The sequence below is a fragment of the Bombus huntii genome, unplaced genomic scaffold, assembly GCF_024542735.1.
Source record: "Bombus huntii isolate Logan2020A unplaced genomic scaffold, iyBomHunt1.1 ctg00000098.1, whole genome shotgun sequence".
NCBI classification, from domain to species: Eukaryota; Metazoa; Arthropoda; class Insecta; order Hymenoptera; family Apidae; genus Bombus; species Bombus huntii.
This window is the reverse complement of record NW_026099353.1, coordinates 171,654-243,742: the sequence shown is the minus strand read 5'-3', so window position 1 is coordinate 243,742 and position 72,089 is coordinate 171,654. Positions and strand designations below refer to the sequence as shown.

Here is a 72,089-nt window from a genome sequence, read left to right as displayed (position 1 = left end):
ACAATTTAATAGTTTTGCCCACTTCTCACACCTCGTTATGGTATTTAATCTAATTTCCTCTAATCTTAGTTTTGCTCAAAATACATATAACATGTACGTTATAAATTGGAGTATTTCAATACACAAATCAATAGAAGATTATTACTGTATATAAGTATAATTTCAATACAATTCGATCGATATATTTCAGTATCTTTGATTAAAAATTTAACGATCCTTTCAGGCTGACCGCGGCGGATCACTGCTGATACAACATGAATTAACCTCGTATTTAATAGGTATTGTGTCTTATGCTTATAAGTGCGGCACAGCTGGGTATCCCAGCGTTTACACTAGGGTCACATCGTACCTTGACTTCATTCTCCAAGCGATGCAATAATATGATATTACTGTTCCATAAATATCATTGTGTAAAAAACGTAAAGTTGGATTTTCTTATTGTGGAGATAAGAAACAGCTCAAATTTACATTGTTTTGTACGTTACAAATTATAGGCTTAAAATGTACGAAATGTAACTTTGAAACGACACTAATTTTTTACGCACGATAAACCTCCACGACTTAGGTATGTAAAGATGATAAACGTATATTAATTCTATTAATTTGGTAATAATAAACCAACTTTCTGAGAAGTTCTGTAAATTTCGTTTCTTTTGTATCAAGAGAATAATGGAATATTCCACTTAGATCGTATACTTCTTGTATGTACGTACAAAATTTTCCGGCTAATCTAAAACACTTCATAAGATAGAGAGCTTCTGGAAATTCGGACACAGAGAGTGCATAAAATACAAGATAAGTCTCGTGTCTTTCAAAATTATTTTTTATTCGCTAAAAACGTCCTGTGTACTCATGCAATCACATGCAACCTCGAAACTTCACTTATTTTTTATCACTTTCCAATTCAATACACAGTTTCTGCATTTTTGACTATATGTAAGAGAAATTTCCATTCAGCCAAAGGTGTACTTACAGATTATAGATTCCTATACGACTCTCAGTAAAAATTTATCCGCACTCCAGATAGTTAAAACTTCTGTCGACCGTATTGATCCATCTGCACTCTTCGTATGACGTCAATATCTGTTCAGTGCTGCTGCGCAGGTTTCTTTGTGTTACGTCAATTCGTTTGTGACCGTTGCGCGAGTAATGGCGCTTTGCAATGGTGATTTGCAGGAAAACAGTGCAGGATGCTGTGATTCGTTTCTTGTGGTCGGAGGTTATGTTTGATGCCTATATTTATCAAAGATTTAATGCACATTATGGAGAAAGTGTTTTGTCACGAAGTGTGTTTGAATGGGCACAAAAGTTCAAAGAAGATCGCACAAGTGTTATGAAAAAACAGCTGGACGCCCGTCCACATCCACGATGACAACATTGAACGTGCTCATGAACTTATGCTCTATGGAATAGACGAGTGACAGTGGATAATGTGGCAAATCATTTGCAAATCAGCCACGGCTCTGCTTATGCAATAGTACACGACAGATTTGGATTTTAAAAAGTTTGTGCGAGATGGATGCCGAAAAAGCTGATGAAAAGGTGAAGACGACGATGCATTCGTGGTTCGCAGCTCAGCCCAAAACATTTTTTAATGAGAAAATATAAAGGTCCTTCGGCAAATGGACAAAGTGTATACAGAAATCGAGTGATTATGTCAAAAAATGATGTATGTCTTTTTTGACAATTGCTTAAAATAAATTCTACACCGACAGAGCGGGTAACTTTTTACTCACCCTCGTAAGACACTTAAATTTCCAATCTATTATGATGAATAAAAGAGCTTATACTATTAAATCTAATTGTATTTTGTTGCATGAGAGTACACGTGTATGTGATGTACATTACCTTTATATCCCCTTGAACGCTTCAATATTGCGCATATATACTATATTTTGTACAGCTTCTATAAAATTTCGTATGTTTGTTTAGGCTGTTAATCTAGAGGCTGGAGTACAAAGAAGTGGCACAATGATGTGGGCTGATGACATTTATAATTATCAAGGAATCACCCCTACATTCGCTCAGGTATATATCGTTGACTATAATGTATTTAACATATATGATTGTTAGAATATTAATAATTAATTTTTAATTCTATCAGAATTTTAATGAAACTGTCCCTTGGGAAGGAAGAACTGATACCTTGATATCACGGTTTGTACATCCTATATATACGACAAATTTTAGAACATTATATAACGAAGAACCAGATCGTCGTGGCCATGTGATGTGAATAAAAGGACTTGAATTTGATGATATTTTTATAATGTTAGATAACATAACTAAGTATCTTCACAGTAAGATAGGATGACATGGTTTACATGATCTTAATGTTGTTCACTCGAGTGATGATATTATAAGGAAAAGTGTAATATCACAGGTAGGATGATTCATAATTTAGAACTACTAACTCATGTATGTATTAAAAATTAAAGAAATATATTAAATTTTATAGGATATTTATGTTTAGTAACCAGTAATTCAGAGATTGGTATTCATGGTTACTATAACGAGGCTGTAGAAACGCACCCTTTCTTCTTTGCAAATGGTCCTGTATTTATGTCTAAGCCGAAACTGGAACCTCTGAATAATTTAGATTTATTCTTGTTATTTTCTAAAATACTTATCTACAGTATACCATAAGGAATGATACCGTATCGCACCTAATCAAGTGCCTTAAGAAACATCAACAGGATATCACAGTAATCCCTTATCGACTGATATGTAAGTAAAAGTTATCTGTCATTGTTATACACAATTATGTGTTAGTGTTATACACAGTTATTTATCATTTTCTATTAATTCAGTTGTAGCCACTACAATATCTATGACACTGGTAGTAATTATAAGAACAATAATGATGTTCTATAAGAGGAAATGATGATTAGGAACAAAAACTTACAGGTAAGTCAAAGTATATGTTATTTGCCATTTGAAAAGAAAGTTACTAACTTGGAATTTTTTGATAAATAATAATTGTGCAAAATATATTGGATTTCAAATTTGTCAAAAATTGAAATTTAAGAAGCATTGTAATAATATAACATTAATATTTTGATTTTTCAGGAGATATCATGCGGTGGATGGATAATATGTAAAAAATATTAAGCAGTATATGAATTTTCATATTGCGTAGAGATAACAAAATGAATTTTAAAAAATGTCGACATGGTAATAAGAAATAGCATCATGACAAAGAATATATAAACACAGTTTCATTTTTTATAAATAAAAATTTGTTGTTCCAGATTTTGAAATATAGTGAAACGTTTAATTAGTATCTTAATATCTTTAAATAATTATTATTTTAGAATCAATTGTAATTGTATCATACGTACTTTTGAATTCGTGCAAGAACATATGTTATTTTGAAGTAGTTATTATTAGGAAATTGTTAGACGCGAACAGTATGCGAAAAGTTAGTATGTAGTGTAATAATTATCAATCAAAGCACAAGAATTAAATTCTTTAGGAAAAAATTTCCGGAATTTCTTATTTACATGATTATAAAGAAATCCATAACAAAAAGGAGCTGCTTTCTAATACTTCTCTTCCTTGTAATGCCTACGTTAACAATAACGAGGTTCGACTTTTTGTTTTTAGAGGGATACTGGAAAATTTGAAAGTACAGTACCATTGGGAAGAAAATCACGATATTGAAAACGATATTTGCAAGTAAATTTCCAAAAAATCTGTTTTCAAATCTTCGCTTTCTATTTCACATTAAAAGAAAGGGAGGGCTGCCTTCTTTTTCTGCAAGACAAAACAAACATTCTGAATCTCGTATCAATGAATGATGTCAATAAGTTATTTTTCTTTTCAGATTGAACAATATTCCAGATTTATTCATAATTTCATACTACGCGAAGAATAGACTTTCATAGGTATATAAAGGAAATATTAAGTATAGGAAAACTCTTTTTCGTTGTAGGTGACATATGCTTCACGGTTGAACACATGTATTTTTGAACACATATAAATGAAAAAGTACTCTTATGGAGAAAAAGAATTGATACCTTCGATTGACATTAGATAATGTATATAAACTTATGAACAATCACTATCACTATCAGTTTGTATTTTAGGTGCACACGCAGATTTGTTGGAGTTCTTATAAAATGTACTTCCTGTACGAACGTTTTATTCTTCCAAATTTTACGATACTATGTCTCATATGATAACTATATGGATTAAACGTAATATAAATGATCCGAAAATAGACTCGAACGACATTAATTGTCTTTCTATTTATACCAATATCGAAAATACAAGTAAAGCTGGAGCAATAGTATGCAAGAATGGACTATTTATTATTTTAAACCAAATCATAGCATATTCAGAATGCACAGTATTATCATGAAACGACGAGTTTTATGTTAATTCCGACCGATTACAATACCTTTCTTTCGTTTACAAGGAACGACGAGACTGGCAGTTGCGTGATTTCCAATGCAAAAGCCGCGATATCTGCACGATAACCTAACCTCAACCGATTTTGTTGTACTATTCTTACGTGGACTTCGTTTGTACCACTTTCGTAACAAAAATAGAATACGTAAAACACAGCATTCCGTTATGCGATATTGTCGATTCCTAACATCCGAAAAATCAGAGATAATTTTTTCCCTACAGTTGTACATTTGTGTGAAAAATTACGAACGTAAAGTTGTTTGGTGCATGCACAGTCCTCCCCTCCGCTGCATTTGCGTGGACATGCTAGAAAGATTCACTTTTCCACGGTGAAACTGTATGTATTATAATTTCATTTTTACAAAGGTCGAACATCCTACTATGCATAAATTTAATATTAATATAAGCAGGTTTCGTGTTAAGTATTACATCTGACGTATAAGCACACGTGTGTACGAGCCTTGGTTTTAAATGTCTTATAGTAGACACCGAAAAGATTATTCAGTTGGATATCTGACTCAACATCAATATTTTACTAGGAGATAACATGTTAAGAACACGTTGGTGGATGGCATGGGAGATGATGAATGAAGACATACTTCTGTGAGATACATAAAATAGTAGTCAGAACGTATTTTGGCGCTTGGGGACAGCAACAGCTTTTTTTTTGTTTTTATTTATTTGTTGAAATTACAATCAATTCTCGCGTTGAGAATTTTCAGTAATTTTTCCGGCGTGGCGCAGTGACATGGCTGTTTATTTACAATAAGTTAATACTTATTATAGATAGGTATAATTTATAAGTATTATAAGTAAGTGCATATGCTTAATTTGGATAATTAAATGAATCTAACGTTTAGGTCTAGCGAGTAGTGCCTCTTCAGCCTGCGAATCTGGTCCGTCGTATCGAGTAGTCCAGTGATTAGGGGGTTTCGGTGTTTCTTGACTCTTTTGCTATATCTGTCGCTATATTTTGCTATTTCCTCTTTGACTGTAGGTATCTTGAGGTCGCGATGGATGGTTTCGTTGGTAACATACCAAGGTGCGTCTATTAAGGCTCTTAGCGCTTTCGATTGGAATCGTTGTAGTATTTCGATGTTGGAGTTACTTGGACAGCAACAGCTGGTGATACTGTCATACACCTCCATTTATAAACTTTCGAAAATCGATGTGACCTTCAAACTTTAGTGTATTCTGTTTCACAGCACAAAATGTTTCCGAAACGTAAGTTTATTGTTACAATAAACTTGACTAGTGGCTCTGAAATACTATCCTTGAAAAAACAATGGGGAAATTGGAGCAAAAAAAAAGAAGGAAATAAACAAAGACCTTGTTGGTTCGTAAAAATAAAATATGCTACAGGAAAAATTTTTTCCAACGGATTGAGATGCGACAAGCTTTAAAAGCTATGACGCGAATCGAGCGTTTGTCTACAAGAGCGCATTTTCGGTGGATATATATGTCGGAATGACATTGGGGATAGGGTTGTCGGTGTTTGAGGAGTCTTCATTGAAGGTAGCCATCGTTGCGGTGTAACGAAGATACGATTTATTGACACAGGTATGAATAACACAGGTTTTGACAATCTACCACGGCGGTGAGACGTCCGCGACACTAGTGACAGTGGTCTCCGGTTCAATAACGAATCCGCGGCCAACGGGATGACAGATGGGCGTTCTCGCTGAATCTAAGTCTGACTCGTAAAAATAATTGCTGAGCGTAAAGACGTTACTCTTTGGTCGACGGGAGCGCGTAAAAGAATGCCCGTCCCGTCCCGACGATGTCACAGAGGAAAACTATAATGGGGTGTGTCTAAGGACACGAGATCATCGGATTCGTCGAGGAAAGCCTTCGTTTAGGAAGTAAGGGAAATTGACGTTGCTGCTAATTGGTCAATCTCCATATCGGTGGTTAGAAAAAGATGTTAGCCGCCCTCGAGGGAAAGTTGCTAGTGGGAGACGCCGCTCGTTGAAAAATATGTCTCCCCTATCTTCCCGTAGTTGGGACAAAGACTGTTTGTCTGTTTGAAGGACTTTAGTTAACTAAACCTTAAGATTTATAACGGGCCCTCCAGCTAGCCGAACATGTACTGCGGAGACGCATCGACATCTGGCAATCATCTTACTCGAAGAATAGGGTCTGCGTGTGGCGAGCCACGGGACAGAAACCGTTGGAATGTTTACTGTCGCGTGTCGCCACGAATATTTCTTTTAAGGAGAGCTATAGAATTACTCCATACCTTTGTTAGGCAAAGCGTTTATCCCTTGACCGCGGCTACGTTGGGCGACAGACTGTCACCTCGAGCCAAAGCTCACCGTCACTAATCTAGAACAATTACAATCGGATTGAATAACTACAATTGTTCAATTACAGCTATAGTAGACTCTAGGTTAGAATGTTGCGGGATTATCTAAAATTCCAAAGGCTCCGGTGTTCTTTCATCTCCGACATATAATTATATAATGACTCATTGAAAACCAGCTTTCATTTTTTGTTGATAGTATGGTAAGAAAATGTGAAGTTCGAACGCTTGTAACGATTGCCTGAGTTGCGTCATCCTTGGTTTTAGGAAAAGATAGGGAAGTCACTGAAGGGTGTCGCGGCTTCGATGTCTTTCGTAGCTGCGACGCGGAGGCCTCTCGGTTGTTCTTTGAACAATCGTCAACGTGGACGAACGTCAAAGCGAAACCACGCGAATTCGGCATTTCCGATAATACGGAACTCTGTAAACGCGACTGCGTTGAATTCGTTCGATTAATTCCTAGCAGTATCTATAAACAGTGAACTTAAGGCCCCATACACAACTGCATACGCTAGGTTGTAAGAAATAATAGCTATATAAGTATGTAGCGGCGCATGAGTTAGAGAACGATGCAAATCGAGAGCGACTCATATTATTGTTTTGCCTCGTGACACTTACACAGTCTTGACGTACATGTAACGTCAACAAATATCTCCAACAGACTCAGGAAACCTGAACAGCCTTGCACACGACACCGACTCCCAAAACAAAGGAATATGAATTCGGCACATAGGCATAAGATAAACGAACATCTAGAAGGGCTGTGTCTTGATCGAGTCTTTCAGTCTTTCGGTAACGGTCAAATCGCACACTTGTAATCCTATTATAAAATAAAGGTACCTCGAACTCTGGTTCAAGAACCCAACATTTTTTTATTATTATTTTCCCATTATTTTTACGTGACATTTTGGCGATCCTGCCAGGATCCATTCGCTTCAGTGTAAACGAAGTTACGATTTCGGTCTACGGACATTATTGAAGATCGAAGGATTCGAACTACTTGTGTTATGAACTTTGCTGTCAATAATTTACCACGGTGGACCAAATTAACGGGGCCACTGTCAGCATAGAACAAATCAACAGAACGAGTTTGACACTCAAACGCATTTGAACGCGCCACAGAGGAAAACACCGCAAGGGAACCTCATTCTACGAACTTACGTATCAAGGTGAGAAAAGTCGGAATTCTTTTAAACAATATAGAACGCGAAAAGTTAGTTTCTCTAGTAACTCTAGCGAAGAGACAATATGAACAAGAAAGACACAAAAGCCGAGACAAGTTTACCCTCTACAAGTGGAGTTCAAAATAAAACGGGAACACTCGATTCCTCTACCAGAGCAATTTTAGACTTAATACAGAGACAGAACGAAGAATTTCGACAACAATTTAACGAAATAAAGAATGCTTTAAAATTAGCGAACGAAGAAAATAGAAAACGCGCTAACGAAATGGAAATATTAAGTAGAAACCTCTCTCGTGTTAAACTACCACAAATAAACGTAAAATCAACTGAATTCGGTTCTATGATGACTGACGATGACGATAATATATCAGTATTAAAACACGATACTAATCCACCTCCACCTATGCCACAAAAGCCACCAACATATGTCCAACCATCCAATTCAACAGCTGGAAACTCTGGAAATCTAAAAGCTGTTTAGTATCTCCGATACTAAACGGAGAAAACGATATAAGTGTAGAAGATTTTATTCGTGAAATAAAAGAAATGAGAATGATGTGTAGCGAACAAACGTTATTATTAAAAATGATCAAAATAGAGAAAATTGTAGGAAAAGCCGCAATGACAATCCGCAATATCCATATTAACGAATTCGAAACTCTGTACGAAGGATTAAGACGTAACGTAGCTACTCAAGCATCAGTAAGAGAACACCAAGATCAGTTAAGAGTGATAAAGCAAGGAATAACCGAAAGCGTGCAAAATTATAACATTAGATTTCGACGTGTTTTCAACAAACTTCAATACAGCATTACCAATGAATATAAAGACGAACTAACTCGATGAGCGATGAACGATCGACTATACATGGTTTCTGTGATTGACTATGTAAGAGGCCTTCGTTCAGAAATAGGACACGTGCTATTGGCTAATCCCCCCCCCCCCAAACATCATCGATGCAGAAAAAAAGGCAATGGACGTGGAAAAATACTTTCGCGAAGACAACGCTCGCAGACGGATGACACGACAAACAACCACTCCACCATCTTATCGTAACCAGACGTCTCGTCCAGTAGGTAACCGCTTCACGATTACAAGTAACATGAATAACAAAACTCCACCCACACAAAACATTCTACCAAGAATGAATAATTTTACAAAGCTTGAAAATCGACCATTAAACGAAAGGCCACAAACGAAATGTTTCAAATGCGATCGATTGGGACACCTTGCCAATCAATGCCAAAATTTTCGAATACCGCCTCAAACAAAAGCCCCTCCAGGAATAAACCACATTCAAGAACAATCAGAATTAACAATGCTACCTCAGGAAGATTATCCACAATACGACTACAATTACCAGGACGACGAGGATTGCGATTTTTCGTTGACTCGGGAGCAGGAATCAATTTGCTTAAACGAGGATGCTACCCAGGAAGGACAATAATACCAGACACATAGAAATTCTCCATGGAACATTCCAAATACGAATCCAATTCCAAAATTAAACTAAATTTATTCAACAAAGAGATAGAATTTTCCTTAGTAGATGATAATTTCCCTATCATAGAAGACGGCATATTAGGCTTACCCGGTTTAAATCAATATCGATTCGAACTCTCCAATAAAACATTAAAATTAGATAATAATACTCTTCTGCTGCAGCAAGAACCACCCCTCGCATCGGGAGAAATCGTTCAAAAAATTGTATACTTCGACGGAAAGCCAACGCCAGTATGCTTTATCAATGGTGGTAAGTTTTCAGTCCAAATTTCTAACATTATTGAAAATATAAACACTGTAGATCAAATCTAAAAATTCAAATCTTTGATTCGACTATCGCACATAGAAAAACCTCTTAGAGAACCTATGTAGTATTTTCGTCTGTACCTACTTAAATTATATTTATCTTATTTTCCTTTAAGCATTCGTGAACGTAGTGGTAATGAACTTCAATGTGTTTAGAATTTTTTGTGAAATTTCCGTACTTTGCTATACTTATCACTCCAGAGTTATCGTCATAAATTTTTACAGGGTTATTGTCTAGATTTACATTGAAGACCTTCATAATTTCTCTAATAGACATTAATTCACTCACCGCTTCCGATAGAGCTACATACTCTGCATACGTCCAGGCTTTTGTCACACACCTTTGTTTTTTAGATTTCCAACCGATTACATTTCCATACAATTTAATTACATATCCAGAAGTAGATTTTCTATCTAAATGATCTCCTGCCCAATCAGCGTCCACATAACAATCTATCGTTTCACACTTTTCATTCCTTTTCTAATGTAACCTTAAATCTTTAATATTAAATATTTCAATATTTCGGTACAAATATTTCAATATTCGCAAAGCATATTTAAAATGTGTCTCGCTACAACAATCTTGAAATCTACTTAAGATAATTCACACTATAACTTATATTGGGTCTGGTATTTGTACTAATATACAGCAATGCGCCAATTAAATTCTTGTATCCAATGTCATTTCTATTTATCTCAGCGTTTTCAATTTTTAAATTTGTTTCCGTTGGTGTACAGTACAATTTGCTGTTTTGTAATTTATATTTGTTCGCTAATGATTCAATGTATTTCGTTTGGCTTAGTTTCATTTCATTTTTTATATAATCATACTCTATATTTATTCCAAAATATTCTTTTACTTCACTTAAATCTTTCATTTTAAATTTATCAGGTAATAGCTTCTTTACATTTTGTATCCTTTTTTTGTTTTTACTACAGATTAACAAATCGTCTACATATATTAGCAAATAAACAACATTTTCCCCCTCTCCATGAGTATATAGGCACAACTCTATGTTATTCTTCTTAAAATCCAATGTCGTCACATACCTATCAAAACACTCATACCAATCCCTCGGACTTTCTTTTAACCCATAAAGCGCTTTCGATAATTTACAAACTCTATTCGTTCCGTCCGCATATCCCTTTGGTTGATTTACATATACCTCCGAGGTTACTTCACCATTTAAAAAGGCAGTTTCTACATCCATTTGCTCAATTATTACTCCATTTTGACAACAATATGATAGCAATATCTTAAAGGTCTGATTACTCGCCACTGGAGAATATATGTCATCGGCTACGTTTCTTTGTTGAAATCCCCTTACCACTAATCTAGCCTTATACCTGTCCTCTGATTTTTTCGTGTAAACCCATTTTACATCTAATACTTCTTTGCCTTTTACCCTTTCTACCAATTTCCAAGTTTTATTCTTATAGAGACATTCTATTTCCTTATCCATAGCCTGTTTCCAAACTTCACTATTTTCACAACAAATCGCCTCCTCAAATGTGCAAAAGATATCTACTCTACAATAATTTGCGTGAATCTCACTACTGTTTTCCTTTTCTGGATACCTTACTGGAGTTTTCTTATTACGTGTAGATCTCCTAGGAATCTTTACGCTTTCAGAACTATTATCATTTTCATCTTCTCTACTTTCTAACTCTTCCTTATTCATGCTGTCCAATAAATAATTATCTTTACTATCATCGCTAACTGCATCGAATGAATTCTCCTCAAAACCGATACATTTTTTGTCTGTTTCTACGACCTCTACATGTCGCTACTGTTATTTTTACACCTAATAGGACTCTCTAACCTACTTCACTATATCCTAACAGAATTCCCATATCTGCCTTCTTATCCCATTTGGAAACTCTTTTTTGTTCTGGCCTTCTTACAAAAACTTTACTTCCATATAGATGTAGATTTTTAACACTTGGTTTTCTCCCGAAGAATATTTCAAAAGGTGTCTTTCTTTCTATAGTATTCGCTAATATTCGATTTTTCAAGTATGCCGCTGTACAAACTATTTCCGGCCAGTACCTTTTATGTACTTTCGCTTCCGCTAACAAGCAACGCGCCATGTCCATCACTGTTCTATTATACCTTTCCGCTGTCCCGTTTAATTCATGTACGTATGTTGGGCAATTATTTATTCTTATACCTTTATCCCTAGCAAATTTATAAATTCGATTATTTAAATATTCTTTACCATTATCGCATCTTAATATTTTTAACCTCTTGCCCGTTAAATTTTCGGCTTCATTTACGAACTGTACGAAAGAATCAAAGACCTCATCTTTTGATTTTATACAATAGATCCTAGCTATTTTACTATAATCATCGATAAATGAAATGAAATATTTTTCTCCATTGAATCCGGTAGTCTTAAAGGGACCACATACGTCCGTATGAATAATTTCCATTATTTCCCTAGCCTTAGTTCGATTATTTTTGAAAGGTAAGTTATGCATTTTGCTTTCTATACACACCCTACATTTCAAAAGTTCCTTTTCAAATTCATTCGGTATGCCAGTCACTAGCTGCTCTTTACCCAAAATCTCTAAATATTTAAAATTTACGTGTCCTAGCATCCTATGCCATCTTTCCTTTTTACTCATACCACTACGTTCGGCGCTGTTTACTAAGTGCTTCTTCCCTTTCAATATACTTTTTATTCTATATGTCCCATTCTCTTTGAACTGAGCTGTAAGTATATTATCCTCATCTATTACTTTCGCAATATTTCCTTTGGAAATAACCGTATTCTTATCGTCTGCTGGTTTACCTAAACTAATCAAATTTGCGGACATTTCTTTCGCGTAAAATACTTTCCTCATATTTATTTTATTTTGTTTTCCGAATGCTTCAAAATAACTTATAACATTCCCAACTTTTGTCGCTTTTATCGGTCTATTATCGCCTAAATATATATTTACCGGTTCTTTTAGGTCGATAGATTTATCGAAATAATTTATATTATTAATTATGTGATCGGTACAACCGCTATCTAATAGCCACACTATTTCGTTCTTACTTATTTCATTCGTCTCACTGCTGTTTGCTGCGTGCGCCGTTGCTGTCCATATGCCTGCTCTTGAGTTTCCATGCTCGCCCGTGCCGGTTCTTGATTGATGATGAAAGTTTCCACGTCCTCTGCTCGTATTGCCTTTGTTCTCTCTTCCTCTGTTTCGACCAGGTGTTGGCCCATGCCAATAGCCGTTACTGCTTCCCGCTTGGACGCCATTTTGACACTCTCTCGCAAAGTGTCCTAATCTTCCACATCTGAAGCATCCTTCCTTTTTTGCAGAAAAGGCGTTGGTTTGCCTTTCTCCTCGATTGGATTTATTTTTCTTCTCTGCTATCTCTATTTTATTTTTTACATACGCTACCGTTTGATCCTCTTCTTTCAATGCGTCTATTATGTCCGCTATGTAGCTGTATTCTTCGGGTAACGTATTCAGCATGTAATTCAGCTTTTCCCTCTCACTTACTTGTGCGTCCGCACTTTTTAATTCATTTATTAATTTTTCGAAATCGTTAAAGAATGATGCTGAATCACTGTAGTTCTCCAGTCTTATGTTTTCCAATCTCCTTCTGCATACGATCTGCAGTGCCGTCGACTCTTTCAAGTACATTTCATCGAACCTTTTTATTATATCATACGCCGTTTTTCCTTCCCTAACATACTCCAATTGTCTGTTCGATATTGCACTATAAATTATATTTATCGCCTTCAAATCCTTTTTGTCCCAGTCTTCATCGTCTCTTTCGTTCTTCATTCTAGTTGTAACAACCTCGCATTCCTTATATTTGAGAAACATCGTGATTCTTTGCTTCCACATTCCATAATCCTCACCATCGAATATAGGTATCATGATTTCCGATCTCTCCATTTTAATTGATTCTTCTTTTTTTTTCTTTTCTTACTCAAGCGTTCCTACGTGCTCGAAGTATATTTTTTTTCTCTGAAAGTTTTTTTTTCTTTACTGAAAACTCACTCGCAAGATCGTAACCACGCACTAAATATCTTGCAAAACTAGTAACCACGCTCTGCTACCATGTTAAGGAAATTCGAGGATTTGGGAATACAAATAATTGACTATATTTCCCACACAACAGTTATACATCTATATTACTCTCTGAAGAACGTCTTGCACGCACGCTGGTCGCCAACCGACTATCCTAGATTCTTCTAACATCTGGCAACAGTCTTTTGTCTCCACTAAGACCTTGACGCCCTCTAACCCTTACACACACACTCTCATGTACAGTGTAAATGTATCACTTCCCTAACAAATAAGTATGTTATTTCGTTACCACTTATCTCGTTCATCTCGCTGCTGTGTGCTGCGTGCGCTGTTGCCATCCATATGCCTGCTCCTGAGTTGCCATATTCGCTCGTGCCGGCTGCTGATTGACGATGGAAGTTTCCACGCCCCCTGTTCGTATTGCCTTTGTTTCCTCTTCCTCTGCTGCGACCACGTGTTGACCCACGCCGATAACTGTTACTGCTTCCCGCTTGGACGCCATTTTGACACTCTCATGCAAAATATCCCACTCTTCCACATTTGAAGCATCCTTCCTTTTTTGCAGCAAAGGCATTAGTTTTCATTTCTCCTCGATTAGACTTATCTTTCTTTTCCGCTATTTCTATTTTATTCTTCACGCACGCTACCGTTTGTTTCTCTTCTTTCACTGCATCTATTATATCCGCTATGTAGCTATACTCTTCGGGTAACGTATTGTTTTCGCACGTTCGCTGGGAGACGCGATCTCGAAGAAGCGCGCCAACGGGAGTCGTAAATTCCCGTTACGATTTGCTAATCGACGCCGCGAATCGCTCGATCCCTTATTTCGTTTAGGATAATAAGGGTAGTTAAATGAAGGATAACGCTGTTGCTAACAGGTTATTATATATTTTCACAAACCAACAACTTCGGTGTAACACAAAATGAATATTTGTTATGAGATGACTACGAATGAGTGCGACCTGAGTCTCTAGACGGATTATCGCGTATACTGATGGATTTGTCGACTCATTGTATTCGAATTGCTGACCGCTTGACGAGATGCTTGATTGAGACTGACTGATCTTCGGGTGTAAACCCGGTCGAAGGATGTTGACTGTTCGAAGGATGTAAAGTCAGTGATGTTCGGAGACGATGCTGTGGCGGAGGAAAGCTAAGGATGGGTGTGTCTAGCGCACGGGACCATCGGATTTGTTGGTGACGATTTTGACTAAGGGAGTGAGGGAAATAGTCTTCGTTGTTAATTGGTTAAACGAAGGGTCTTAACCGCCCTCGAGAGAAAGTGGTTCGTGGGAGGAAAGTTGCATCATACGTGAGAAAAACCAACTTTCCCTTGTCAAGCCGTAGTAGACAAAGGTCTTTAGAAATGCTTTGGAAACAGACGTTTGTTCAGTTTGAAGGACCTCGACTAGGAAATTCCTAAGATTTATGGAAGATACTTGAGACTATTGAGGGTACGCAGTGAGTATCCGAAGACATCTGGTTGCCATCTTGCCCGCGGTGTGTGGCCTGGGCTAGGTAGAGTTACGCGACGTAACACGTATTTATCATGTAATTCAGCTTTTCCCTTTCACTCACTTTTGCGCCTGCACCTTTTAATTCATTTATTAATTTTTCAAGATCGCTAAAAAACGATGCTGAATCACTGTATTTATCAAGACTTATCTTCTCCAATCTCCTTCTGCACACGATCTAGTGCCGTCGATTCTTTCAAGTACACTTCGTCGAACTTTTTCATTATTTCATACGCTGTTTTTTCTTCCCTAATATATTCTAATTGTCTATTTGAGAAGGCACTGTAAATTATATTTATCGCCTTCAGATCCTTTTTATCCCAGTCTGGATTGTCTGTTTCAGTCTTCACTCTAGTTATAACAATATCACATTCTTTATATCTCAGAAACATTGTTATTCTTTTCTTCCACATACCGTAACCCTCACCATCGAATATCGATAGCATAATTTCCGATCTCTCCATTTTAATTGATTTCCTATTCTTTACTCAAGCGTTCCTACGTGCTTGAAGTATTTTTTCTTTTATTTTATATTCTTTGAACGTTTCTTCCCTTACTAAACTCGCAAGACTAAAAACCACGCACTAAATAGCTTGCAAAACTAGTAACCACGCTCTGCTACCATGTTAAGGTATAGAGAGGATTCGAAAATACAAATAGTTTACTTTATTTCGCACACAACAGCTATACATATATATATTACACTCTGAAGACTTCGATAACCTTCTTGCACGCACGCTTGTTGTCAACCACCTCCTCTAGATTCTCCTAACAGCCTCCAATCGTCTTTTGTCTCTACTGAGACCTGGACGCCCTCTGACGCTTACACACACATTCACGTGTACAGTGTAAATGTATCATCTACGTAACAAGATCATCAACGTAAAATCCTACCGTCCTCCCGAACATCATAAAACCGAAATAAATAAACAGATGACTGAAATGTTAAACAAAGAGATTATAGAACCCTCCGACTCTCCCTATAACTCTCCTGTCTGGGTCGTTCCAAAGAAAATCGACGCATCAGGGAAACAAAAGTGGCGAGTAGTGATTGACTTTAGGAAGTTAAACGAACTAACAGACCAAGACGCGTATCCACTACCTGACATTAACGATATACTATCACAGCTAGGAAATAAGAAATATTTCTCCTCTTTAGACTTATCCTCAGGGTTCCATCAAATACCCATGGACGAGAATTCAAAGAAATACACTACATTTAGCACACCATAAGAACACTTCCACTATAATAGAATGCCATTCGGGCTCAAGAACGCACCTGCTACCTTTCAAAGAATGATGGATACCACGTTAAGAGGTTTGATTAACAATCATTGTTTCGTTTATCTCGATGATATCATTATATTCGGGCAATCGATGGAAGAACATACTAAAAACTTAGTCATTATATTCCAAAGACTCGGGAAAGTAGGTCTAAGAATACAACCAGATAAATGTGAATTCTTAAAGCCCGAATTAGAATATCTAGGACATGTAGTGACAGCAGATGGAGTAAAACCTAACCCTAAAAAGATAGAAGCAGTAAAGAATTTCAAACTACCAAAAAATCCTACAGATGTAAAATCATTCCTTGGGCTAGCTGGATACTATAGAAAATTTATTAGAAACTTCTCTAAAATTGCCAAACCTCAATCTATTTTTAAAGAAGGACATTTAGTATTAATTCATAACGATCATAAAGAACACAAGATAGATACTGAATGGCCAGGGCCATACACCATTGAAAAAGTGAAAAACCCCTTATTATGAAATAATAGTAAATCACTCGATTAGGAAAATACATGGTAACCGTATTAAACCTTACTTTCCAGGACGATCTTCACCTTCTTCATAGTTAGCTAAGCTAAACGTTATACCCCTTAATGGTAGTTCTATATATCAAGAAAAATTAGCTCATGCATACTTATATAGCGAATCCGTAAACGTAATTATAGGTTTAGACATTAAGGATATATATGCAAAACTCAGCGAAATTAAAAGATTTAGACTAATGTTAACAGAACATTTTAAAAGTGAATGCCCGTATTCCAATGAAATGATTACACGCGCTCGCAAAAGAAATTTAGACAATGTAATCATGCATATTAAATTTATGACACACACTTGTTACCGAAGAGGCTCATTGAATTTTGTTGGATCCATTTCTAGAAGTCTATTTGTAACTCTGGATAACGATAATTTAGAATTAATGAATAAAAATATAGATAAATTTTTTGATGAAAACAATAACTTAAAAACCAATATAACTTACAAAACAAATTTCAAAACTATAGCTTTACCCTTAACTGACAGTCTAGAAGAAATCCTAACAAAAATTGAAAACGCTCCAAAAATCATTAATAATGTATAATCGTATAGAATGCACCTCAATCAAATTTCCAACGAAGTAAACTCTCTTAATTATGAACATAGAATTAGAAGTCTTAAGAAATAGGAACTAAGTGTCTTATAAATTATTAGTTATATTGATCTAGCATTACTAGGAACATATGTATATTTAACAAAATAGGATTATTCGATATTATAAGCAAATGCCTACCTTCCAAATTATGTATTCGCGTATTATGTTGTAAAACCAAAGAAAAAAAAAGACACAGGTATAAGCAATATCTCGAGACCAATAGAGCGCACCTTTAAACACATATTCCACACCTGAAATACAACCATTACGAGAATTACCTGAAGACACCAATTCAGTCATCCTCGAAGCAAGGCATGTAAGATTCCAAAAGGGCATACAAAAGGAGGCACTACACCGAAAATAAGAGTCTGGAGGACCAGCCGCACTCTAACACTGGGGGAATGTAACGTCAACAAATATGTCCAACCGACTCAGGAAACCTGAACCGCCTTGCACACGACACCGACTCCCAAAATAAAGGATTATGAATTCGGCACGTAGGCATAAGATAAACGAACATCTAGAAGGGCTGGTTCTTGATCGAGGCTTCAGTCTTTCGGTAACAGTTTAATCGCACACTTGTAATCCTATTATAGAATAGAGGTATCTCGAACTCTGGTTCAAGAACCCAACATTTTTTTATTATTATTTTCCCATTACTTTTACGTGACAAGCAAAGCGTAACGATAAACAAACTCCGGGCAAAACAATGTTGCCGCTACGTGCAATCGTCAACCGAGGTTGAATTTAAAGTTTTCGATACTCCCCCGAGTATAAATAAAAGAACACGATCGTTAAGACAGTTAGTATCGAACATTCTTATAGCGAATTAATATCGAACGAACGTAAGCATTACCTTGTATACACATATCGAGCAACACTAAGCGAACGACGACTAATTCTGTACTGCAAATAATTTTAAATACATTTGACTACACTAAGTATCAACTCGTCTGGTCATTAATCAACAACGCGTTTAATCGTCCTCCACATACATGTTGTATAAGCTACTATGTGTATATTTATTTATGTTTCCCATAGTACAGACGTATTCCTTATTTTATTGTAGCTGTGTAATTTCAGTAGTCTTGCATAAAGGACATCTGTTTTGTTGCAATTGTATCAGCTATTAATTGTAATACTTGAAGCGTTTGTATCTAATCGTCATGCATCTGTGGTGGCACTCGACCATGGAACTTTCCAACGGCTTCGCGACACAAAGCGCTATACCTTCAAAGCGTAAGGCCGACACGCCTAATGTACCATTGATATCCCTACAGTTCTTTCGCCGAATATTCGGAAGAATGCATACGCGGCAACCGTTGCGGACATCTAATAAACGCGTGCGTAGTGGAGATATCGAGGGGCAACAAAGAAAAGAATCCATTTGGTTTCGAATCAAAGATTCATTCTGCCCCGAGCTGCGGAGTGCGAAAGGTTAAGCGTCATAGCGAAGCAAACACAATTAGAGATACGTGATTATTGACTCTTGATAGTTAATCGTTAATCGTTAATCGTTGTTCATCGTTAATCGTTAATTGTTTTTGATCGTTCATCGTTAATCGTTAATTGTTGTTGACAGTTAATCGTTAGTCGTTAATTGTTGATCATAAATTGTTGACTGTTGATTGTTAATAATTTAATTAACTTTTTTGTTGAACATCAAGAGTATTTCTTGTGGGCACCTTCACCCACTATCCACCTCACATCGTTATTCTACATACGGAAGGCAAGATTGATATCAAGTTCGAAGGACAGACCGCAGAAGTCTGGTCTCTGCTATTACCACGAGACCTTTCGAGACCGCGCAAGGAAGTGCCGGGCCCCTTGCAACTGGACCCAGTGAAACGAGACCAGCCGTCCGTAAACGCGGCATGTGGCGATGGCTTTAGTATCCCATCGCATTTTCGTGACGGACAGGGCACCAAGGATCTCTTTTCTTGTGAACACCGGTGTCAATATAAACGTATACTCGTGCAACAAACTACGCGGATCCGCGAACAAAGATACGTACGAGCTGTTCGCGGCGAATCGAGTGGTCGAAGCAAACCGAAAACGCCTTTCGCGAGTCAAAACGCATCGTCTCTGACGCCACAATGTTAGTGTCACGACCGGCATACTTCAAATCCGATGGACTGACGATGGAGATAAAGATGTGGCGGCACTCGGCGACAATCGGCGGCAATATCGCTGAAGTGTCTAATGAACCATCAACATCCCAACGGTCCTTCCGCCGAAGGTTCTAGAAGAAAGAGCACGTGGCAACGGTCGCGGACGCCTAGCAAATGCAAATGCATGGTGGGGATGTTGAGGGATGACAAAAGAAAGTAATCGGATTCGATCGAAAGTCAAATCATAAGAGCTTCAGTCTTGGAAAGTCACGCCTAGAGTTTGGAAGTGGATTGTAAAGTGAATTGTTGTTAGAAAAAAAATAAAGTTTCTTTTTTTTATTTACACCTCAAATTTCTTTTTTTATTTTGTTATTTTACGTGACATTAGCGCATTCGGTATCGGCAACAGCGCGTGAACGACAAATGGCAGCCGCTAGGATTCGTTACAAAATCTTTGTCTCCCGTGCGATTAATTCTGTATTTAGAATAATTTTAAATATATTTGACAATATCAAGTATCAACTCGTCACGTCATTATTTAAATCATCCACCACAAATCCAAAAACAGAATAAGGAAAACAGAGAAACGAACAAATAGAAAATTAAGTTGCTAACATGTTTTTCTATAATAATATTTTAACATCAATATTGTAATACGCAATGTGTTACGCCGCCTAAAACATCTGCACGCCAGCCCGCGCGACCGGACAACAACCGACCTGCGTAACGTCACTTCGACCCTCAATAAACCTAAGGACCCACCATAACTTTCACTTCCCTGTATTGTTTCGCCATGTGTCTTCAATCCGTTTGTCTTGAAGAATTTCTAAAGCTTAAAAATATTCTCGAAACACAGTCGGTTTTTAGAGAGGTCCTTGGGTTTATTAGTCGCACTTAAAACACGGAGAAAGCGGGTATGCACCCATTAGGAAAATCCGAATAGCCCTGTAATAAAACAAGCTAGGTTTTTCTCACGCACACAGTCATCTATCCACCACGATGGTAGGAGACTCGATACTCATCCCTTCGAGCAGTAGTGCAGGTCATGACCAATCGACACCGCGCTTCGTGGCCCTCACTTTTTCTAACGAAAGTGGGAACAACGAATCCGCGTTCTTTAGGCACAGGGGCACACCCACACCGAACTTTTCTTCCGTATTAGAAAAAGAGCGACAGACAGTCTAAAAACTAACGCCTAACGCGGCAGTCTACACATAGCGCGAGAGTCGCATACTTCACGCAAATCTTTTGTCGGTTCTCGGTGTTGTCGAACACACATCTTCTCTCCTAAATATATTATAGTGCTAAGTCCATTAATACATTAATTTCCATTATAAGAGCCCTGCTCTAGCGTACATATCTATCGCATCTTCATGCGACAAGTTGTTAACTATTTATTTCTCTACGTCAGTGTAATCTAAGTGTTGGAAATATATAATTTATAATTCTGTGAATCACAGTGTTATACAAACTCAATCACCCCTATTATCTCAACGGAAATCAGGGGATCGATCAATTCGTGGTGTCGATTGTTATAATCGTAACGGGGATTTACGACCCCCGTTGACGTCTCTCCTCGCGATTACGTCTCCCCGCAATTGGTCGAAATTTACACAATGTGAAAATGAAAAAATTGGAAGCAACCGAACTACGGATGAAACTAAATCACTTCGCTGCTTGTAAAGATAACTTTTAGTGTTATAAACATAAGTCAAGTAGCAAAGAGCATAAATTGAATTTACCCAAACTCTTCTTGAAATCTGACAAAATGATTCTTTATTTTGTCAAAAAAATCTTTACGTATTTTCCATTCCCATTCGTCGCTTTTTTCAGTGGCGTGTTTATCGCTACGTCGAAACTCCGTCGGGTAGCAGTTAATTTCATTTAAAGTAGAAAACTATTCAGAAACGTGTATACGTTACACAGCAACAAACCAGTCGCCCTGTTATTACCTCGTTCTCAACAGTTCAAATTTCAGGGACAACCGACTACTTAGTATCGACCCAGTACGTCATATTTACTCGCCAAAAGAATTGTAAACGAAAATTGTAACCAGACGTGCCGTTAGTAACTACCATTTTTCGCGAAACTTCTTTTTCATTTGGCGGAAATTTAAACAAACCCCGAAACACCGTGGCGTTTTGCAACTGTCTTTAATCCTTTAAGATAAAAAAGATTGACGCAAAATTTTGACGGGATGAAATTTCACGATATATTCAGGTGAAACGATGCGAAATTAGAGCGAAGCTTATAATGGGAATATAGTTTGCTTGTCTGTTGTCATAAAATGAGATATGCAGAATATATTAAAAAATAGAGTATATGTAATACGAAACTTTATATTATTCATGTTATTATGGACAAAATATCACAATATGTTCATATATTTAAATCTCCTCCGAAAAAGATTATTGTATGTAGAACACAGTTTAACTGTATTTTGAATTCTTGTTTATCAGATCACAATTGATAAGTTGATATTAGGATGATTATCCTCATTTGAAACAATTTTGTGACTGTTACTTGTCAATATACTTTATATCTTATGTACATTTTAAATATAGTACGCAAACTCGAAGTTGCAAGGAACATTAATAAAAACTCAATATTTCAATAACGCCTTTCATGATTATAATTAAATATTTTTTCAAAATGTCGTATCAGTGTTACATCTAGCACCCCCTCCCCCACACACAAAAGTTTACCAATTTATAATATATGTACTAGTAGATTGACAAGTTACGATTTACAGGTTATATAGAATTCTATTTTATGATTTTATAATTTTTCGTTAAATACAATAATCAAATAACTTGCAAATAGTAAAATTTCATTTGTTTTATCGTCAAACTTGTGCAAGGGAACATATTAATGCTGGTAACTTTAGTGACTTGCAAAATTTCAATAGTGCAAGACAGGCCAGATATTCAATTGCAATTGGTTGCTATCCATATTTTCATCGGTCTTACAATAACCTTATGTTATCAATTATGAATTAAAAAGTTAATGAAATCACAACTCACCCAAGGCCAATGGGTATGACTTCTTTTCGAAGATCGATTGAAATCTCGAGTTTGTTGTTTGAGACATTCAGTTACCACAAGACAAAAACACCACTCCATTACAGCCGACGTAAACAAAACATGACAGATTCTTCCAATTCTCGGACAACAAACATAGGCATACATACTGTTTTAAAGTCACAGTCTGTCGTTGAACTTTCGCCAAGTAACTTGATACGCACATATACACGTCCCTCGAAATCAGTTTTCGACGAAAATACATACGTGACATGTTATGTTGCAACCGAACGTGAATTTCTCGCGGGAAATAGCCTGATATCGTTTATTTATGCGTCTCTCAAATACGAATTTTACTATACACTTCGTTTAAGACACGCCATTTTGCAAAACGATTATCGAAAGATTACTGCTTACATCGAGATCGAGAATAGATTCGCAGGAAGCTGGATGCCGCGATTTCTTCCCGCGCTTTACTTTCTTCCGAAGTTGTGATTGGTTGATTTCCTGCTGCCATATTCGGTTTCGCCGAGAATCGTGAACACGTACGCTGGAAGCAATGCGGGGTAATTATTTAATTTATTTCATAATATTATTTAACATATATCGTGAAAAGTTCTGAATATTCGGATTCTTCTGTTATCGTTTCATCGTATGTTAGCATTATCAGCTCTCGATATCGAATTGGCAAACAGAATTTTTCTCATACAAAGTAAGTCACATTAAGTATATGTATATGTATAGTCGAAGCAATGCAATTAAAAATTTTTCCATTTTAATTGCTATTATTTATCACAGACATTTTACCGAGCATTCATTTTATAAATCTTATACATACATATATATATATATATATATATATATATATATATATATATATATATATCGGGTTTACATTAGAATTAGGGTTAGGGGCGTGAAACGAATCTTCGTTTGGGTTACACGTTGTCGTTATGCAATGGAGAAGACATTGACTAGTGCAAATACGATTATTATAGAACCGGACAAGTAACCGCGGTAGTTAGGTGCTCGAGATACTAATGACAATGATCCTAGGTTCAATAACGAATCCGCGGTCAACGGGATGACAACAGAACGTACTCACAAAGTCTAAGTCTGAGAATAATCACTGATCGCGAAGGCGTTACTCTTGGATCGATGAGATCGCGAGCGAGAAAGCCTTTCCCGTCCCGATGATGCCACACAGGAAAACTATAACGGGGTGTGTCTAAGGATACGAGATCATCGGATTCGTCGAGAAAAGCCTTCGTTCAGAAAGTGTTGCTGCTAATTGGTTAATCTCCATATCGGTGGTTAGAAAAGGATGCTAGCCGCCCTCGAGGGAAAGTTGCTAGTGGGAGACGCCGCTCGTTGAAAAATATGTCTTCCCTATCTTCCCGTAGTTGGGACAAAGACTGTTTGTCTGTTTGAAGGACTTTAGTTAACTAAACCTTAAGATTTATAACGGGCCCTCGGGCTAGCCGAACATGTACTGCGGAGACGCATCGACATCTGGCAATCATCTTACTCGAAGAATAGGGTCTGCACGTGGCGAGCCACGGGACAGAAACCGTTGGAATGTTTACTGTCGCGTGTCGCCACAAATATTTCTTTTAAGGAGAGCTATAGAATTACTTCATACCTTTGTTAGGCAAAGCGTTCATCCCGTGACCGCGGCTACGTTCGGCGACTGACTGTCGCCTCGAACCCAAGCTCATTATCACAATTCTCGAATAATTACAATCGGGTTGAATAACTACAATTGTTCAATTACAGCTATAGTAGACTCTAGGTTACAATGTTGCGGGATTATCCAAAATTCCAAAGGCTCCGGTGTTCTTTCATCTCCGACACGGCCATCCTGACTATCACACGTCCTCGTGTGTAACTAAAATATCGTATTTCTTACATTAGATTCGATACAACTGACATTATTTGCGATTTAACTAAATGTCCAAGTAAGTCAAGGGTCCAGTGCAATAACAAAGTTTCGTTCGGAGGTTTGACAACAGAAAAATAAAAGAGAATAGGAATTTGTAATGTTATAATTTGTATTCAAAGTGTTAGGTGCGTTCTGTGAGTCGCCAGCCAGACCGTAATGACACAACAGATCATTTTCGATTTCGTACACCGGTGAACCTCAGTTTGTTGGATCATATTGCCACGTTGGGTGCATTACACCCAGAAAGCACGTAAGCCCACTCAACGGGTTACAACAAAAACACATCAACCCTCTCAACGGGTTACAACAAAAACACATCAACCCACTCAACGGGTTACAACAAAAACACATCAACCCACTCAACGGGTTACAACAAAAACACATCAACCCACTCAACGGGTTACAACAAAAACACATCAACCCATTCAACGGGTTACAACAAAAACACATCAACCCACTCAACGGGTTACAACAAAAACACATCAACCCACTCAACGGGTTACAACAAAAGCACATAAAACCACTCGGTGTATTACTATGACCACAACGCAGTGTTAATGATCCTCTGAGGTCAGTGTACTTGCATCGTTATTATCACCGCCGTTGTCATCACCGCAGACGTCTAACTCAGCAGGGACGCAACCTTCTGGCATTTTTCTCAGTCTGTCGTGTCTGTCCTTATATGATCGTTTGCCGTCTAAGGTTTTTAGGGTATATCTATCTCCTTCCAAAATCTCGGCTATTACGAATGGACCCCTGAATTTCGGATCTAACTTCGTCTGGTTTCTTTCCTCGTTTTTACGTAACACGAAATCGCCAAGGTTGAACCTAACTATTTTAGCTTTGTTTTTGTCGAACCTATCCTTATCGTATTTGGCGCAGTGATACATCGAGCATTTTCGACGATCGCATTTGCGTCTAAGTTAGTTTCGCTTAGTAAGGAGTTATCCCGGTGATCGTGGATTCGTTTGAACTCAAACATTGCTAATAGTATTATTTAATTTAATTATTCGTAGATCGTATTATTCATTAGGCTTAGTGTTTGTTAGACTTATTATTAGTTGTACTTATTATTTGTTAAGCTTAGTGATAGACCTGTATATATGTCTAAATAAAATCTCGGCTTTGTGAAACGATGGCTAGTCCACACGAAGAGTCGTCGCGCGCCCAAAATTCGAATCGTGACCCGACATATATATATATATATATATATATATATATATATATATATATATATATATATATATATATATATATATATATATATATATATATATATATATATATATACAAGATATATATACAAGAAAGAAGATACAAGAAAGAAGATACAAGAAAGAAGGAATATTATATTAGCGGCATTTTTGTAGCCATTATATAGGGTTTCGATCGCATAATTAATCAGTATCAACTTACCAGTCTTTAACGGAAGGACAAAAAGAAGAGCAGACGACACACAGACCGCAATCATGATCATTTTCAAGTAGAATCTCAAACTGCCGTACATCTTAGAAAACTTCGTTAGTCGTAAGGGATCAAAGGATGATGTCCGCGCTAGGGAAAATAGATGAGAAGCGGCTATTTCAACAACCACCGTGTAGGTACTGCACTAGCCAGAAGTATCTGCGACAGAAATCAGAATACACTCGTTTTCGCATGGTTGGATCAATTTCGCGTGGGACTAACCTGATTGAACCTAACGCGGGATAATTGCTCAACTCACGACTTTAACCAGCCCGCTTGATTCTCTGTAAATGCTTGAAATTGACGCTTGGATTCTTTCCAGATTAACTAGCTTTGCCCCTCCCTCCCTTTATCTATTTTCTTAGATCGACTTAGACTGCCACAATATATTATCTTTCTTCTTTTCTTTCCTTTTCTTTCCTTTTGATCTTTTAAAGCCCTAAATCGCTGGCTATTTTGTATACTATATATTTTGTACACTCAATTACTCTGTAAGTCATAAGTACATATGTTTTACAACGTTATTTGTCATATTTCAGTTAAACCCCAGAAAAGCCAGAAATATATTTTCAGCATGTTTTAACGCGCCCCTGGCAAAGATCTCAAAAACGAGTTGCGGCACAATTTAAAGCGACAAATAGCATCGCGTGTCTCGTTGTGGTAACACACGGTTCGCCAGTTTTTTTTTTTTTTTTTTTTTTTTTTTTTTTTTTTTTTTTTTTTTTTTTTTTTTTTTTTTTTTTTTTTTTTTGATATCGGTGACTGCCATATTCTCTTGAGTTTCCAAATCGTAAAGAATCTTTCCCCAGGGATTGGTCAACTGTGTATGTCCCCATGCGACGTAACTTGCTTAAGGAACACGAGCCGGTGATATGCAGGCAACGTATAATTGATTATCATTCGCTCTGAAACGCTGAAGTAATGACCAGTGCAGTGGTCCAGTGGTCATATTGAATGCCGCTGGATATATCAGCATTTGGCAACCTAACCCAGAGAAGCAGGAAATATGAAGCTACCGAATACCAATTAACTTCGTAGTTGCACGGTTCACATTCCATCATTTCTGAATATGCGAGGACAGTCCTCTTATTGTGCTTTTAATTCTTTTATTTGTTTCATTTTCAGCAAATATACTGGTTTTTTTAAATTAAGCTTCTGTTTATACAGAGTTACAGATTATATTAATTTTATATAGAATATATTTAAGAAAGATATTTAATTTTTTGCTAGTTAAGTATTGATCGATTAAGTTACTGTACCTTTGTTCCGATAAATGCGTGCCATTTCCTCGAATCTAATATCATAGCAAATGCCAATACCTATTTTGCAGCCCTTCACATCGAACGTCGTTAGGGAGTTACCAGGACTGAGTGAATCACTCTCTCGAAAAGTAATCTTATTAGGAATGTCGATGTCGAATAGATGTACCTAATAACATAAAAATGTAGTCGCTAATTCTATTGCTGCAACTTTTGTAATTTAATATCAAAGTTACCAACTCCTAAACTTTAATTATTTTTTATTTAATAACTGACAGCGTTTTTATCACTTTCTTTTATTAAAAAATCTTATCATTTAATAATGTTTAAAAAGGAGAAAAAATAAGTATAATAATATTTTAAGTATTTGAAAAATTTATACAACACAAACACATTACAACAAAAATGGGCGTTTCCCGTATCATAACGTATTTTATAAACCGTAAATTATAGAATTGGTTATAGTATACGTATGTACATATGTATATTCCTAAATTATTCCTAGATAGAGTCACTTTCTTCGCCCCAATATTTTCAAATTCAAAGCCATAAAGGAATATATTACTTACCTTTCGGTGTTTTGCTATCAAAGTTCCATCGGGACCCCAAATAGTACAGGTATTGTACAATTTATCGCCCTCTATTTCAGGCATCGTACCACCAACTACATAGATGTTGTTTTCTTTAGCTGCGTTCGATGAAGCAACGCTCGTTTCACCATCAGGAATACTCTCGGCGTATTTTGGAAAGTACTCTGCGTTACAATATTTCAATTAATGAAATGTCTTTTGTTCCAACCATAAATTAAATTGAAATGTTTGTCAGTTTTTTATTTTTTAAATTATTAAAATAACTAAGTTTTATATTTCGACTTAATTAAATATGCAATTACTTAGCTAATAGTATATATAATAAATTGTTTCTACAGGTTCAAAATGAAAAATGAATATTTAGAAATATTTAATTACGACAATGCTATTTGTGTTAGCATCAGTGGCTTGTTACTCAACGACTTTGCTAGTACTTTTTGAAACATAAAGTTAGTTTTCAATTAACACTTATACTAGAGGCGGAATTATAAATGCAAAATAATTGATAATACTAATTTATAAGTACCTAATTATTAGTATCTTCAAAAATATATTTATACAAAAATCACGATAATCATGAAAATGGGGAAATCCTATATTCTCGAATCAATTCACAATTTATTTTGTATATTAATTAGATTCCGCGCTCATCAGTACGTACTCACTGGCGAGATCGAGAAAATGTATCGGCAATTCCTCGTACGACCAGAGGATCGGAAATATCAAAGGATATTATGGCGCAGCGCGAGTGGAGAAACAGAAACATATGAGCTTAACACCGTAATACTCTTATCATAGAAATAGAAGCAGTCCTCAATTCCCGCCCGCTAACTCCTATCTCCACCGATCCAAATGATCTCCTAGCCCTCACTCCCGGACATTTCCTCATTGGCGATTCATTAATGTGCTTACGTGATCGAGATTTCAGAGACATTCCATCGAACCGACTCTCCAAATGGCAGCATATCCAACAGCTTAAACAACATTTTTGGAACCGCTGGCATAAGGAGTATTTGAACGAGCTAACCAACCGCAATAAATGGAGCAAGGGTGGACACAGCATCCAAAAGGGCACAATCGTCATCCTCAGAGAGGACAACGTTCCCTCCATGCATTGGCCTCTGGGCCGAGTTCATCCAGGCGCCGATGGTGTTGTCACGTAAAATAACAAAATAAAAAAGGAATTTGAGGTAAAAAATAAAAAAAAGAAAACTTTATTTTTTTTCTAACATCAATACACTTTACAATCTACTTCCGAACTCTGGGCGTGACTTTTTAAGACTGACTCTTATGATTTTACTTTCGATCGGATCCGATTACTTTCTTTTGTCATCCCTCAACATCCCCACCGTCCATGCATTTGCTAGGCGTCCGCGACCGTTGCCACGTGCTCTTTCTTCTAGAACCTTCGGTGGAAGGACCGTTGGGATGTTGATGGTTCATTAGGCACTTCAGCGATATACATTGTCGCCGAGTGCTTTATCTCTATCGTCAGTCCGTCGGATTTGAAGTATGCCGGTCGTGACAGTGTCATCCGGACAGCTACAGTTCAGACGGCAAAAAGCATTTTGGATCGGGGCGTCAAAAGGCTTGTCCCACTGCCAATTCAACCCGATCTCGAGAAACCCGAACAACTAGCCACCGAGACGAAATAAGATGGGAACTTCAACCACACCTCGCTAGTTTGATCGGTACCCTCTCAACGGGGGGAGAATGTTACGCCATGCGGCTTACCATAGGTCATATTCTTAACTATCGATCGCGGCACTATAATGTCGCAGACGGACCGTCGCGTCTGCCCGGCAAACAAACATTGTAGTGGCAAGCGCATGATTCATTAAGCAGGGCGACTTCCAGAAACGTCGACTCGTGGTCGTTATTTTACCTCGCGTAAAAGAATGTGGCGTGATCCGAACGTAGTGGGGGTCGCCTTCCAGAAAAAACGAAAAAAATCGAAAGGCGTTCAGAACTTTTCGAGAAGTCGAACCGTCAACACAGGTGGTATGTCGCGCATTACTTATCAACCAAAACGCAGTTACATTTTTTTTGTTCCATTTATATCTTTCTAGTTAATAAGTTGTTGAAATAAACATTAATTTATTTGTGTTAATTCTGTGGAATTTCATTGAACTACTGAACTGATCAGTTCGTGGCGTCGATTATTTAATCGTAACGGGAAATTACAACTCTCGTTGACGTGCTATCTCGCGATCGCGTCTCTCCGCGAACGGTCGAAACAAAATGATTCACTAAAAACTGTCCTGAATTCCTAAGAACTTATTTACCGCAAAACTGACAAAGTGTTTATTTAAAAAATGAGGTTGAAGGTAGTCCTTTTCTTTCATTTCATTCATTTTCATTTTCTTTCTTAAGTATGGCTAACACAATATCTAATCAATTAAAATTTTATATTTTCACGTGAAAAGTTTCTTTAGATAATTATTATCAACATGATGACTAACTCTTACGGATTAATACGTGTCTGTAGGGCAATCCGGTGGACTCGATCGGCTTTTTACTTCGAAAGTTGAGTAATCGGTGTCGCTTTCTTACGCATCTTTGAACTGTATAAATGTTTTAAAATTGTTTGATCCAGAATGTACCACACCGGACAATCAAGAAGGCAGGTGCCTTGACTACAGAAAATGTAAACCTCTGCAAGAAATATGGCAGATACAGTACCGTACAGCCACCGATTTTTATAGACGATCAGTGTGCAGATACCAGGGCAATGTTACGATCGTTTGCTGTCCGAACGATCCAAACAAAGAGAAGAGAGAAATTTTAATAAAAACTGTGTATAAGTATAAGGCTTTGCGACCACCATACTGAGGTTTTAGCAACGTCTCTCATACCAGGGTGGTCGATGGTAAACCAGCTGAACTTGGTACGTTTTATGTCTTTCTTTCCGATTAATAATAAGCCATTTACTGCAAAGAATGAACTTTAAAGGCATTAAACAGCACATCAATGTACATTTCAATTAGACTAAATAATAATGCTATGATTTTATCGGTAGTAACTTTACTTATTAACTTGAATTATTTCTTTCTTTTACTTCATGTTAGGAAGAGTATCTTTTTGCTTGAAATAAAAAATTGATATAGGAGTAATAATATGGATAGAGATCAAAAACTGTTAGGGCAGAAATTACACGTTTGAACTTTATAGTTCAGTATAGTTCAAATAGAAATTATATAGAATTATTTAATAATTTGTATTCCACTGGAATAAAAATTTAATTTCTGTCTTTATCAAATCTCTGTTTCAGAGTATTTGTACGTATGTACTTATCGTCTGCTGTATGATCGAATTTCGAATAGGTAATAATCGTTGTTACTCGTTATGTGAGAAAAAATTATGTATATTCACAACTATGACTATTGCATTTTAGGCGCTTGGCCATGAATCGCTGCATTAGGTTTTCGTAATCCCCGAAACCCAGACAAACCACTATGGAAGTGCGGAGGTTCCCTGATATCGGCTAGGCATGTTTTGACCGCAGCACATTGTGCACATATGGATGGAATAGAAAACATACACAATCATAATATTGCCATTCTTAGATTGGTGGAGGAGGTGCCATTTTCGAGTAAGTCCTCAAATATATATATATATATATATATGCTATTGAGTATTACTGAAGTATCATATCCTGAAATTTCTTACTGTACACATATATTGTGTCATAAAGCGTGTATAATTCTTTCTCATACTTTTGGTCATTAGTTTCCTGCATTTTCATTTATTTTTTTATTTTTCAGGGTACGTATATCCCATTTGTACGAAAGAGCCCCTACGAAAGAGCAACTTCGTCGGCTATAACCCCCTTGTTGCTGGATCGGGAGCATTAAGATATAGTAAGTGATATCAATTTTATAATAAAATTAAATAGTTCCAGTCTTAAATATCTTTCTTATTTTCTTCGTAGGACGACCACGACGTAATGCATTAATGGAAGTACAAATGCCAGTGATTAAGAACGCCGAATGCAAAATAGCTTATTCCAAATTTCCTAATGCACCTGATATCACTGATGGTATAATATGCGCCGAACATGCTCAGGGTGGAGAGGATTCTTGTACGGTAATTAAGTTACAGAGTTACTACAAACTATACGGTATCTGAAGACACGTCGATTCGAATTAACATCAAATCGACGTCTTAAACATTAAAAATAATAGATAAACACAATTTAATAGTTTTGCCCACTTCTCACACCTCGTTATGGTATTTAATCTAATTTCCTCTAATCTTAGTTTTGCTCAAAATACATATAACATGTACGTTATAAATTGGAGTATTTCAATACACAAATCAATAGAAGATTATTACTGTATATAAGTATAATTTCAATACAATTCGATCGATATATTTCAGTATCTTTGATTAAAAATTTAACGATCCTTTCAGGCTGACCGCGGCGGATCACTGCTGATACAACATGAATTAACCTCGTATTTAATAGGTATTGTGTCTTATGTTTATAAGTGCGGCACAGCTGGGTATCCCAGCGTTTACACTAGGGTCACATCGTACCTTGACTTCATTCTCCAAGCGATGCAATAATATGATATTACTGTTCCATAAATATCATTGTGTAAAAAACGTAAAGTTGGATTTTCTTATTGTGGAGATAAGAAACAGCTCAAATTTACATTGTTTTGTACGTTACAAATTATAGGCTTAAAATGTACGAAATGTAACTTTGAAACGACACTAATTTTTTACGCACGATAAACCTCCACGACTTAGGTATGTAAAGATGATAAACGTATATTAATTCTATAAATTTGGTAATAATAAACCAACTTTCTGAGAAGTTCTGTAAATTTCGTTTCTGTTGTATCAAGAGAATAATGGAATATTCCACTTAGATCGTATACTTCTTGTACGTACGTACAAAATTTTCCGGCTAATCTAAAACACTTCATAAGATAGAGAGCTTCTGGAAATTCGGACACAGAGAGTGCATAAAATACAAGATAAGTCTCGTGTCTTTCAAAATTATTTTTTATTCGCTAAAAACGTCCTGTGTACTCATGCAATCACATGCAACCTCGAAACTTCACTTATTTTTTATCACTTTCCAATTCAATACACAGTTTCAGCATTTTTGACTATATGTAAGAGAAATTTCCATTCAGCCAAAGGTGTACTTACAGATTATAGATTCCTATACGACTCTCAGTAAAAATTTATCCGCACTCCAGATAGTTAAAACTTCTGTCGACCGTATTGATCCATCTGCACTCTTCGTATGACGTCAATATCTGTTCAGTGCTGCTGCGCAGGTTTCTTTGTGTTACGTCAATTCGTTTGTGACCGTTGCGCGAGTAATGGCGCTTTGCAATGGTGATTTGCAGGAAAACAGTGCAGGATGCTGTGATTCGTTTCTTGTGGTCGGAGGTTATGTTTGATGCCTATATTTATCAAAGATTTAATGCACATTATGGAGAAAGTGTTTTGTCACGAAGTGTGTTTGAATGGGCACAAAAGTTCAAAGAAGATCGCACAAGTGTTATGAAAAAACAGCTGGACGCCCGTCCACATCCACGATGACAACATTGAACGTGCTCATGAACTTATGCTCTATGGAATAGACGAGTGACACTGGATAATGTGGCAAATCATTTGCAAATCAGCCACGGCTCTGCTTATGCAATAGTGCACGACAGATTTGGATTTTAAAAAGTTTGTGCGAGATGGATGCCGAAAAAGCTGATGAAAAGGTGAAGACGACGATGCATTCGTGGTTCGCAGCTCAGCCCAAAACATTTTTTAATGAGAAAATACAAAGGTCCTTCGGCAAATGGACAAAGTGTATACAGAAATCGAGTGATTATGTCAAAAAATGATGTATGTCTTTTTTGACAATTGCTTAAAATAAATTCTACACCGACAGAGCGGGTAACTTTTTACTCACCCTCGTAAGACACTTAAATTTCCAATCTATTATGATGAATAAAAGAGCTTATACTATTAAATCTAATTGTATTTTGTTGCATGAGAGTACACGTGTATGTGATGTACATTACCTTTATATCCCCTTGAACGCTTCAATATTGCGCATATATACTATATTTTGTACAGCTTCTATAAAATTTCGTATGTTTGTTTAGGCTGTTAATCTAGAGGCTGGAGTACAAAGAAGTGGCACAATGATGTGGGCTGATGACATTTATAATTATCAAGGAATCACCCCTACATTCGCTCAGGTATATATCGTTGACTATAACGTATTTAACATATATGATTGTTAGAATATTAATAATTAATTTTTAATTCTATCAGAATTTTAATGAAACTGTCCCTTGGGAAGGAAGAACTGATACCTTGATATCACGGTTTGTACATCCTATATATACGACAAATTTTAGAACATTATATAACGAAGAACCAGATCGTCGTGGCCATGTGATGTGAATAAAAGGACTTGAATTTGATGATATTTTTATAATGTTAGATAACATAACTAAGTATCTTCACAGTAAGATAGGATGACATGGTTTACATGATCTTAATGTTGTTCACTCGAGTGATGATATTATAAGGAAAAGCGTAATATCACAGGTAGGATGATTCATAATTTAGAACTACTAACTCATGTATGTATTAAAAATTAAAGAAATATATTAAATTTTATAGGATATTTATGTTTAGTAACCAGTAATTCAGAGATTGGTATTCATGGTTACTATAACGAGGCTGTAGAAACGCACCCTTTCTTCTTTGCAAATGGTCCTGTATTTATGTCTAAGCCGAAACTGGAACCTCTGAATAATTTAGATTTATTCTTGTTATTTTCTAAAATACTTATCTACAGTATACCATAAGGAATGATACCGTATCGCACCTAATCAAGTGCCTTAAGAAACATCAACAGGATATCACAGTAAGTAATCCCTTATCGACAGATATGTAAGTAAAAGTTATGTGTCATTGTTATACACAATTATGTGTTAGTGTTATACACAGTTATTTATCATTTTCTATTAATTCAGTTGTAGCCACTACAATATCTATGACACTGGTAGTAATTATAAGAACAATAATGATGTTCTATAAGAGGAAATGATGATTAGGAACAAAAACTTACAGGTAAGTCAAAGTATATGTTATTTGCCATTTGAAAAGAAAGTTACTAACTTGGAATTTTTTGATAAATAATAATTGTGCAAAATATATTGGATTTCAAATTTGTCAAAAATTGATATTTAAGAAGCATTGTAATAATATAACATTAATATTTTGATTTTTCAGAAGATATCATGCGGTGGATGGATAATATGCAAAAAATATTAAGCAGTATATGAATTTTCATATTGCGTAGAGATAACAAAATGAATTTTAAAAAATGTCGACACGGTAATAAGAAATAGCATCGTGACAAAGAATATATAAAGACAGTTTCATTTTTTATAAATAAAAATTTGTTGTTCCAGATTTTGAAATACAGTGAAACGTTTAATTAGTATCTTAATATCTTTAAATAATTATTATTTTAGAATCAATTGTAATTGTATCATACGTACTTTTGAATTCGTGCAAGAACATATGTAATTTTGAAGTAGTTATTATTAGGAAACTGTTAGACGCGAACAGTATGCGAAAAGTTAGTATGCAGTGTAATAATTATCAATCAAAACACAAGAATTAAATTCTTGAGGAAAAAATTTCCGGAATTTCTTATTTACATGATTATAGAGAAATCCATAATAAAAAGGAGCTGCTTTCTAATACTTCGCTTCCTTGTAATGCCTACGTTAACAATAACGAGGTTCGACTTTTTGTTTTTAGAGGGATACTGGAAAATTTGAAAGTACAGTACCATTGGGAAGAAAATCACGATATTGAAAACGATATTTGCAAGTAAATTTCCAAAAAATCTGTTTTCAAATTTTCGCTTTCTATTTCACATTAAAAGAAAGGGAGGGCTGCCTTCTTTTTCTGCAAGACAAAACAAACATTCTGAATCTCGTATCAATGAATGATGTCAATAAGTTATTTTTCTTTTCAGATTGAACAATATTCCAGATTTATTCATAATTTCATACTACGCGAAGAATAGACTTTCATAGGTATATAAAGGAAATATTAAGTATAGGAAAACTCTTTTTCGTTGTAGGTGACATATGCTTCACGGTTGAACACATGTATTTTTGAACACATATAAATGAAAAAGTACTCTTATGGAGAAAAAGAATTGATACCTTCGATTGACATTAGATAATGTATATAAACTTATGAACAATCACTATCACTATCAGTTTGTATTTTAGGTGCACACGCAGATTTGTTGGAGTTCTTATAAAATGTACTTCCTGTACGAACGTTTTATTCTTCCAAATTTTACGATACTATGTCTCATATGATAACTATATGGATTAAACGTAATATAAATGATCCGAAAATAGACTCGAACGACATTAATTGTCTTTCTATTTATACCAATATCGAAAATACAAGTAAAGCTGGAGCAATAGTATGCAAGAATGGACTATTTATTATTTTAAACCAAATCATAGCATATTCAGAATGCACAGTATTATCATGAAACGACGAGTTTTATGTTAATTCCGACCGATTACAATACCTTTCTTTCGTTTACAAGGAACGACGAGACTGGCAGTTGCGTGATTTCCAATGCAAAAGCCGCGATATCTGCACGATAACCTAACCTCAACCGATTTTGTTGTACTATTCTTACGTGGACTTCGTTTGTACCACTTTCGTAACAAAAATAGAATACGTAGAACACAGCATTCCGTTATGCGATATTGTCGATTCCTAACATCCGAAAAATCAGAGATAATTTTTTCCCTACAGTTGTACATTTGTGTGAAAAATTACGAACGTAAAGTTGTTTGGTGCATGCACAGTCCTCCCCTCCGCTGCATTTGCGTGGACATGCTAGAAAGATTCACTTTTCCACGGTGAAACTGTATGTATTATAATTTCATTTTTACAAAGGTCGAACATCCTACTATGCATAAATTTAATATTAATATAAGCAGGTTTCGTGTTAAGTATTACATCTGACGTATAAGCACACGTGTGTACGAGCCTTGGTTTTAAATGTCTTATAGTAGACACCGAAAAGATTATTCAGTTGGATATCTGACTCAACATCAATATTTTACTAGGAGATAACATGTTAAGAACACGTTGGTGGATGGCATGGGAGATGATGAATGAAGACATACTTCTGTGAGATACATAAAATAGTAGTCAGAACGTATTTTGGCGCTTGGGGACAGCAACAGCTTTTTTTTTGTTTTTATTTATTTGTTGAAATTACAATCAATTCTCGCGTTGAGAATTTTCAGTAATTTTTCCGGCGTGGCGCAGTGACATGGCTGTTTATTTACAATAAGTTAATACTTATTATAGATAGGTATAATTTATAAGTATTATAAGTAAGTGCATATGCTTAATTTGGATAATTAAATGAATCTAACGTTTAGGTCTAGCGAGTAGTGCCTCTTCAGCCTGCGAATCTGGTCCGTCGTATCGAGTAGTCCAGTGATTAGGGGGTTTCGGTGTTTCTTGACTCTTTTGCTATATCTGTCGCTATATTTTGCTATTTCCTCTTTGACTGTAGGTATCTTGAGGTCGCGATGGATGGTTTCGTTGGTAACATACCAAGGTGCGTCTATTAAGGCTCTTAGCGCTTTCGATTGGAATCGTTGTAGTATTTCGATGTTGGAGTTACTTGGACAGCAACAGCTGGTGATACTGTCATACACCTCCATTTATAAACTTTCGAAAATCGATGTGACCTTCAAACTTTAGTGTATTCTGTTTCACAGCACAAAATGTTTCCGAAACGTAAGTTTATTGTTACAATAAACTTGACTAGTGGCTCTGAAATACTATCCTTGAAAAAACAATGGGGAAATTGGAGCAAAAAAAAAGAAGGAAATAAACAAAGACCTTGTTGGTTCGTAAAAATAAAATATGCTACAGGAAAAATTTTTTCCAACGGATTGAGATGCGACAAGCTTTAAAAGCTATGACGCGAATCGAGCGTTTGTCTACAAGAGCGCATTTTCGGTGGATATATATGTCGGAATGACATTGGGGATAGGGTTGTCGGTGTTTGAGGAGTCTTCATTGAAGGTAGCCATCGTTGCGGTGTAACGAAGATACGATTTATTGACACAGGTATGAATAACACAGGTTTTGACAATCTACCACGGCGGTGAGACGTCCGCGACACTAGTGACAGTGGTCTCCGGTTCAATAACGAATCCGCGGCCAACGGGATGACAGATGGGCGTTCTCGCTGAATCTAAGTCTGACTCGTAAAAATAATTGCTGAGCGTAAAGACGTTACTCTTTGGTCGACGGGAGCGCGTAAAAGAATGCCCGTCCCGTCCCGACGATGTCACAGAGGAAAACTATAATGGGGTGTGTCTAAGGACACGAGATCATCGGATTCGTCGAGGAAAGCCTTCGTTTAGGAAGTAAGGGAAATTGACGTTGCTGCTAATTGGTCAATCTCCATATCGGTGGTTAGAAAAAGATGTTAGCCGCCCTCGAGGGAAAGTTGCTAGTGGGAGACGCCGCTCGTTGAAAAATATGTCTCCCCTATCTTCCCGTAGTTGGGACAAAGACTGTTTGTCTGTTTGAAGGACTTTAGTTAACTAAACCTTAAGATTTATAACGGGCCCTCCAGCTAGCCGAACATGTACTGCGGAGACGCATCGACATCTGGCAATCATCTTACTCGAAGAATAGGGTCTGCGTGTGGCGAGCCACGGGACAGAAACCGTTGGAATGTTTACTGTCGCGTGTCGCCACGAATATTTCTTTTAAGGAGAGCTATAGAATTACTCCATACCTTTGTTAGGCAAAGCGTTTATCCCTTGACCGCGGCTACGTTGGGCGACAGACTGTCACCTCGAGCCAAAGCTCACCGTCACTAATCTAGAACAATTACAATCGGATTGAATAACTACAATTGTTCAATTACAGCTATAGTAGACTCTAGGTTAGAATGTTGCGGGATTATCTAAAATTCCAAAGGCTCCGGTGTTCTTTCATCTCCGACATATAATTATATAATGACTCATTGAAAACCAGCTTTCATTTTTTGTTGATAGTATGGTAAGAAAATGTGAAGTTCGAACGCTTGTAACGATTGCCTGAGTTGCGTCATCCTTGGTTTTAGGAAAAGATAGGGAAGTCACTGAAGGGTGTCGCGGCTTCGATGTCTTTCGTAGCTGCGACGCGGAGGCCTCTCGGTTGTTCTTTGAACAATCGTCAACGTGGACGAACGTCAAAGCGAAACCACGCGAATTCGGCATTTCCGATAATACGGAACTCTGTAAACGCGACTGCGTTGAATTCGTTCGATTAATTCCTAGCAGTATCTATAAACAGTGAACTTAAGGCCCCATACACAACTGCATACGCTAGGTTGTAAGAAATAATAGCTATATAAGTATGTAGCGGCGCATGAGTTAGAGAACGATGCAAATCGAGAGCGACTCATATTATTGTTTTGCCTCGTGACACTTACACAGTCTTGACGTACATGTAACGTCAACAAATATCTCCAACAGACTCAGGAAACCTGAACAGCCTTGCACACGACACCGACTCCCAAAACAAAGGAATATGAATTCGGCACATAGGCATAAGATAAACGAACATCTAGAAGGGCTGTGTCTTGATCGAGTCTTTCAGTCTTTCGGTAACGGTCAAATCGCACACTTGTAATCCTATTATAAAATAAAGGTACCTCGAACTCTGGTTCAAGAACCCAACATTTTTTTATTATTATTTTCCCATTATTTTTACGTGACATTTTGGCGATCCTGCCAGGATCCATTCGCTTCAGTGTAAACGAAGTTACGATTTCGGTCTACGGACATTATTGAAGATCGAAGGATTCGAACTACTTGTGTTATGAACTTTGCTGTCAATAATTTACCACGGTGGACCAAATTAACGGGGCCACTGTCAGCATAGAACAAATCAACAGAACGAGTTTGACACTCAAACGCATTTGAACGCGCCACAGAGGAAAACACCGCAAGGGAACCTCATTCTACGAACTTACGTATCAAGGTGAGAAAAGTCGGAATTCTTTTAAACAATATAGAACGCGAAAAGTTAGTTTCTCTAGTAACTCTAGCGAAGAGACAATATGAACAAGAAAGACACAAAAGCCGAGACAAGTTTACCCTCTACAAGTGGAGTTCAAAATAAAACGGGAACACTCGATTCCTCTACCAGAGCAATTTTAGACTTAATACAGAGACAGAACGAAGAATTTCGACAACAATTTAACGAAATAAAGAATGCTTTAAAATTAGCGAACGAAGAAAATAGAAAACGCGCTAACGAAATGGAAATATTAAGTAGAAACCTCTCTCGTGTTAAACTACCACAAATAAACGTAAAATCAACTGAATTCGGTTCTATGATGACTGACGATGACGATAATATATCAGTATTAAAACACGATACTAATCCACCTCCACCTATGCCACAAAAGCCACCAACATATGTCCAACCATCCAATTCAACAGCTGGAAACTCTGGAAATCTAAAAGCTGTTTAGTATCTCCGATACTAAACGGAGAAAACGATATAAGTGTAGAAGATTTTATTCGTGAAATAAAAGAAATGAGAATGATGTGTAGCGAACAAACGTTATTATTAAAAATGATCAAAATAGAGAAAATTGTAGGAAAAGCCGCAATGACAATCCGCAATATCCATATTAACGAATTCGAAACTCTGCACGAAGGATTAAGACGTAACGTAGCTACTCAAGCATCAGTAAGAGAACACCAAGATCAGTTAAGAGTGATAAAGCAAGGAATAACCGAAAGCGTGCAAAATTATAACATTAGATTTCGACGTGTTTTCAACAAACTTCAATACAGCATTACCAATGAATATAAAGACGAACTAACTCGATGAGCGATGAACGATCGACTATACATGGTTTCTGTGATTGACTATGTAAGAGGCCTTCGTTCAGAAATAGGACACGTGCTATTGGCTAATCCCCCCCCCCCCCAAACATCATCGATGCAGAAAAAAAGGCAATGGACGTGGAAAAATACTTTCGCGAAGACAACGCTCGCAGACGGATGACACGACAAACAACCACTCCACCATCTTATCGTAACCAGACGTCTCGTCCAGTAGGTAACCGCTTCACGATTACAAGTAACATGAATAACAAAACTCCACCCACACAAAACATTCTACCAAGAATGAATAATTTTACAAAGCTTGAAAATCGACCATTAAACGAAAGGCCACAAACGAAATGTTTCAAATGCGATCGATTGGGACACCTTGCCAATCAATGCCAAAATTTTCGAATACCGCCTCAAACAAAAGCCCCTCCAGGAATAAACCACATTCAAGAACAATCAGAATTAACAATGCTACCTCAGGAAGATTATCCACAATACGACTACAATTACCAGGACGACGAGGATTGCGATTTTTCGTTGACTCGGGAGCAGGAATCAACTTGCTTAAACGAGGATGCTACCCAGGAAGGACAATAATACCAGACACATAGAAATTCTCCATGGAACATTCCAAATACGAATCCAATTCCAAAATTAAACTAAATTTATTCAACAAAGAGATAGAATTTTCCTTAGTAGATGATAATTTCCCTATCATAGAAGACGGCATATTAGGCTTACCCGGTTTAAATCAATATCGATTCGAACTCTCCAATAAAACATTAAAATTAGATAATAATACTCTTCTGCTGCAGCAAGAACCACCCCTCGCATCGGGAGAAATCGTTCAAAAAATTGTATACTTCGACGGAAAGCCAACGCCAGTATGCTTTATCAATGGTGGTAAGTTTTCAGTCCAAATTTCTAACATTATTGAAAATATAAACACTGTAGATCAAATCTAAAAATTCAAATCTTTGATTCGACTATCGCACATAGAAAAACCTCTTAGAGAACCTATGTAGTATTTTCGTCTGTACCTACTTAAATTATATTTATCTTATTTTCCTTTAAGCATTCGTGAACGTAGTGGTAATGAACTTCAATGTGTTTAGAATTTTTTGTGAAATTTCCGTACTTTGCTATACTTATCACTCCAGAGTTATCGTCATAAATTTTTACAGGGTTATTGTCTAGATTTACATTGAAGACCTTCATAATTTCTCTAATAGACATTAATTCACTCACCGCTTCCGATAGAGCTACATACTCTGCATACGTCCAGGCTTTTGTCACACACCTTTGTTTTTTAGATTTCCAACCGATTACATTTCCATACAATTTAATTACATATCCAGAAGTAGATTTTCTATCTAAATGATCTCCTGCCCAATCAGCGTCCACATAACAATCTATCGTTTCACACTTTTCATTCCTTTTCTAATGTAACCTTAAATCTTTAATATTAAATATTTCAATATTTCGGTACAAATATTTCAATATTCGCAAAGCATATTTAAAATGTGTCTCGCTACAACAATCTTGAAATCTACTTAAGATAATTCACACTATAACTTATATTGGGTCTGGTATTTGTACTAATATACAGCAATGCGCCAATTAAATTCTTGTATCCAATGTCATTTCTATTTATCTCAGCGTTTTCAATTTTTAAATTTGTTTCCGTTGGTGTACAGTACAATTTGCTGTTTTGTAATTTATATTTGTTCGCTAATGATTCAATGTATTTCGTTTGGCTTAGTTTCATTTCATTTTTTATATAATCATACTCTATATTTATTCCAAAATATTCTTTTACTTCACTTAAATCTTTCATTTTAAATTTATCAGGTAATAGCTTCTTTACATTTTGTATCCTTTTTTTGTTTTTACTACAGATTAACAAATCGTCTACATATATTAGCAAATAAACAACATTTTCCCCCTCTCCATGAGTATATAGGCACAACTCTATGTTATTCTTCTTAAAATCCAATGTCGTCACATACCTATCAAAACACTCATACCAATCCCTCGGACTTTCTTTTAACCCATAAAGCGCTTTCGATAATTTACAAACTCTATTCGTTCCGTCCGCATATCCCTTTGGTTGATTTACATATACCTCCGAGGTTACTTCACCATTTAAAAAGGCAGTTTCTACATCCATTTGCTCAATTATTACTCCATTTTGACAACAATATGATAGCAATATCTTAAAGGTCTGATTACTCGCCACTGGAGAATATATGTCATCGGCTACGTTTCTTTGTTGAAATCCCCTTACCACTAATCTAGCCTTATACCTGTCCTCTGATTTTTTCGTGTAAACCCATTTTACATCTAATACTTCTTTGCCTTTTACCCTTTCTACCAATTTCCAAGTTTTATTCTTATAGAGACATTCTATTTCCTTATCCATAGCCTGTTTCCAAACTTCACTATTTTCACAACAAATCGCCTCCTCAAATGTGCAAAAGATATCTACTCTACAATAATTTGCGTGAATCTCACTACTGTTTTCCTTTTCTGGATACCTTACTGGAGTTTTCTTATTACGTGTAGATCTCCTAGGAATCTTTACGCTTTCAGAACTATTATCATTTTCATCTTCTCTACTTTCTAACTCTTCCTTATTCATGCTGTCCAATAAATAATTATCTTTACTATCATCGCTAACTGCATCGAATGAATTCTCCTCAAAACCGATACATTTTTTGTCTGTTTCTACGACCTCTACATGTCGCTACTGTTATTTTTACACCTAATAGGACTCTCTAACCTACTTCACTATATCCTAACAGAATTCCCATATCTGCCTTCTTATCCCATTTGGAAACTCTTTTTTGTTCTGGCCTTCTTACAAAAACTTTACTTCCATATAGATGTAGATTTTTAACACTTGGTTTTCTCCCGAAGAATATTTCAAAAGGTGTCTTTCTTTCTATAGTATTCGCTAATATTCGATTTTTCAAGTATGCCGCTGTACAAACTATTTCCGGCCAGTACCTTTTATGTACTTTCGCTTCCGCTAACAAGCAACGCGCCATGTCCATCACTGTTCTATTATACCTTTCCGCTGTCCCGTTTAATTCATGTACGTATGTTGGGCAATTATTTATTCTTATACCTTTATCCCTAGCAAATTTATAAATTCGATTATTTAAATATTCTTTACCATTATCGCATCTTAATATTTTTAACCTCTTGCCCGTTAAATTTTCGGCTTCATTTACGAACTGTACGAAAGAATCAAAGACCTCATCTTTTGATTTTATACAATAGATCCTAGCTATTTTACTATAATCATCGATAAATGAAATGAAATATTTTTCTCCATTGAATCCGGTAGTCTTAAAGGGACCACATACGTCCGTATGAATAATTTCCATTATTTCCCTAGCCTTAGTTCGATTATTTTTGAAAGGTAAGTTATGCATTTTGCTTTCTATACACACCCTACATTTCAAAAGTTCCTTTTCAAATTCATTCGGTATGCCAGTCACTAGCTGCTCTTTACCCAAAATCTCTAAATACTTAAAATTTACGTGTCCTAGCATCCTATGCCATCTTTCCTTTTTACTCATACCACTACGTTCGGCGCTGTTTACTAAGTGCTTCTTCCCTTTCAATATACTTTTTATTCTATATGTCCCATTCTCTTTGAACTGAGCTGTAAGTATATTATCCTCATCTATTACTTTCGCAATATTTCCTTTGGAAATAACCGTATTCTTATCGTCTGCTGGTTTACCTAAACTAATCAAATTTGCGGACATTTCTTTCGCGTAAAATACTTTCCTCATATTTATTTTATTTTGTTTTCCGAATGCTTCAAAATAACTTATAACATTCCCAACTTTTGTCGCTTTTATCGGTCTATTATCGCCTAAATATATATTTACCGGTTCTTTTAGGTCGATAGATTTATCGAAATAATTTATATTATTAATTATGTGATCGGTACAACCGCTATCTAATAGCCACACTATTTCGTTCTTACTTATTTCATTCGTCTCACTGCTGTTTGCTGCGTGCGCCGTTGCTGTCCATATGCCTGCTCTTGAGTTTCCATGCTCGCCCGTGCCGGTTCTTGATTGATGATGAAAGTTTCCACGTCCTCTGCTCGTATTGCCTTTGTTCTCTCTTCCTCTGTTTCGACCAGGTGTTGGCCCATGCCAATAGCCGTTACTGCTTCCCGCTTGGACGCCATTTTGACACTCTCTCGCAAAGTGTCCTAATCTTCCACATCTGAAGCATCCTTCCTTTTTTGCAGAAAAGGCGTTGGTTTGCCTTTCTCCTCGATTGGATTTATTTTTCTTCTCTGCTATCTCTATTTTATTTTTTACATACGCTACCGTTTGATCCTCTTCTTTCAATGCGTCTATTATGTCCGCTATGTAGCTGTATTCTTCGGGTAACGTATTCAGCATGTAATTCAGCTTTTCCCTCTCACTTACTTGTGCGTCCGCACTTTTTAATTCATTTATTAATTTTTCGAAATCGTTAAAGAATGATGCTGAATCACTGTAGTTCTCCAGTCTTATGTTTTCCAATCTCCTTCTGCATACGATCTGCAGTGCCGTCGACTCTTTCAAGTACATTTCATCGAACCTTTTTATTATATCATACGCCGTTTTTCCTTCCCTAACATACTCCAATTGTCTGTTCGATATTGCACTATAAATTATATTTATCGCCTTCAAATCCTTTTTGTCCCAGTCTTCATCGTCTCTTTCGTTCTTCATTCTAGTTGTAACAACCTCGCATTCCTTATATTTGAGAAACATCGTGATTCTTTGCTTCCACATTCCATAATCCTCACCATCGAATATAGGTATCATGATTTCCGATCTCTCCATTTTAATTGATTCTTCTTTTTTTTTCTTTTCTTACTCAAGCGTTCCTACGTGCTCGAAGTATATTTTTTTTCTCTGAAAGTTTTTTTTTCTTTACTGAAAACTCACTCGCAAGATCGTAACCACGCACTAAATATCTTGCAAAACTAGTAACCACGCTCTGCTACCATGTTAAGGAAATTCGAGGATTTGGGAATACAAATAATTGACTATATTTCCCACACAACAGTTATACATCTATATTACTCTCTGAAGAACGTCTTGCACGCACGCTGGTCGCCAACCGACTATCCTAGATTCTTCTAACATCTGGCAACAGTCTTTTGTCTTCACTAAGACCTTGACGCCCTCTAACCCTTACACACACACTCTCATGTACAGTGTAAATGTATCACTTCCCTAACAAATAAGTATGTTATTTCGTTACCACTTATCTCGTTCATCTCGCTGCTGTGTGCTGCGTGCGCTGTTGCCATCCATATGCCTGCTCCTGAGTTGCCATATTCGCTCGTGCCGGCTGCTGATTGACGATGGAAGTTTCCACGCCCCCTGTTCGTATTGCCTTTGTTTCCTCTTCCTCTGCTGCGACCACGTGTTGACCCACGCCGATAACTGTTACTGCTTCCCGCTTGGACGCCATTTTGACACTCTCATGCAAAATATCCCACTCTTCCACATTTGAAGCATCCTTCCTTTTTTTGCAGCAAAGGCATTAGTTTTCATTTCTCCTCGATTAGACTTATCTTTCTTTTCCGCTATTTCTATTTTATTCTTCACGCACGCTACCGTTTGTTTCTCTTCTTTCACTGCATCTATTATATCCGCTATGTAGCTATACTCTTCGGGTAACGTATTGTTTTCGCACGTTCGCTGGGAGACGCGATCTCGAAGAAGCGCGCCAACGGGAGTCGTAAATTCCCGTTACGATTTGCTAATCGACGCCGCGAATCGCTCGATCCCTTATTTCGTTTAGGATAATAAGGGTAGTTAAATGAAGGATAACGCTGTTGCTAACAGGTTATTATATATTTTCACAAACCAACAACTTCGGTGTAACACAAAATGAATATTTGTTATGAGATGACTACGAATGAGTGCGACCTGAGTCTCTAGACGGATTATCGCGTATACTGATGGATTTGTCGACTCATTGTATTCGAATTGCTGACCGCTTGACGAGATGCTTGATTGAGACTGACTGATCTTCGGGTGTAAACCCGGTCGAAGGATGTTGACTGTTCGAAGGATGTAAAGTCAGTGATGTTCGGAGACGATGCTGTGGCGGAGGAAAGCTAAGGATGGGTGTGTCTAGCGCACGGGACCATCGGATTTGTTGGTGACGATTTTGACTAAGGGAGTGAGGGAAATAGTCTTCGTTGTTAATTGGTTAAACGAAGGGTCTTAACCGCCCTCGAGAGAAAGTGGTTCGTGGGAGGAAAGTTGCATCATACGTGAGAAAAACCAACTTTCCCTTGTCAAGCCGTAGTAGACAAAGGTCTTTAGAAATGCTTTGGAAACAGACGTTTGTTCAGTTTGAAGGACCTCGACTAGGAAATTCCTAAGATTTATGGAAGATACTTGAGACTATTGAGGGTACGCAGTGAGTATCCGAAGACATCTGGTTGCCATCTTGCCCGCGGTGTGTGGCCTGGGCTAGGTAGAGTTACGCGACGTAACACGTATTTATCATGTAATTCAGCTTTTCCCTTTCACTCACTTTTGCGCCTGCACCTTTTAATTCATTTATTAATTTTTCAAGATCGCTAAAAAACGATGCTGAATCACTGTATTTATCAAGACTTATCTTCTCCAATCTCCTTCTGCACACGATCTAGTGCCGTCGATTCTTTCAAGTACACTTCGTCGAACTTTTTCATTATTTCATACGCTGTTTTTTCTTCCCTAATATATTCTAATTGTCTATTTGAGAAGGCACTGTAAATTATATTTATCGCCTTCAGATCCTTTTTATCCCAGTCTGGATTGTCTGTTTCAGTCTTCACTCTAGTTATAACAATATCACATTCTTTATATCTCAGAAACATTGTTATTCTTTTCTTCCACATACCGTAACCCTCACCATCGAATATCGATAGCATAATTTCCGATCTCTCCATTTTAATTGATTTCCTATTCTTTACTCAAGCGTTCCTACGTGCTTGAAGTATTTTTTCTTTTATTTTATATTCTTTGAACGTTTCTTCCCTTACTAAACTCGCAAGACTAAAAACCACGCACTAAATAGCTTGCAAAACTAGTAACCACGCTCTGCTACCATGTTAAGGTATAGAGAGGATTCGAAAATACAAATAGTTTACTTTATTTCGCACACAACAGCTATACATATATATATTACACTCTGAAGACTTCGATAACCTTCTTGCACGCACGCTTGTTGTCAACCACCTCCTCTAGATTCTCCTAACAGCCTCCAATCGTCTTTTGTCTCTACTGAGACCTGGACGCCCTCTGACGCTTACACACACATTCACGTGTACAGTGTAAATGTATCATCTACGTAACAAGATCATCAACGTAAAATCCTACCGTCCTCCCGAACATCATAAAACCGAAATAAATAAACAGATGACTGAAATGTTAAACAAAGAGATTATAGAACCCTCCGACTCTCCCTATAACTCTCCTGTCTGGGTCGTTCCAAAGAAAATCGACGCATCAGGGAAACAAAAGTGGCGAGTAGTGATTGACTTTAGGAAGTTAAACGAACTAACAGACCAAGACGCGTATCCACTACCTGACATTAACGATATACTATCACAGCTAGGAAATAAGAAATATTTCTCCTCTTTAGACTTATCCTCAGGGTTCCATCAAATACCCATGGACGAGAATTCAAAGAAATACACTACATTTAGCACACCATAAGAACACTTCCACTATAATAGAATGCCATTCGGGCTCAAGAACGCACCTGCTACCTTTCAAAGAATGATGGATACCACGTTAAGAGGTTTGATTAACAATCATTGTTTCGTTTATCTCGATGATATCATTATATTCGGGCAATCGATGGAAGAACATACTAAAAACTTAGTCATTATATTCCAAAGACTCGGGAAAGTAGGTCTAAGAATACAACCAGATAAATGTGAATTCTTAAAGCCCGAATTAGAATATCTAGGACATGTAGTGACAGCAGATGGAGTAAAACCTAACCCTAAAAAGATAGAAGCAGTAAAGAATTTCAAACTACCAAAAAATCCTACAGATGTAAAATCATTCCTTGGGCTAGCTGGATACTATAGAAAATTTATTAGAAACTTCTCTAAAATTGCCAAACCTCAATCTATTTTTAAAGAAGGACATTTAGTATTAATTCATAACGATCATAAAGAACACAAGATAGATACTGAATGGCCAGGGCCATACACCATTGAAAAAGTGAAAAACCCCTTATTATGAAATAATAGTAAATCACTCGATTAGGAAAATACATGGTAACCGTATTAAACCTTACTTTCCAGGACGATCTTCACCTTCTTCATAGTTAGCTAAGCTAAACGTTATACCCCTTAATGGTAGTTCTATATATCAAGAAAAATTAGCTCATGCATACTTATATAGCGAATCCGTAAACGTAATTATAGGTTTAGACATTAAGGATATATATGCAAAACTCAGCGAAATTAAAAGATTTAGACTAATGTTAACAGAACATTTTAAAAGTGAATGCCCGTATTCCAATGAAATGATTACACGCGCTCGCAAAAGAAATTTAGACAATGTAATCATGCATATTAAATTTATGACACACACTTGTTACCGAAGAGGCTCATTGAATTTTGTTGGATCCATTTCTAGAAGTCTATTTGTAACTCTGGATAACGATAATTTAGAATTAATGAATAAAAATATAGATAAATTTTTTGATGAAAACAATAACTTAAAAACCAATATAACTTACAAAACAAATTTCAAAACTATAGCTTTACCCTTAACTGACAGTCTAGAAGAAATCCTAACAAAAATTGAAAACGCTCCAAAAATCATTAATAATGTATAATCGTATAGAATGCACCTCAATCAAATTTCCAACGAAGTAAACTCTCTTAATTATGAACATAGAATTAGAAGTCTTAAGAAATAGGAACTAAGTGTCTTATAAATTATTAGTTATATTGATCTAGCATTACTAGGAACATATGTATATTTAACAAAATAGGATTATTCGATATTATAAGCAAATGCCTACCTTCCAAATTATGTATTCGCGTATTATGTTGTAAAACCAAAGAAAAAAAAAGACACAGGTATAAGCAATATCTCTAGACCAATAGAGCGCACCTTTAAACACATATTCCACACCTGAAATACAACCATTACGAGAATTACCTGAAGACACCAATTCAGTCATCCTCGAAGCAAGGCATGTAAGATTCCAAAAGGGCATACAAAAGGAGGCACTACACCGAAAATAAGAGTCTGGAGGACCAGCCGCACTCTAACACTGGGGGAATGTAACGTCAACAAATATGTCCAACCGACTCAGGAAACCTGAACCGCCTTGCACACGACACCGACTCCCAAAATAAAGGATTATGAATTCGGCACGTAGGCATAAGATAAACGAACATCTAGAAGGGCTGGTTCTTGATCGAGGCTTCAGTCTTTCGGTAACAGTTTAATCGCACACTTGTAATCCTATTATAGAATAGAGGTATCTCGAACTCTGGTTCAAGAACCCAACATTTTTTTATTATTATTTTCCCATTACTTTTACGTGACAAGCAAAGCGTAACGATAAACAAACTCCGGGCAAAACAATGTTGCCGCTGCGTGCAATCGTCAACCGAGGTTGAATTTAAAGTTTTCGATACTCCCCCGAGTATAAATAAAAGAACACGATCGTTAAGACAGTTAGTATCGAACATTCTTATAGCGAATTAATATCGAACGAACGTAAGCATTACCTTGTATACACATATCGAGCAACACTAAGCGAACGACGACTAATTCTGTACTGCAAATAATTTTAAATACATTTGACTACACTAAGTATCAACTCGTCTGGTCATTAATCAACAACGCGTTTAATCGTCCTCCACATACATGTTGTATAAGCTACTATGTGTATATTTATTTATGTTTCCCATAGTACAGACGTATTCCTTATTTTATTGTAGCTGTGTAATTTCAGTAGTCTTGCATAAAGGACATCTGTTTTGTTGCAATTGTATCAGCTATTAATTGTAATACTTGAAGCGTTTGTATCTAATCGTCATGCATCTGTGGTGGCACTCGACCATGGAACTTTCCAACGGCTTCGCGACACAAAGCGCTATACCTTCAAAGCGTAAGGCCGACACGCCTAATGTACCATTGATATCCCTACAGTTCTTTCGCCGAATATTCGGAAGAATGCATACGCGGCAACCGTTGCGGACATCTAATAAACGCGTGCGTAGTGGAGATATCGAGGGGCAACAAAGAAAAGAATCCATTTGGTTTCGAATCAAAGATTCATTCTGCCCCGAGCTGCGGAGTGCGAAAGGTTAAGCGTCATAGCGAAGCAAACACAATTAGAGATACGTGATTATTGACTCTTGATAGTTAATCGTTAATCGTTAATCGTTGTTCATCGTTAATCGTTAATTGTTTTTGATCGTTCATCGTTAATCGTTAATTGTTGTTGACAGTTAATCGTTAGTCGTTAATTGTTGATCATAAATTGTTGACTGTTGATTGTTAATAATTTAATTAACTTTTTTGTTGAACATCAAGAGTATTTCTTGTGGGCACCTTCACCCACTATCCACCTCACATCGTTATTCTACATACGGAAGGCAAGATTGATATCAAGTTCGAAGGACAGACCGCAGAAGTCTGGTCTCTGCTATTACCACGAGACCTTTCGAGACCGCGCAAGGAAGTGCCGGGCCCCTTGCAACTGGACCCAGTGAAACGAGACCAGCCGTCCGTAAACGCGGCATGTGGCGATGGCTTTAGTATCCCATCGCATTTTCGTGACGGACAGGGCACCAAGGATCTCTTTTCTTGTGAACACCGGTGTCAATATAAACGTATACTCGTGCAACAAACTACGCGGATCCGCGAACAAAGATACGTACGAGCTGTTCGCGGCGAATCGAGTGGTCGAAGCAAACCGAAAACGCCTTTCGCGAGTCAAAACGCATCGTCTCTGACGCCACAATGTTAGTGTCACGACCGGCATACTTCAAATCCGATGGACTGACGATGGAGATAAAGATGTGGCGGCACTCGGCGACAATCGGCGGCAATATCGCTGAAGTGTCTAATGAACCATCAACATCCCAACGGTCCTTCCGCCGAAGGTTCTAGAAGAAAGAGCACGTGGCAACGGTCGCGGACGCCTAGCAAATGCAAATGCATGGTGGGGATGTTGAGGGATGACAAAAGAAAGTAATCGGATTCGATCGAAAGTCAAATCATAAGAGCTTCAGTCTTGGAAAGTCACGCCTAGAGTTTGGAAGTGGATTGTAAAGTGAATTGTTGTTAGAAAAAAAATAAAGTTTCTTTTTTTTATTTACACCTCAAATTTCTTTTTTTATTTTGTTATTTTACGTGACATTAGCGCATTCGGTATCGGCAACAGCGCGTGAACGACAAATGGCAGCCGCTAGGATTCGTTACAAAATCTTTGTCTCCCGTGCGATTAATTCTGTATTTAGAATAATTTTAAATATATTTGACAATATCAAGTATCAACTCGTCACGTCATTATTTAAATCATCCACCACAAATCCAAAAACAGAATAAGGAAAACAGAGAAACGAACAAATAGAAAATTAAGTTGCTAACATGTTTTTCTATAATAATATTTTAACATCAATATTGTAATACGCAATGTGTTACGCCGCCTAAAACATCTGCACGCCAGCCCGCGCGACCGGACAACAACCGACCTGCGTAACGTCACTTCGACCCTCAATAAACCTAAGGACCCACCATAACTTTCACTTCCCTGTATTGTTTCGCCATGTGTCTTCAATCCGTTTGTCTTGAAGAATTTCTAAAGCTTAAAAATATTCTCGAAACACAGTCGGTTTTTAGAGAGGTCCTTGGGTTTATTAGTCGCACTTAAAACACGGAGAAAGCGGGTATGCACCCATTAGGAAAATCCGAATAGCCCTGTAATAAAACAAGCTAGGTTTTTCTCACGCACACAGTCATCTATCCACCACGATGGTAGGAGACTCGATACTCATCCCTTCGAGCAGTAGTGCAGGTCATGACCAATCGACACCGCGCTTCGTGGCCCTCACTTTTTCTAACGAAAGTGGGAACAACGAATCCGCGTTCTTTAGGCACAGGGGCACACCCACACCGAACTTTTCTTCCGTATTAGAAAAAGAGCGACAGACAGTCTAAAAACTAACGCCTAACGCGGCAGTCTACACATAGCGCGAGAGTCGCATACTTCACGCAAATCTTTTGTCGGTTCTCGGTGTTGTCGAACACACATCTTCTCTCCTAAATATATTATAGTGCTAAGTCCATTAATACATTAATTTCCATTATAAGAGCCCTGCTCTAGCGTACATATCTATCGCATCTTCATGCGACAAGTTGTTAACTATTTATTTCTCTACGTCAGTGTAATCTAAGTGTTGGAAATATATAATTTATAATTCTGTGAATCACAGTGTTATACAAACTCAATCACCCCTATTATCTCAACGGAAATCAGGGGATCGATCAATTCGTGGTGTCGATTGTTATAATCGTAACGGGGATTTACGACCCCCGTTGACGTCTCTCCTCGCGATTACGTCTCCCCGCAATTGGTCGAAATTTACACAATGTGAAAATGAAAAAATTGGAAGCAACCGAACTACGGATGAAACTAAATCACTTCGCTGCTTGTAAAGATAACTTTTAGTGTTATAAACATAAGTCAAGTAGCAAAGAGCATAAATTGAATTTACCCAAACTCTTCTTGAAATCTGACAAAATGATTCTTTATTTTGTCAAAAAAATCTTTACGTATTTTCCATTCCCATTCGTCGCTTTTTTCAGTGGCGTGTTTATCGCTACGTCGAAACTCCGTCGGGTAGCAGTTAATTTCATTTAAAGTAGAAAACTATTCAGAAACGTGTATACGTTACACAGCAACAAACCAGTCGCCCTGTTATTACCTCGTTCTCAACAGTTCAAATTTCAGGGACAACCGACTACTTAGTATCGACCCAGTACGTCATATTTACTCGCCAAAAGAATTGTAAACGAAAATTGTAACCAGACGTGCCGTTAGTAACTACCATTTTTCGCGAAACTTCTTTTTCATTTGGCGGAAATTTAAACAAACCCCGAAACACCGTGGCGTTTTGCAACTGTCTTTAATCCTTTAAGATAAAAAAGATTGACGCAAAATTTTGACGGGATGAAATTTCACGATATATTCAGGTGAAACGATGCGAAATTAGAGCGAAGCTTATAATGGGAATATAGTTTGCTTGTCTGTTGTCATAAAATGAGATATGCAGAATATATTAAAAAATAGAGTATATGTAATACGAAACTTTATATTATTCATGTTATTATGGACAAAATATCACAATATGTTCATATATTTAAATCTCCTCCGAAAAAGATTATTGTATGTAGAACACAGTTTAACTGTATTTTGAATTCTTGTTTATCAGATCACAATTGATAAGTTGATATTAGGATGATTATCCTCATTTGAAACAATTTTGTGACTGTTACTTGTCAATATACTTTATATCTTATGTACATTTTAAATATAGTACGCAAACTCGAAGTTGCAAGGAACATTAATAAAAACTCAATATTTCAATAACGCCTTTCATGATTATAATTAAATATTTTTTCAAAATGTCGTATCAGTGTTACATCTAGCACCCCCTCCCCCACACACAAAAGTTTACCAATTTATAATATATGTACTAGTAGATTGACAAGTTACGATTTACAGGTTATATAGAATTCTATTTTATGATTTTATAATTTTTCGTTAAATACAATAATCAAATAACTTGCAAATAGTAAAATTTCATTTGTTTTATCGTCAAACTTGTGCAAGGGAACATATTAATGCTGGTAACTTTAGTGACTTGCAAAATTTCAATAGTGCAAGACAGGCCAGATATTCAATTGCAATTGGTTGCTATCCATATTTTCATCGGTCTTACAATAACCTTATGTTATCAATTATGAATTAAAAAGTTAATGAAATCACAACTCACCCAAGGCCAATGGGTATGACTTCTTTTCGAAGATCGATTGAAATCTCGAGTTTGTTGTTTGAGACATTCAGTTACCACAAGACAAAAACACCACTCCATTACAGCCGACGTAAACAAAACATGACAGATTCTTCCAATTCTCGGACAACAAACATAGGCATACATACTGTTTTAAAGTCACAGTCTGTCGTTGAACTTTCGCCAAGTAACTTGATACGCACATATACACGTCCCTCGAAATCAGTTTTCGACGAAAATACATACGTGACATGTTATGTTGCAACCGAACGTGAATTTCTCGCGGGAAATAGCCTGATATCGTTTATTTATGCGTCTCTCAAATACGAATTTTACTATACACTTCGTTTAAGACACGCCATTTTGCAAAACGATTATCGAAAGATTACTGCTTACATCGAGATCGAGAATAGATTCGCAGGAAGCTGGATGCCGCGATTTCTTCCCGCGCTTTACTTTCTTCCGAAGTTGTGATTGGTTGATTTCCTGCTGCCATATTCGGTTTCGCCGAGAATCGTGAACACGTACGCTGGAAGCAATGCGGGGTAATTATTTAATTTATTTCATAATATTATTTAACATATATCGTGAAAAGTTCTGAATATTCGGATTCTTCTGTTATCGTTTCATCGTATGTTAGCATTATCAGCTCTCGATATCGAATTGGCAAACAGAATTTTTCTCATACAAAGTAAGTCACATTAAGTATATGTATATGTATAGTCGAAGCAATGCAATTAAAAATTTTTCCATTTTAATTGCTATTATTTATCACAGACATTTTACCGAGCATTCATTTTATAAATCTTATACATACATATATATATATATATATATATATATATATATATATATATATATATATATATATATATATATATATATATATATATATATATCGGGTTTACATTAGAATTAGGGTTAGGGGCGTGAAACGAATCTTCGTTTGGGTTACACGTTGTCGTTATGCAATGGAGAAGACATTGACTAGTGCAAATACGATTATTATAGAACCGGACAAGTAACCGCGGTAGTTAGGTGCTCGAGATACTAATGACAATGATCCTAGGTTCAATAACGAATCCGCGGTCAACGGGATGACAACAGAACGTACTCACAAAGTCTAAGTCTGAGAATAATCACTGATCGCGAAGGCGTTACTCTTGGATCGATGAGATCGCGAGCGAGAAAGCCTTTCCCGTCCCGATGATGCCACACAGGAAAACTATAACGGGGTGTGTCTAAGGATACGAGATCATCGGATTCGTCGAGAAAAGCCTTCGTTCAGAAAGTGTTGCTGCTAATTGGTTAATCTCCATATCGGTGGTTAGAAAAGGATGCTAGCCGCCCTCGAGGGAAAGTTGCTAGTGGGAGACGCCGCTCGTTGAAAAATATGTCTTCCCTATCTTCCCGTAGTTGGGACAAAGACTGTTTGTCTGTTTGAAGGACTTTAGTTAACTAAACCTTAAGATTTATAACGGGCCCTCGGGCTAGCCGAACATGTACTGCGGAGACGCATCGACATCTGGCAATCATCTTACTCGAAGAATAGGGTCTGCACGTGGCGAGCCACGGGACAGAAACCGTTGGAATGTTTACTGTCGCGTGTCGCCACAAATATTTCTTTTAAGGAGAGCTATAGAATTACTTCATACCTTTGTTAGGCAAAGCGTTCATCCCGTGACCGCGGCTACGTTCGGCGACTGACTGTCGCCTCGAACCCAAGCTCATTATCACAATTCTCGAATAATTACAATCGGGTTGAATAACTACAATTGTTCAATTACAGCTATAGTAGACTCTAGGTTACAATGTTGCGGGATTATCCAAAATTCCAAAGGCTCCGGTGTTCTTTCATCTCCGACACGGCCATCCTGACTATCACACGTCCTCGTGTGTAACTAAAATATCGTATTTCTTACATTAGATTCGATACAACTGACATTATTTGCGATTTAACTAAATGTCCAAGTAAGTCAAGGGTCCAGTGCAATAACAAAGTTTCGTTCGGAGGTTTGACAACAGAAAAATAAAAGAGAATAGGAATTTGTAATGTTATAATTTGTATTCAAAGTGTTAGGTGCGTTCTGTGAGTCGCCAGCCAGACCGTAATGACACAACAGATCATTTTCGATTTCGTACACCGGTGAACCTCAGTTTGTTGGATCATATTGCCACGTTGGGTGCATTACACCCAGAAAGCACGTAAGCCCACTCAACGGGTTACAACAAAAGCACGTAACCCCACTCAACGGGTTACAACAAAAGCACGTAACCCCACTCAACGGGTTACAACAAAAAGCACATCAACCCACTCAACGGGTTACAACAAAAACACATCAACCCTCTCAACGGGTTACAACAAAAACACATCAACCCACTCAACGGGTTACAACAAAAACACATCAACCCACTCAACGGGTTACAACAAAAACACATCAACCCACTCAACGGGTTACAACAAAAACACATCAACCCACTCAACGGGTTACAACAAAAACACATCAACCCACTCAACGGGTTACAACAAAAACACATCAACCCACTCAACGGGTTACAACAAAAGCACATAAAACCACTCGGTGTATTACTATGACCACAACGCAGTGTTAATGATCCTCTGAGGTCAGTGTACTTGCATCGTTATTATCACCGCCGTTGTCATCACCGCAGACGTCTAACTCAGCAGGGACGCAACCTTTTGGCATTTTTCTCAGTCTGTCGTGTCTGTCCTTATATGATCGTTTACCGTCTAAGGTTTTTAGGGTATATCTATCTCCTTCCAAAATCTCGGCTATTACGAATGGACCCCTGAATTTCGGATCTAACTTCGTCTGGTTTCTTTCCTCGTTTTTACGTAACACGAAATCGCCAAGGTTGAACCTAACTATTTTAGCTTTGTTTTTGTCGAACCTATCCTTATCGTATTTGGCGCAGTGATACATCGAGCATTTTCGACGATCGCATTTGCGTCTAAGTTAGTTTCGCTTAGTAAGGAGTTATCCCGGTGATCGTGGATTCGTTTGAACTCAAACATTGCTAATAGTATTATTTAATTTAATTATTCGTAGATCGTATTATTCATTAGGCTTAGTGTTTGTTAGACTTATTATTAGTTGTACTTATTATTTGTTAAGCTTAGTGATAGACCTGTATATATGTCTAAATAAAATCTCGGCTTTGTGAAACGATGGCTAGTCCACACGAAGAGTCGTCGCGCGCCCAAAATTCGAATCGTGACCCGACATATATATATATATATATATATATATATATATATATATATATATATATATATACAAGATATATATACAAGAAAGAAGATACAAGAAAGAAGATACAAGAAAGAAGGAATATTATATTAGCGGCATTTTTGTAGCCATTATATAGGGTTTCGATCGCATAATTAATCAGTATCAACTTACCAGTCTTTAACGGAAGGACAAAAAGAAGAGCAGACGACACACAGACCGCAATCATGATCATTTTCAAGTAGAATCTCAAACTGCCGTACATCTTAGAAAACTTCGTTAGTCGTAAGGGATCAAAGGATGATGTCCGCGCTAGGGAAAATAGATGAGAAGCGGCTATTTCAACAACCACCGTGTAGGTACTGCACTAGCCAGAAGTATCTGCGACAGAAATCAGAATACACTCGTTTTCGCATGGTTGGATCAATTTCGCGTGGGACTAACCTGATTGAACCTAACGCGGGATAATTGCTCAACTCACGACTTTAACCAGCCCGCTTGATTCTCTGTAAATGCTTGAAATTGACGCTTGGATTCTTTCCAGATTAACTAGCTTTGCCCCTCCCTCCCTTTATCTATTTTCTTAGATCGACTTAGACTGCCACAATATATTATCTTTCTTCTTTTCTTTCCTTTTCTTTCCTTTTGATCTTTTAAAGCCCTAAATCGCTGGCTATTTTGTATACTATATATTTTGTACACTCAATTACTCTGTAAGTCATAAGTACATATGTTTTACAACGTTATTTGTCATATTTCAGTTAAACCCCAGAAAAGCCAGAAATATATTTTCAGCATGTTTTAACGCGCCCCTGGCAAAGATCTCAAAAACGAGTTGCGGCACAATTTAAAGCGACAAATAGCATCGCGTGTCTCGTTGTGGTAACACACGGTTCGCCAGTTTTTTTTTTTTTTTTTTTTTTTTTTTTTTTTTTTTTTTTTTTTTTTTTGATATCGGTGACTGCCATATTCTCTTGAGTTTCCAAATCGTAAAGAATCTTTCCCCAGGGATTGGTCAACTGTGTATGTCCCCATGCGACGTAACTTGCTTAAGGAACACGAGCCGGTGATATGCAGGCAACGTATAATTGATTATCATTCGCTCTGAAACGCTGAAGTAATGACCAGTGCAGTGGTCCAGTGGTCATATTGAATGCCGCTGGATATATCAGCATTTGGCAACCTAACCCAGAGAAGCAGGAAATATGAAGCTACCGAATACCAATTAACTTCGTAGTTGCACGGTTCACATTCCATCATTTCTGAATATGCGAGGACAGTCCTCTTATTGTGCTTTTAATTCTTTTATTTGTTTCATTTTCAGCAAATATACTGGTTTTTTTAAATTAAGCTTCTGTTTATACAGAGTTACAGATTATATTAATTTTATATAGAATATATTTAAGAAAGATATTTAATTTTTTGCTAGTTAAGTATTGATCGATTAAGTTACTGTACCTTTGTTCCGATAAATGCGTGCCATTTCCTCGAATCTAATATCATAGCAAATGCCAATACCTATTTTGCAGCCCTTCACATCGAACGTCGTTAGGGAGTTACCAGGACTGAGTGAATCACTCTCTCGAAAAGTAATCTTATTAGGAATGTCGATGTCGAATAGATGTACCTAATAACATAAAAATGTAGTCGCTAATTCTATTGCTGCAACTTTTGTAATTTAATATCAAAGTTACCAACTCCTAAACTTTAATTATTTTTTATTTAATAACTGACAGCGTTTTTATCACTTTCTTTTATTAAAAAATCTTATCATTTAATAATGTTTAAAAAGGAGAAAAAATAAGTATAATAATATTTTAAGTATTTGAAAAATTTATACAACACAAACACATTACAACAAAAATGGGCGTTTCCCGTATCATAACGTATTTTATAAACCGTAAATTATAGAATTGGTTATAGTATACGTATGTACATATGTATATTCCTAAATTATTCCTAGATAGAGTCACTTTCTTCGCCCCAATATTTTCAAATTCAAAGCCATAAAGGAATATATTACTTACCTTTCGGTGTTTTGCTATCAAAGTTCCATCGGGACCCCAAATAGTACAGGTATTGTACAATTTATCGCCCTCTATTTCAGGCATCGTACCACCAACTACATAGATGTTGTTTTCTTTAGCTGCGTTCGATGAAGCAACGCTCGTTTCACCATCAGGAATACTCTCGGCGTATTTTGGAAAGTACTCTGCGTTACAATATTTCAATTAATGAAATGTCTTTTGTTCCAACCATAAATTAAATTGAAATGTTTGTCAGTTTTTTATTTTTTAAATTATTAAAATAACTAAGTTTTATATTTCGACTTAATTAAATATGCAATTACTTAGCTAATAGTATATATAATAAATTGTTTCTACAGGTTCAAAATGAAAAATGAATATTTAGAAATATTTAATTACGACAATGCTATTTGTGTTAGCATCAGTGGCTTGTTACTCAACGACTTTGCTAGTACTTTTTGAAACATAAAGTTAGTTTTCAATTAACACTTATACTAGAGGCGGAATTATAAATGCAAAATAATTGATAATACTAATTTATAAGTACCTAATTATTAGTATCTTCAAAAATATATTTATACAAAAATCACGATAATCATGAAAATGGGGAAATCCTATATTCTCGAATCAATTCACAATTTATTTTGTATATTAATTAGATTCCGCGCTCATCAGTACGTACTCACTGGCGAGATCGAGAAAATGTATCGGCAATTCCTCGTACGACCAGAGGATCGGAAATATCAAAGGATATTATGGCGCAGCGCGAGTGGAGAAACAGAAACATATGAGCTTAACACCGTAATACTCTTATCATAGAAATAGAAGCAGTCCTCAATTCCCGCCCGCTAACTCCTATCTCCACCGATCCAAATGATCTCCTAGCCCTCACTCCCGGACATTTCCTCATTGGCGATTCATTAATGTGCTTACGTGATCGAGATTTCAGAGACATTCCATCGAACCGACTCTCCAAATGGCAGCATATCCAACAGCTTAAACAACATTTTTGGAACCGCTGGCATAAGGAGTATTTGAACGAGCTAACCAACCGCAATAAATGGAGCAAGGGTGGACACAGCATCCAAAAGGGCACAATCGTCATCCTCAGAGAGGACAACGTTCCCTCCATGCATTGGCCTCTGGGCCGAGTTCATCCAGGCGCCGATGGTGTTGTCACGTAAAATAACAAAATAAAAAAGGAATTTGAGGTAAAAAATAAAAAAAAGAAAACTTTATTTTTTTTCTAACATCAATACACTTTACAATCTACTTCCGAACTCTGGGCGTGACTTTTTAAGACTGACTCTTATGATTTTACTTTCGATCGGATCCGATTACTTTCTTTTGTCATCCCTCAACATCCCCACCGTCCATGCATTTGCTAGGCGTCCGCGACCGTTGCCACGTGCTCTTTCTTCTAGAACCTTCGGTGGAAGGACCGTTGGGATGTTGATGGTTCATTAGGCACTTCAGCGATATACATTGTCGCCGAGTGCTTTATCTCTATCGTCAGTCCGTCGGATTTGAAGTATGCCGGTCGTGACAGTGTCATCCGGACAGCTACAGTTCAGACGGCAAAAAGCATTTTGGATCGGGGCGTCAAAAGGCTTGTCCCACTGCCAATTCAACCCGATCTCGAGAAACCCGAACAACTAGCCACCGAGACGAAATAAGATGGGAACTTCAACCACACCTCGCTAGTTTGATCGGTACCCTCTCAACGGGGGGAGAATGTTACGCCATGCGGCTTACCATAGGTCATATTCTTAACTATCGATCGCGGCACTATAATGTCGCAGACGGACCGTCGCGTCTGCCCGGCAAACAAACATTGTAGTGGCAAGCGCATGATTCATTAAGCAGGGCGACTTCCAGAAACGTCGACTCGTGGTCGTTATTTTACCTCGCGTAAAAGAATGTGGCGTGATCCGAACGTAGTGGGGGTCGCCTTCCAGAAAAAACGAAAAAAATCGAAAGGCGTTCAGAACTTTTCGAGAAGTCGAACCGTCAACACAGGTGGTATGTCGCGCATTACTTATCAACCAAAACGCAGTTACATTTTTTTTGTTCCATTTATATCTTTCTAGTTAATAAGTTGTTGAAATAAACATTAATTTATTTGTGTTAATTCTGTGGAATTTCATTGAACTACTGAACTGATCAGTTCGTGGCGTCGATTATTTAATCGTAACGGGAAATTACAACTCTCGTTGACGTGCTATCTCGCGATCGCGTCTCTCCGCGAACGGTCGAAACAAAATGATTCACTAAAAACTGTCCTGAATTCCTAAGAACTTATTTACCGCAAAACTGACAAAGTGTTTATTTAAAAAATGAGGTTGAAGGTAGTCCTTTTCTTTCATTTCATTCATTTTCATTTTCTTTCTTAAGTATGGCTAACACAATATCTAATCAATTAAAATTTTATATTTTCACGTGAAAAGTTTCTTTAGATAATTATTATCAACATGATGACTAACTCTTACGGATTAATACGTGTCTGTAGGGCAATCCGGTGGACTCGATCGGCTTTTTACTTCGAAAGTTGAGTAATCGGTGTCGCTTTCTTACGCATCTTTGAACTGTATAAATGTTTTAAAATTGTTTGATCCAGAATGTACCACACCGGACAATCAAGAAGGCAGGTGCCTTGACTACAGAAAATGTAAACCTCTGCAAGAAATATGGCAGATACAGTACCGTACAGCCACCGATTTTTATAGACGATCAGTGTGCAGATACCAGGGCAATGTTACGATCGTTTGCTGTCCGAACGATCCAAACAAAGAGAAGAGAGAAATTTTAATAAAAACTGTGTATAAGTATAAGGCTTTGCGACCACCATACTGAGGTTTTAGCAACGTCTCTCATACCAGGGTGGTCGATGGTAAACCAGCTGAACTTGGTACGTTTTATGTCTTTCTTTCCGATTAATAATAAGCCATTTACTGCAAAGAATGAACTTTAAAGGCATTAAACAGCACATCAATGTACATTTCAATTAGACTAAATAATAATGCTATGATTTTATCGGTAGTAACTTTACTTATTAACTTGAATTATTTCTTTCTTTTACTTCATGTTAGGAAGAGTATCTTTTTGCTTGAAATAAAAAATTGATATAGGAGTAATAATATGGATAGAGATCAAAAACTGTTAGGGCAGAAATTACACGTTTGAACTTTATAGTTCAGTATAGTTCAAATAGAAATTATATAGAATTATTTAATAATTTGTATTCCACTGGAATAAAAATTTAATTTCTGTCTTTATCAAATCTCTGTTTCAGAGTATTTGTACGTATGTACTTATCGTCTGCTGTATGATCGAATTTCGAATAGGTAATAATCGTTGTTACTCGTTATGTGAGAAAAAATTATGTATATTCACAACTATGACTATTGCATTTTAGGCGCTTGGCCATGAATCGCTGCATTAGGTTTTCGTAATCCCCGAAACCCAGACAAACCACTATGGAAGTGCGGAGGTTCCCTGATATCGGCTAGGCATGTTTTGACCGCAGCACATTGTGCACATATGGATGGAATAGAAAACATACACAATCATAATATTGCCATTCTTAGATTGGTGGAGGAGGTGCCATTTTCGAGTAAGTCCTCAAATATATATATATATATATATATATGCTATTGAGTATTACTGAAGTATCATATCCTGAAATTTCTTACTGTACACATATATTGTGTCATAAAGCGTGTATAATTCTTTCTCATACTTTTGGTCATTAGTTTCCTGCATTTTCATTTATTTTTTTATTTTTCAGGGTACGTATATCCCATTTGTACGAAAGAGCCCCTACGAAAGAGCAACTTCGTCGGCTATAACCCCCTTGTTGCTGGATCGGGAGCATTAAGATATAGTAAGTGATATCAATTTTATAATAAAATTAAATAGTTCCAGTCTTAAATATCTTTCTTATTTTCTTCGTAGGACGACCACGACGTAATGCATTAATGGAAGTACAAATGCCAGTGATTAAGAACGCCGAATGCAAAATAGCTTATTCCAAATTTCCTAATGCACCTGATATCACTGATGGTATAATATGCGCCGAACATGCTCAGGGTGGAGAGGATTCTTGTACGGTAATTAAGTTACAGAGTTACTACAAACTATACGGTATCTGAAGACACGTCGATTCGAATTAACATCAAATCGACGTCTTAAACATTAAAAATAATAGATAAACACAATTTAATAGTTTTGCCCACTTCTCACACCTCGTTATGGTATTTAATCTAATTTCCTCTAATCTTAGTTTTGCTCAAAATACATATAACATGTACGTTATAAATTGGAGTATTTCAATACACAAATCAATAGAAGATTATTACTGTATATAAGTATAATTTCAATACAATTCGATCGATATATTTCAGTATCTTTGATTAAAAATTTAACGATCCTTTCAGGCTGACCGCGGCGGATCACTGCTGATACAACATGAATTAACCTCGTATTTAATAGGTATTGTGTCTTATGCTTATAAGTGCGGCACAGCTGGGTATCCCAGCGTTTACACTAGGGTCACATCGTACCTTGACTTCATTCTCCAAGCGATGCAATAATATGATATTACTGTTCCATAAATATCATTGTGTAAAAAACGTAAAGTTGGATTTTCTTATTGTGGAGATAAGAAACAGCTCAAATTTACATTGTTTTGTACGTTACAAATTATAGGCTTAAAATGTACGAAATGTAACTTTGAAACGACACTAATTTTTTACGCACGATAAACCTCCACAACTTAGGTATGTAAAGATGATAAACGTATATTAATTCTATTAATTTGGTAATAATAAACCAACTTTCTGAGAAGTTCTGTAAATTTCGTTTCTTTTGTATCAAGAGAATAATGGAATATTCCACTTAGATCGTATACTTCTTGTATGTACGTACAAAATTTTCCGGCTAATCTGAAACACTTCATAAGATAGAGAGCTTCTGGAAATTCGGACACAGAGAGTGCATAAAATACAAGATAAGTCTCGTGTCTTTCAAAATTATTTTTTATTCGCTAAAAACGTCCTGTGTACTCATGCAATCACATGCAACCTCGAAACTTCACTTATTTTTTATCACTTTCCAATTCAATACACAGTTTCTGCATTTTTGACTATATGTAAGAGAAATTTCCATTCAGCCAAAGGTGTACTTACAGATTATAGATTCCTATACGACTCTCAGTAAAAATTTATCCGCACTCCAGATAGTTAAAACTTCTGTCGACCGTATTGATCCATCTGCACTCTTCGTATGACGTCAATATCTGTTCAGTGCTGCTGCGCAGGTTTCTTTGTGTTACGTCAATTCGTTTGTGACCGTTGCGCGAGTAATGGCGCTTTGCAATGGTGATTTGCAGGAAAACAGTGCAGGATGCTGTGATTCGTTTCTTGTGGTCGGAGGTTATGTTTGATGCCTATATTTATCAAAGATTTAATGCACATTATGGAGAAAGTGTTTTGTCACGAAGTGTGTTTGAATGGGCACAAAAGTTCAAAGAAGATCGCACAAGTGTTATGAAAAAACAGCTGGACGCCCGTCCACATCCACGATGACAACATTGAACGTGCTCATGAACTTATGCTCTATGGAATAGACGAGTGACAGTGGATAATGTGGCAAATCATTTGCAAATCAGCCACGGCTCTGCTTATGCAATAGTACACGACAGATTTGGATTTTAAAAAGTTTGTGCGAGATGGATGCCGAAAAAGCTGATGAAAAGGTGAAGACGACGATGCATTCGTGGTTCGCAGCTCAGCCCAAAACATTTTTTAATGAGAAAATATAAAGGTCCTTCGGCAAATGGACAAAGTGTATACAGAAATCGAGTGATTATGTCAAAAAATGATGTATGTCTTTTTTGACAATTGCTTAAAATAAATTCTACACCGACAGAGCGGGTAACTTTTTACTCACCCTCGTAAGACACTTAAATTTCCAATCTATTATGATGAATAAAAGAGCTTATACTATTAAATCTAATTGTATTTTGTTGCATGAGAGTACACGTGTATGTGATGTACATTACCTTTATATCCCCTTGAACGCTTCAATATTGCGCATATATACTATATTTTGTACAGCTTCTATAAAATTTCGTATGTTTGTTTAGGCTGTTAATCTAGAGGCTGGAGTACAAAGAAGTGGCACAATGATGTGGGCTGATGACATTTATAATTATCAAGGAATCACCCCTACATTCGCTCAGGTATATATCGTTGACTATAATGTATTTAACATATATGATTGTTAGAATATTAATAATTAATTTTTAATTCTATCAGAATTTTAATGAAACTGTCCCTTGGGAAGGAAGAACTGATACCTTGATATCACGGTTTGTACATCCTATATATACGACAAATTTTAGAACATTATATAACGAAGAACCAGATCGTCGTGGCCATGTGATGTGAATAAAAGGACTTGAATTTGATGATATTTTTATAATGTTAGATAACATAACTAAGTATCTTCACAGTAAGATAGGATGACATGGTTTACATGATCTTAATGTTGTTCACTCGAGTGATGATATTATAAGGAAAAGTGTAATATCACAGGTAGGATGATTCATAATTTAGAACTACTAACTCATGTATGTATTAAAAATTAAAGAAATATATTAAATTTTATAGGATATTTATGTTTAGTAACCAGTAATTCAGAGATTGGTATTCATGGTTACTATAACGAGGCTGTAGAAACGCACCCTTTCTTCTTTGCAAATGGTCCTGTATTTATGTCTAAGCCGAAACTGGAACCTCTGAATAATTTAGATTTATTCTTGTTATTTTCTAAAATACTTATCTACAGTATACCATAAGGAATGATACCGTATCGCACCTAATCAAGTGCCTTAAGAAACATCAACAGGATATCACAGTAATCCCTTATCGACTGATATGTAAGTAAAAGTTATCTGTCATTGTTATACACAATTATGTGTTAGTGTTATACACAGTTATTTATCATTTTCTATTAATTCAGTTGTAGCCACTACAATATCTATGACACTGGTAGTAATTATAAGAACAATAATGATGTTCTATAAGAGGAAATGATGATTAGGAACAAAAACTTACAGGTAAGTCAAAGTATATGTTATTTGCCATTTGAAAAGAAAGTTACTAACTTGGAATTTTTTGATAAATAATAATTGTGCAAAATATATTGGATTTCAAATTTGTCAAAAATTGAAATTTAAGAAGCATTGTAATAATATAACATTAATATTTTGATTTTTCAGGAGATATCATGCGGTGGATGGATAATATGTAAAAAATATTAAGCAGTATATGAATTTTCATATTGCGTAGAGATAACAAAATGAATTTTAAAAAATGTCGACATGGTAATAAGAAATAGCATCATGACAAAGAATATATAAACACAGTTTCATTTTTTATAAATAAAAATTTGTTGTTCCAGATTTTGAAATATAGTGAAACGTTTAATTAGTATCTTAATATCTTTAAATAATTATTATTTTAGAATCAATTGTAATTGTATCATACGTACTTTTGAATTCGTGCAAGAACATATGTTATTTTGAAGTAGTTATTATTAGGAAATTGTTAGACGCGAACAGTATGCGAAAAGTTAGTATGTAGTGTAATAATTATCAATCAAAGCACAAGAATTAAATTCTTTAGGAAAAAATTTCCGGAATTTCTTATTTACATGATTATAAAGAAATCCATAACAAAAAGGAGCTGCTTTCTAATACTTCTCTTCCTTGTAATGCCTACGTTAACAATAACGAGGTTCGACTTTTTGTTTTTAGAGGGATACTGGAAAATTTGAAAGTACAGTACCATTGGGAAGAAAATCACGATATTGAAAACGATATTTGCAAGTAAATTTCCAAAAAATCTGTTTTCAAATCTTCGCTTTCTATTTCACATTAAAAGAAAGGGAGGGCTGCCTTCTTTTTCTGCAAGACAAAACAAACATTCTGAATCTCGTATCAATGAATGATGTCAATAAGTTATTTTTCTTTTCAGATTGAACAATATTCCAGATTTATTCATAATTTCATACTACGCGAAGAATAGACTTTCATAGGTATATAAAGGAAATATTAAGTATAGGAAAACTCTTTTTCGTTGTAGGTGACATATGCTTCACGGTTGAACACATGTATTTTTGAACACATATAAATGAAAAAGTACTCTTATGGAGAAAAAGAATTGATACCTTCGATTGACATTAGATAATGTATATAAACTTATGAACAATCACTATCACTATCAGTTTGTATTTTAGGTGCACACGCAGATTTGTTGGAGTTCTTATAAAATGTACTTCCTGTACGAACGTTTTATTCTTCCAAATTTTACGATACTATGTCTCATATGATAACTATATGGATTAAACGTAATATAAATGATCCGAAAATAGACTCGAACGACATTAATTGTCTTTCTATTTATACCAATATCGAAAATACAAGTAAAGCTGGAGCAATAGTATGCAAGAATGGACTATTTATTATTTTAAACCAAATCATAGCATATTCAGAATGCACAGTATTATCATGAAACGACGAGTTTTATGTTAATTCCGACCGATTACAATACCTTTCTTTCGTTTACAAGGAACGACGAGACTGGCAGTTGCGTGATTTCCAATGCAAAAGCCGCGATATCTGCACGATAACCTAACCTCAACCGATTTTGTTGTACTATTCTTACGTGGACTTCGTTTGTACCACTTTCGTAACAAAAATAGAATACGTAGAACACAGCATTCCGTTATGCGATATTGTCGATTCCTAACATCCGAAAAATCAGAGATAATTTTTTCCCTACAGTTGTACATTTGTGTGAAAAATTACGAACGTAAAGTTGTTTGGTGCATGCACAGTCCTCCCCTCCGCTGCATTTGCGTGGACATGCTAGAAAGATTCACTTTTCCACGGTGAAACTGTATGTATTATAATTTCATTTTTACAAAGGTCGAACATCCTACTATGCATAAATTTAATATTAATATAAGCAGGTTTCGTGTTAAGTATTACATCTGACGTATAAGCACACGTGTGTACGAGCCTTGGTTTTAAATGTCTTATAGTAGACACCGAAAAGATTATTCAGTTGGATATCTGACTCAACATCAATATTTTACTAGGAGATAACATGTTAAGAACACGTTGGTGGATGGCATGGGAGATGATGAATGAAGACATACTTCTGTGAGATACATAAAATAGTAGTCAGAACGTATTTTGGCGCTTGGGGACAGCAACAGCTTTTTTTTTGTTTTTATTTATTTGTTGAAATTACAATCAATTCTCGCGTTGAGAATTTTCAGTAATTTTTCCGGCGTGGCGCAGTGACATGGCTGTTTATTTACAATAAGTTAATACTTATTATAGATAGGTATAATTTATAAGTATTATAAGTAAGTGCATATGCTTAATTTGGATAATTAAATGAATCTAACGTTTAGGTCTAGCGAGTAGTGCCTCTTCAGCCTGCGAATCTGGTCCGTCGTATCGAGTAGTCCAGTGATTAGGGGGTTTCGGTGTTTCTTGACTCTTTTGCTATATCTGTCGCTATATTTTGCTATTTCCTCTTTGACTGTAGGTATCTTGAGGTCGCGATGGATGGTTTCGTTGGTAACATACCAAGGTGCGTCTATTAAGGCTCTTAGCGCTTTCGATTGGAATCGTTGTAGTATTTCGATGTTGGAGTTACTTGGACAGCAACAGCTGGTGATACTGTCATACACCTCCATTTATAAACTTTCGAAAATCGATGTGACCTTCAAACTTTAGTGTATTCTGTTTCACAGCACAAAATGTTTCCGAAACGTAAGTTTATTGTTACAATAAACTTGACTAGTGGCTCTGAAATACTATCCTTGAAAAAACAATGGGGAAATTGGAGCAAAAAAAAAGAAGGAAATAAACAAAGACCTTGTTGGTTCGTAAAAATAAAATATGCTACAGGAAAAATTTTTTCCAACGGATTGAGATGCGACAAGCTTTAAAAGCTATGACGCGAATCGAGCGTTTGTCTACAAGAGCGCATTTTCGGTGGATATATATGTCGGAATGACATTGGGGATAGGGTTGTCGGTGTTTGAGGAGTCTTCATTGAAGGTAGCCATCGTTGCGGTGTAACGAAGATACGATTTATTGACACAGGTATGAATAACACAGGTTTTGACAATCTACCACGGCGGTGAGACGTCCGCGACACTAGTGACAGTGGTCTCCGGTTCAATAACGAATCCGCGGCCAACGGGATGACAGATGGGCGTTCTCGCTGAATCTAAGTCTGACTCGTAAAAATAATTGCTGAGCGTAAAGACGTTACTCTTTGGTCGACGGGAGCGCGTAAAAGAATGCCCGTCCCGTCCCGACGATGTCACAGAGGAAAACTATAATGGGGTGTGTCTAAGGACACGAGATCATCGGATTCGTCGAGGAAAGCCTTCGTTTAGGAAGTAAGGGAAATTGACGTTGCTGCTAATTGGTCAATCTCCATATCGGTGGTTAGAAAAAGATGTTAGCCGCCCTCGAGGGAAAGTTGCTAGTGGGAGACGCCGCTCGTTGAAAAATATGTCTCCCCTATCTTCCCGTAGTTGGGACAAAGACTGTTTGTCTGTTTGAAGGACTTTAGTTAACTAAACCTTAAGATTTATAACGGGCCCTCCAGCTAGCCGAACATGTACTGCGGAGACGCATCGACATCTGGCAATCATCTTACTCGAAGAATAGGGTCTGCGTGTGGCGAGCCACGGGACAGAAACCGTTGGAATGTTTACTGTCGCGTGTCGCCACGAATATTTCTTTTAAGGAGAGCTATAGAATTACTCCATACCTTTGTTAGGCAAAGCGTTTATCCCTTGACCGCGGCTACGTTGGGCGACAGACTGTCACCTCGAGCCAAAGCTCACCGTCACTAATCTAGAACAATTACAATCGGATTGAATAACTACAATTGTTCAATTACAGCTATAGTAGACTCTAGGTTAGAATGTTGCGGGATTATCTAAAATTCCAAAGGCTCCGGTGTTCTTTCATCTCCGACATATAATTATATAATGACTCATTGAAAACCAGCTTTCATTTTTTGTTGATAGTATGGTAAGAAAATGTGAAGTTCGAACGCTTGTAACGATTGCCTGAGTTGCGTCATCCTTGGTTTTAGGAAAAGATAGGGAAGTCACTGAAGGGTGTCGCGGCTTCGATGTCTTTCGTAGCTGCGACGCGGAGGCCTCTCGGTTGTTCTTTGAACAATCGTCAACGTGGACGAACGTCAAAGCGAAACCACGCGAATTCGGCATTTCCGATAATACGGAACTCTGTAAACGCGACTGCGTTGAATTCGTTCGATTAATTCCTAGCAGTATCTATAAACAGTGAACTTAAGGCCCCATACACAACTGCATACGCTAGGTTGTAAGAAATAATAGCTATATAAGTATGTAGCGGCGCATGAGTTAGAGAACGATGCAAATCGAGAGCGACTCATATTATTGTTTTGCCTCGTGACACTTACACAGTCTTGACGTACATGTAACGTCAACAAATATCTCCAACAGACTCAGGAAACCTGAACAGCCTTGCACACGACACCGACTCCCAAAACAAAGGAATATGAATTCGGCACATAGGCATAAGATAAACGAACATCTAGAAGGGCTGTGTCTTGATCGAGTCTTTCAG

The 72,089-nt window shown here is 36.8% G+C and overlaps 1 protein-coding gene across 2 annotated transcripts; it reads left to right on the top strand.

The window, feature by feature from the left end:
• The first annotated feature begins 32,005 nt into the window (after positions 1-32,005).
• LOC126876835 (venom serine protease Bi-VSP-like) lies at positions 32,006-65,948 on the top strand. 2 transcript variants are annotated; one of them, XR_007694549.1, is made up of 3 exons: positions 32,006-32,154; positions 32,482-32,823; positions 65,155-65,948. XR_007694549.1 is itself a non-coding variant. In XM_050639701.1 (2 exons), the coding sequence occupies exons 1-2, from the start codon at positions 32,023-32,025 to the stop codon at positions 32,635-32,637; spliced, it is 288 nt and encodes a 95-aa protein (XP_050495658.1). In that variant the 5' UTR covers positions 32,006-32,022; the 3' UTR covers positions 32,638-33,126. The 2 variants fall into 2 exon arrangements, 1 of the variants encoding a protein (XP_050495658.1); XM_050639701.1 differs by lacking the exon at positions 65,155-65,948 and having other exon boundaries at positions 32,482-33,126.
• The last annotated feature ends 6,141 nt before the right edge of the window (positions 65,949-72,089 follow it).

Bases quoted from the DNA above. Each gene is read 5' to 3' on its own strand.
- LOC126876835 (XM_050639701.1), top strand. From the start codon at position 32,023: ATGGAAGTACAAATGCCAGTGATTAAGAACGCCGAATGCAAAATAGCT. The intron at 32,155-32,481 runs GTAATTAAGTTA...CGATCCTTTCAG, and splicing joins GTGGAGAGGATTCTTGTACG to GCTGACCGCGGCGGATCACT.